General features: G+C 46.4%; 1 protein-coding gene and 1 pseudogene across 1 annotated transcript; one reads left to right on the top strand and one right to left on the bottom strand.

Moving 5' to 3' along the window:
* Positions 1-31,217: 31,217 nt before the first annotated feature.
* LOC123143773 (BTB/POZ and MATH domain-containing protein 5) lies at positions 31,218-34,218 on the top strand. Its single transcript, XM_044562759.1, has 4 exons — positions 31,218-31,476; positions 31,983-32,039; positions 33,280-33,440; positions 33,512-34,218. Exons 3-4 carry the CDS (start codon positions 33,434-33,436, stop codon positions 33,967-33,969), a joined length of 465 nt encoding a protein of 154 aa, XP_044418694.1. The 5' UTR covers positions 31,218-31,476; positions 31,983-32,039; positions 33,280-33,433; the 3' UTR covers positions 33,970-34,218.
* Positions 34,219-36,862: 2,644 nt separating this feature from the next.
* Positions 36,863-52,322, bottom strand: LOC123141193 (disease resistance protein RGA5-like; annotated as a pseudogene).
* Positions 52,323-72,089: the final 19,767 nt, after the last annotated feature.

The raw sequence follows: 72,089 nt of genomic DNA, 5'->3' as shown, positions 1-72,089 counted from the left end.
TGTCATTTCATTAATCAAGAGAGGGAGTTTGAAACAACGCTCAACAGAGGGCAAAAATAGGCCATCACTCTCGCGGCATCACAAAACCACATGCTTAGCGCCCACAATCGCCCATAATCTAATTTCCTCTTTGATGTTATGCACCACGATCGACGAGGGAGTCGCAGAGTTGCGGAAGACCCTCGCATTGCGCTCCCTCCAAAGCTCCCAGGAGATCAACATGCTTGTGGATGACAATAACTCCCTCGATTGTCCTCTAGCTTGGGTGATACTGATCCACCATTCATTAACGCTACCCATCAAGTTCCAGTCCAGGGGTTGGACATCCGGGAGGCCAAGCCAGTCCAGAATGCAAGACCAGACCCTCACGGAGAAATGACATTGACAGAGAAGATGTGTCAAAGTTTCTTGGGTTTGCTTGCAAAGAGGACAGAGGCCACAATTGGGCCAACCTCGCCGTTCAAGCCTATCCGCTGTCCAAACTCTGGATCCTTGCCTGTAATCCTCCTCAGAAGTTCTTGCACCAATTCACCCCACAGGAATCACTTATCTAGATTACTAGGAACATAAATATAACTTGGCATCTCTCAAGGGGTTATTATCAGGAGATTTAAGCCTACAATGGAAAAACAAAAGTATGTGAGTGAAGCAATAACAAAATATGAGTATAACTTGTACACAAAAATGACAGCTTTGGTCAAAGGATGGTGGAATGGTAACCTACAGATTCGTCACGGCTCTTCCAAAGCCCTTGCCTCCTTGATGATGCTCATCTCCTGGGAGGTTTGGTCCGAGAAAAACGCTAGAGTCTTGTGCAACGTGGCGGTCCCTTCGATGGTCATCATTAAGAAAATCAAACAAGAGGTGTCGCTTTGGGCTTTGGCGGGTGCCAAGCACTTGGGTGTTGTAATGCCGCAAGAGTAGTCTTTCGTTTGCCGCTTGCGGCTTTTGTTTACAACCTTCTTCCTTAATCAATGAAATGACAAGTTTTTTTGCCTTGTTTCAAAAATAAAAATAAAAATTACAGCTTTGCAAAATTACAAAGGAGAGGGAATTTTAGCGAAGCGTGAACTGGTGCATCAGACTCGTGAATCCAGTTGAAAAATAAGGTGGATGTGATTCAGGAGGCTGAAACTCGGAGCAGCACATCAGTGATACTCGTGTGATGGAAGAAAATCAGGTTGTGTATCCTCACAGCTGCTTCCATTCCATGAACTCCTTTCTAAAGAACCTGACTGCATGCATTCAACATATCAGAGGCCGATCTAACATTTGCAGAGGGTTTGCACAAGCAAAGTATTTTGTCAAAGAAATACCTCCGGATTTCTGAGCATACTATCGAAGCAACCTCGTTTTATTCTGATAGCAAAAGATAACGGCAATCTATAAGCTATAAAATGTCATTTTGGGCCAAATGTTTTCCTAAGTAAATTCTCGCCAGGGTTCAGATAGCCAGACAACCTCTTTCGATGGAGTTTCTTTAACAGTAGGATAAACTTCTGAATGTAATAATGGACGAGTGCTTGCTTTATTGCATGGTACATGGAAAAAAGCACGAGCTACAAAGTGTAAGAACATGTAAGCATCACAATGAAAGTAAATAGTGTTTCTTATCATAGCTGTTGGAAATATTAGCACTTTTTTGACTAATTTAATCCACGAGTAAACAGTAAGCATGGAAAATACGGTATGCATCTCATACCGATACCTAAGTATGTGAGCACGTACAGTACATAGAACCGAAACATTTATGAACAACATATATACGGCCAGCACATGAACGAGCAAATAGGGGATGAACGAGTCCAATTCGGTGTTTTACATGGGCCGAGCCCATTAATTCAGCCCATTTATTATTTTTTTCTTATGAATTTTTTGTCAGCTTCATAAACCAAGCCCAACATTGCAGCCTTTTTATTTTTGGGCCATGTCCTTTTTGTCTCAACAGTTTCATTTTTTCTTTTTTTATAAAGTGGGTTCACTAGTCAGGTGGGTCCCCATTGTCAGGTTCTAGTACTGGGTCCTAGTCGTCAGGGCAATATTCTTCAATTTTTTAATTTAACACAAATAAATACCTAGTATTTAAATTGGCACACAAAACACACACGAAATACTTCAAATATTATCAACCATCAAAGTGCTACATCATATAACACACATACAAATGTGATTAACATGAAGTTTACAATCAGATAACAAGCTCCACAATAGGAGCAGTTTACATCAAGTTTAATTTACAGTCAGATGAAACCGTATGCACGACTCACTAGGCGACCATAGTCGACTAGGCCACCTTCGCTACACTAGAACAGCAATAGAACTATCATCATGCCTTCGGTCGTCGCCCTATTACATGAATCAGAAGAGAAGAATCAAAACACTGGAGCCAATATATTATGAATAGACCATTCAAAAAAGGACAAGTTCTTTAGAATGATAACACAAATTCAGCTAATACAATGATTTTTGTTCCCCAGATAGTTAAAACGATATACTCATTCTTACAAGAAAAGTGACGCAAGAAAATAGAGCACTTTACTCATAGCATGCAGAGTATCATTATTATGTTCATATCGGCTTATTTTTATGCCTACAGCAAGGAAATAAATCTGACCAAAGAAGCAACAACTCCATAAATTAAAACATCAGGGCTAAATAAGAAGACTAATCTCTTTGTGAAAAATGTATTGGATAATTGGTTTTACATATACAATTCCTTGCATTTAGGGAGAACTTGACGCACAGTGTGCACAAAACTTGGGAGAGCAGCTAGAGAAAATACATAGTTGGTGCTGGAGGGAGTGGTGAATTACCTCAATGGCATACTTGATGGGTGATGCTGGTCCTTCTCAAGGAAGTAGTTGTCGTCCATAGTTAAGAAGTTTCATACATTTGTCTACAACAATAAGCAAACCAGCAAACCAGAAATCAGAACGAATGCTTCAATCTCATAAGAAGTTTAAAAAAGACTATAGCAGGACCTAATTAATGCTGCAAATTATTGTCCCCTACATTTTATAGCTAGGATCAGACCATTGTCAGGTATGCTTGAATGCTAAGATCAGGTCCTGGATGTGGCACTAGAACATGTATGGCATTAAAAAACAAGGCCATATGGACCAATGCATCATAATTATCAGTTTTAAACACTACAGGACCAGAAAGTAGGTGATGCTTCAAATTTCAAAACTCAAACATTCATTATTAATAGTAGCAATTTAATCTTACTAAACATAGGGGCATGTACAACATGAGAGCACACTACAGCCAGAACTTGCAGCCAGACTGTAAGTGCATCTAGTGCCCCTTAGTGATTTTGGTGTATTGAAGACTTATAGGTTAAGGGAATAATATGTTTATGAGTGTACACAGGTCTATAAGTCTATGAGGAGTTTGATATTGACAGAGAAAATCGACCCCTAAAAATGAAGTTCTTCGACTGAAGACTTTGGATTTCTGAAGACTTTCTGAAGACTTTGAAAGTGAAGAAATTGGTGTAACCTTGAAGACTTGGTATTCATTTGAGGAACATGAAGCGTGAAGACTTTTGTTTTCATAGTTTCATTTTCTCTTTCTTGAGTCATAGGAAACACCATACTGTTAAAGGGGGGTCGAGGAAATACTAAGGAAAAATTTCCATGTGATGCTCAACTCAAAATCCTACACCTACCAATCCCTTCGAGTGAAGCCATTGGAAATCTCATACAGTTCAGTCATATTCTTCAGTGACAGAGACGAAGTTCTTCTAGTCTCTGTGGAATTTGTTCTGACTGAGGAGTTACGAATTCGCCAGTGCGGATTGCCTACACAGTGAGGAACATGATAGCCTGAGGAATTTGATACTCAAATTTCCGACCGTTGCTGTGCTATGCGCCAGCTGTCCCAAAATATCTACCCACCTAACGGTCATATCATTGAAGGGCATTTATGTCTTATCATGACGGGCTGCTCCCTAGGCTATAAATAGCCGCCCCCTACAACCACTAGCTGGTTGGCTGCTCCGAGAGAAACTGACACTTGTCATTTGAGAGCATCCCATCCTCCGAGGACTTTGAGCGAAAATCATCAAGTGAGGAAAACCCAAAACCCAAACCCAAACACCTACAAACCCCAAGTGATTGAGCATCACTGAAGAGATTGATCCTGCGTGGATCCGACGCTTGTTACCTTTGAAGACTGTGCTTCTTCCAGGCGGTTAGGCGTCATGGTCTAGAGCATCCAAGAGGAAATTGTGGATCGCTGAGTGACCGAGTTTGTGAAGGTTTGGAAGTCACCTGAAGACTTACCTCGAGTGATTGGGCGAGGTCTGTGTGACCTTAGCTCAAGGGGAATACGGTGAGGACTAGGTGTCCTGGACTGTGTGTTCAGGACTGGGTGTCCGGGACTGTGTGTCCTCAGGTTTAAATACCTAGCCGCTCCAACCAGACGTACAACTGAGATAGCAGTTGGAACTGGTCTACCAAATCATTGTCTTCACCAAGCCAACTGGTTCTATTTCCTCAACTCTTTCATTTCCTCATTACTGTGTTGTGTGCTTGTCATATCTGTGTTTGAAGACTTTGACTGAAGACTTTCTCAATTTCCTCAGTTCAATTTCTTCAGTCTATTTGTCTTCATCCTGTGTTATCCTGTGTTTACGCTTTCTGTACTCTGTGTTTGTCTTCATTTCATCATGATGACCATGCCTATGTTCTGCGATGCTTACTCTTGAGTACTTATTTCGCTGCAAGTAATTCTTCGTTAAGCAATTTCCTCACCCACAAATTCCTCAGTGAAGAATTCATAAAAATCGCCTATTCACCCCCCCTCTAGTCGACATAATGCACTTCCAAATGGTATCAGAGCAAGGTACTCCCTTGTTCTGTGTGATTTTGGTTTAACCGCCTGGAGTTTTAGTTATGTCGACCGCAGGTATGAAGAAAGTGACATGCCCCATCTTTGACGGTCATGAGTATCCCAAGTGGAAGGCCATGATGATGAAACGCCTCATGACAATGAATAGCAAGTTGTGGGCCGTCACTGAGATTGGTCTTACCGATCTATGCAAGATGGCAGACACTGATGATATTCGCAAGTACACTCGACTTGACATCATGGCGAAGGATATCATCTGTACCTGCCTATCCAGAGATGAATTCAGGCGCATTATGCATCTTTGCAATGCGAAGCTTATCTGGGACCGAATCTCTAACGTCTATGAAGGTCATCGAACTTGTCATGATCCCTGGTTTGAGGATTTCAAGGAATCACTCAAAACGATGACTTTCGAACCTGAACCATCATCTTCTGCACCATGCCTCATGGCAAAAGGTGCCAAGGTAACTGAATGTTCCTCATCCGAGTCTAGTGATGATGAATCTGATGATGATTTTGGACCTAGCTAAACCAAGCTTGTTTGTATTGCCACTAAACAACAAAAGGCCTTGGAAAAGGTTCAAAACATGCTAGACAAGAGTGATGATATGTTGGGTGAAGAAATGGATCGCACTAAAACCTTGACTGAAAATCTTCAGAGACTTCAGACTAGGTTTGACAACCTTCAAGGTCATCATAACACTCTCTTATCTGATCATGAGAAGCTTTCTTATGAATTTCTTCAAAGAAAGCAAGATCTTGAAAAGCTAAGAGTGAGTTATGAAGATCTTCAGAAGGAGCGCGATTCATTACTTGCTCAACAAATCAGCGCTGCTCAGGAAGAATTTGTTCCTCCATGTTTGAAATGCATTGAACGTGAATCTGTTAATTCTTCACCTGAATGTTCAAATGCTTCTAATGCTACAAATTCTTCAACTGTCTCTGCTATCACTAATTCCTCATCTGAGGACATTGCTAGTATCACTGACGATGCAGGGCTGAAGGAATTGTACATGACAGGCATGTACAAAAGCCTCAAAGGGCATCAGACTCTTTGTGATGTGCTCAAAAAGCAGATCCTCAACAGGAACCCTAGGAAAGAGGGTATTGCCTTTGAGAGGAAACTCAATGCTGATGGTACATATTGGAAGCCTGAGCAGTACCCCAAAACCTCATGGGTTGCTGCAAAGGGACCTCCAGTTGATCCATCTAATTTATCTGGCTTTACATGTGAATCTTCTCATTCTTCTGATGAGTCATTTGACTCCAACTATCAACTGTTCAAAAATCAGAATGGTGAAGTATTTGCTAGATATGTTGGCACTAACTGTAGGAACGGTTCTCCTATGAAGAAAATCTGGGTTCCCAAAAGGTGCCTTGAAAGTCTTCAGGTGAATGTCCTCATGACACCACCTGTGAAGAATAGGAACCCCAGATCAAATTCTTCATATGGAACAAATTCTTCATATGGATCCAAGTCCTCATACGGACCAAATTCCTCACATGGATCATATTCCTCAAAAGGATCAAAGTCCTCATATGAACATCATCGTGCTAACAACTTTGTTTCGCAGGGAAGAGCTAAGGGCTATGAATATGAGCATTATTCTTCCAATCATTATGTTCATAAGTCCTCAAAGAATTTCTCTACTTATTCATATGCTTACCCTCACTTCTCTTATGTGAAACGAAATGGATTGGCTTCTATGCCACCTTTTTCGTATGGAGCTCGCAGAGTGATGAACTCTTTGCCACCCCTTCAGATGTGGGTGGTGAAGAAAAAGAACTAATCTTTTATGCAGGGTCAGGTCTCCAGACGTACTTAAACGTCTGAAGAATTTGCTGGAGACCTAAAAAGTGCCTGAAAGGATGCAGGCTAATCATGAATAAATGAACTTTCATTTCACACGTCCTCATACTGTTTTAACTGTTGCACTGCTTGATGAAATTCGTCTGATGAATTGTGATGTCATATTCTTCACTTATGAAGTATATGAAGTTCGTAAGCTGCACTAATTCATCTGCAGGATGATCAACCCAAAGCCACTGAGTGGGTCCTCGATAGTGGATGTACAAATCATATGACTGGTGACAAGAATCTATTGATGGATGCTCCCTTATCACCATCGCATCTCGCTGACAAAGGCAAAAGTCAGGTATTGGGTCTAGGTAAGGTTGCGATCACAAAGGATCGACACATGAACAAAGTCATGCTTGTCGAGTCCTTAGATAACAATCTTATGTCTGTCTCAATGCTTTGTGATCTTGATATGGTTGTTGTCTTTGGCAAGTATCGTTGTGTTGTGGTTATGGAAGCTGACAATTCCAAAGTCTTCGAAGGCTTTAGGAGAGGAGACTTGTATATTGTTGATTTCTCTACAGGACCGCAACCAGCCGTGTGCCTACTTGCAAAAGCTTCAGAAGGTTGGCTATGGCATCGAAGACTTGGTCATGCAGGCATGAGGAATTTGCACACGCTTGCGAAGAAGAAGCATGTCATTGGCATTGAGAATGTCAAATTCCTCAAGGATCACTTGTGTGGAGCTTGTGAAGCTGGAAAGATGACCAAGCCTAAGCATCCAGCGAAGACTATCACGACCACTACTCGACCATTTGAATTGCTTCACATGGACCTCTTTGGTCCTAACCATTACTCAGCTGTCACAAATGACGCATCTCTCTATGGCTTGTTATTGTTGATGATTACTCTCGTTACACATGGGTACACATTGTTACTTACAAACATGAAGTGCAGGAAGTCTTCAAACGATTTTCCTCGAGGGCTTCAACCAACTTTGGTGTGAAGATCAAGCACATCAGAAGTAACAATGGAACTGAGTTCAAGAATTCTGGTCTTGATGACTATCTTGATGAACTTGGTATTACTCATGAGTTATCTGCTCCTTATACTCCTCAGCAGAATGGCATCGTGGAGCGCAAGAACAAAACTCTTGTTGAGATGGCTCGCACTATGCTTGATGAGTACAAGACGCCTCATCACTTCTGGATTGAGGCAATCTATACTGCGTGCCACATCATCAACAGGGTATATCTTCACAAATTCTTCAAGAAGACTGCCTATGAACTCCTCACTGACAAGAAACCCAATGTGAGTTATTTCAAAGTCTTCGGTGCTAAATGTTGGATTAGAGATCCTCATCACAATGCTAAATTTGCACCGAAAGCACATGAAGGTTTTATGCTTGGTTACGGAAAGGACTCGCACACCTACAGAGTCTTCAACAACGTTCTTCACAAGGTTGTTGAAACTGTAGATGTGCGGTTCGATGAAACTAATGGCTCGCAAAGAGAGCACCTACCCTCTGTGATAGATGAACCAGCACCTGAGGAAACTATCAAGTTCAAGGCTACTGAGGATGTCATTCCTACCGAAGAATCTGCTGAAGAATTCATTCCAGAACGTGAAGAACGTCGAGCTAATGCACCTGAAGAAAATGCTGAAGAAAATGGTGCTGAAGAAAATGCTGATCAAATTCCTCGACGACAACCAACTCATCCTCGCGTTGCAAAAGAAGTGCAAGTTGAAAAGATCATCGATGACATTGAAGCACCAGGTCCTCTCACACGCTCAAAAGCTTCACATTTATCTAACTTTTGTGGGCACTATGCTTTTGTCTCTATCACAGAGCCCACTAAGGTAGATGAAGCATTTCTGGAGCCTGAGTGGATTCAGGCCATGCAAGAAGAATTACATCAGTTCGAGCTCAACAACGTTTGGGAACTGGTCAATCGTCCAGATCCTCGCAAACACAATATCATTGGCACAAAGTGGATCTACCGCAACAAGCAAGATGAAAATGGCCTTGTGGTGAGGAATAAGGCACGGCTAGTAGCTCAAGGCTACACACAGGTTGAAGGAATTGATTTCGATGAAACTTTTGCACCTGTTGCTAGACTTGAAGCTATTCGCATATTACTTGCTTATGCTAACCATCATGATATCACTTTATATCAAATGGATGTGAAAAGTGCATTCCTCAATGGTAAGCTTGAGGAAGAAGTATATGTTGCTCAACCCCCAGGTTTTGAAGATCCTAAGCATCCTGACAAAGTCTTCAGACTAAATAAGGCCCTCTATGGCCTCAAGCAGGCCCCTCGGGCGTGGTATGATACTTTGAAGGAATTCCTCATGAAGAAAGGCTTCAAACCCGGTTCACTCGACCCTACTCTTTTCACTAAATCATATGATGATGAATTGTTTGTGTGCCAAATATATGTTGATGATATCATCTTTGGCTGTACTGACCAACGTTATAGTGATGAATTTGCCTATATGATGAGTGAAGAATATCAAATGTCTATGATGGGAGAGTTGAAATTCTTCTTAGGTCTTCAAATTCGTCAACAGCGCAATGGCATATTCATATCTCAGGAGAAATACCTCAAGGATGTACTGAGGAAATTCGGCATGCAAGATTGCAAAGGCGTCAAAATTCCTATGCCCACAAATGGCCATCTGTGCACTGATGAAAATGGTATTGACTTCGATCAAAAGGTATACCGCTCCATGATTGGTTCTTTATTGTATTTATGTGCATCTAGGCCAGATATTATGCTTAGTGTTTGCATGTGTGCCCGATTTCAAGCTACACCGAAGGAATCACACCATAAGGCTGTGAAACATATTCTTCGATATCTAGCTCACACACCAACACTAGGATTATGGTACCCCAAGGGCTCGGCTTTTGATCTCATTGGATATTCTGACTCTGACTATGCTGGTGATCGTGTGGACCGCAAGTCAACATCTGGTACATGTCATTTCCTCGGACGATCTTTGGTCTGTTGGTCCTCGAAGAAACAGAACTGCGTATCACTGTCTACTGCTGAAGCTGAGTACATTGCTGCTGGTTCTTGCTGTGCTCAATTGCTGTGGATGAAGCAAACTCTCAAGGACTACGGCGTCAACGTGAAGAATGTGCCTCTCTTCTGTGACAATGAGAGTGCCATCAAGATTGCTCACAACCCAGTTCAGCACTCGAAGACAAAGCACATTCAGATTCGTCATCATTTTCTTCGCGATCATGTGTTGAAGGGCGACATTTCTATTGAGCATGTGAAGACTGAAGAACAGCTAGCCGATATCTTCACAAAGCCCTTGGATGAGAAGAGATTTAGCAAGTTGCGGTGTGAGCTAAATATCCTAGAATCTTCGAATGTTCTTTGAAAAGGACACTCATCCTAACACTTATGCAAAATTGATGACTTAGATGTGCAACACATGAAGAAACGTTTTTCTTCAATCAATGAAGAATAACACTCTAAGTGTGAAGAAATTAATGAAGAATTTGATTCTCAGAGCCCTACGACAATTGTACGCGGTGTCTGAAATCATCATTCTTATACGGTGGGTCACGCCACCACAAAAGTTGAAAATCTTCAATTTGAGTTTTTCCTCAGTTTTTGAAATTCCTCAGTTGTTCATATTCTTCAACTTTGCATTGTCTTCACCTTCTCCGTCGTTTTTCTTCATTGGCTATATATATATATATATATATATATATATATATATATATATATATGAGTTTATGTCCTCTACAGCATTCACTTATGGCTAATTCTTCAAGTTGGTTTTTCTGCTAAGTGAATGTGATCGGACCCTTCCCCCTCTATGCTATACTCAACCCAATCTATTCACAAATTCTTCATGTGCGTTCTATTTGAAACTCGTTCAAAATCTTCACTGTGTCCTTGTCAGCTGAAGAATTTGCGAACGGAACTTTTAACTTATCTTATCCAAATTTTCGGCTTTGCCGCTCAAACCGTTCCGCATCCCACGATATACTTATCTATTCACCCACGATCTAACACGATCTCCACTTCTCAGTACGTGGGTGACACATGTCAAGCGAATGAGAAGGGTCAGGGGCACGTTCGTCCAATTTCTTCGGGCGAACAGTTTTTCACCGTGGCTATAAATACCCCCTCTCCCTTCCTCACTTCTTTTACTCCGCTCGACCTCTCTCCCGCTCGAGCTTCTCAAACCCTAGCGCCGCCGCTACTTCATCGTCGCCGGTGAGGAAGAGCTTCACTGCCTCGACCTCGTCGCCGCCGTACTCGCGCCGGCCGCGGAAATCTTCACTCCGCCGCCGCCGTAGCCGTCTTCCTCCGCCGAGTTAGGGCGTGGAAGATCTGCACAGACGAACTTCACTTCTCCACCTCACAGTTCGTCGTGTTCTTCGTCCAGGGTAATTAAAAGTTACTTTTACTGCCCTCTTTGATTCAAATGATTTCTACAAAATCTTCAAAGGTGTTTATTCTTCAAATTTTTCACACACTAAACACCTCACATGTCATCTGTTCTTGATTCGTTTCTCTAAGCATCATTTTTCTTCAAGATTCCTCAATTGTGTGGATCTTCGATCTATACAACTCTGGAACCTAAGACAAAGAACGCTTAGTGAAATTCTTCAAGACTCATCTGGTCAAATTCCTCAAACTTGTTCTTTTTGAAAAACCTTCTGAGAACGCATATGACCTCTCCAAATTCCTCGCAACTATACTCTGTTCACAGGTACTCATGTCCGCTGCTGAATCACTAGGTTCTCATCAACTTAACTCATTTGCAGCGTTCCTCGAAGAAAAGTTGCATACTTCTTCAGAAAGTTCAATTGTTCAAATTCCTCAACTGAAGAAAATGGCTGATGGAAAGAAGCCACAGAAAGGAGGAAAGAGGCCTGAAATCAATACTGCCTTTGAAATCCCTGAGGACATTTATGCTGGGTACTGCACACCCCCTGAGGAAGATAAAAATCAGCGCAAGGTGCGCATTCAGAGGATAGAAAGGAGATGGGCAAAAGAGTGGAGGGAGTACAGGTATGTGACTCCAAAATACATGAAGAAATTCGCTGTTACTCCTCCATGCTCAAGACCACCATTGGCACCTGGCCAAGAAGCAGATCCCACTAGCATCAAGCGCGGTGAGGATTTTCCTGAAGAATGGGCCAAGCGCCAGGCCAAGTTGGCCAAACAGGCAAAAGATGCAGTGAAGAAATTCAACGAAGACTCTACTGCTGCTGCTGAGGCCTCTGTAAGGCCGAAGAAATCCATGGAAAAGAAGCCTGCGCACAAGCCTAGTGCCTCTTCTTCAATGCCCTCACGGCCAATTTCCTCAGCTAAGCCCTCACGGCAAATTCCTCAAGCCGCTCCTGCTCCTCCAAAGTCCTCAGTTGCTCCGCCCAAATCCTCAGCACCTGTGCATCTTGCCACGTGCCAAAGGACTACAGGCATCTCCATTGCCTCAGGAGCTTCAGCTAGTTCCTCAGCTGCACCAAATTCTTCAACAGGACCCTCACTGCTGAAGACAAAGACCACTGCTGGACGAGGCTCGCGCCCAAGTCCTCACAAGAGGCAGGTCGCCTTCCAAGTACCGTCTAAAGAAGACGAAGTTGATGATGAAGAACTTGCTGGAATCATCAGAGATAGGCAAGTCAGGGCCGCTAGAGCCAAGGGCACAAATGTGCCTCTCCTTCTGGATCCAAAGTTGATCCTCGACTACATTGACCTCTGGCACAAGGACACAAACACTCCTATGCCTGACTTCAAGCTGACTCCTAGTCAAAGTCATATGCTGACTGCCTTCATCCAAGAAGAAAAATGGAAATTTGAGAAGGCCAGACAGCTCAAGAAAGCGCAGTACAGGAAGGAGAAATTCCTGAAGAACAACGTTGTCTCTATGACAACTGATGAACTTGTGAAGATCCAGTCTGAAATCAAAGTCCTCAGCGATGATTTCAACGCTTACTATGCTGATTGGAAAGGAGCCAAGGTCAGGTTTGTCAAACTGACTAAGATGTTCACCTCAAATGTTGCAGCCCCATCGCAACAAGAAATTCCTCAGGCTGAAGCATCTGCTCAGCCAACTGAAGAACATGCCAGCACCGCTGATGACAATCAGGCTGCTGAAGAAAATGTGAGTTCCAGGGCTGATGACTGCATTCCAGCCGCTGAAGAAATTGCCAGGGCACCCACTAGTGGTGCGCCTGAAGAAAATGAAGAGGTCAGGGCAACTGCATCAGTTGTGCCTGAAGAAAATCAACCACATTCCTCTGCTCCTCCTGCGCCTACTCCAACTCCAATCCTTCCATCTGCATCAGATGTGAAGAAGACCAAGGCTGCAGAGCGTGCAGCAGTGAAGAAAAGGAAAGCATCAGCTCCTTCAGATTCTTCAGCACCGAAGAAGATGAAGAAATTGACAAGCTCATTTGCTAATCCAATTGATGCTGTTCCAGTTTCCTCCATGCCATCAAAGGAAATCATCCCTTTTGATGAAGAATATGTGATCCCTAGCGGATCTGATGAAGAAAATCCTTCTGCTGCTTCGTCAGAGCAGATGGATGAAGAAATTGAAGTGGATAAAATCCCTTCAACCCCCACAGTTTCCTCGCCTATGCCTCAGTTTACTGCTGAAGAGGCTGGCGTTGAAGAAATTGAAGATGAAGATGTGGACATTGGCTGTACCACACCAGTGATGAATGATGACTTTTGGGAAAGTCAGCACCCCAATTCTCCACTCTTCACTCCACTGCAGCAAATTCCTCAGTCCCCAGCCACTACAGTTCAAATGGGATCTGATGAAGCTCATGAAGACATTCCAGCCGCTAGTGCTGAAGAAAATGAAAATGAAGATTTGAAGAACCAGGCTGCCACTGAAGAGGAACCAGAAATTCCTCAGCCTGAAGAACCTGAGATTGCGATTCCTGAGGTCATCATGCAACTGACTGACACTCCTACTGCCCAAGCCAAAGGATCCATTCTCAAGGAAGCAAAAATTCAAGGCTGATGATTTGTTCAGCGAGCACGTATTCTTCACTGATTACAACCCTTATGACTCTGCTCGCATAAGGAAGAGGCGTTTCTGGACTGCCAGCCAGGAAAATTTCTATTCCTCAGTGTTGTTCAACAAAGAGAAAGTCTTCGATCATGAGCACATTCCTCACGTGGATATGGAATCTCTGCCATGCTTCGGGCCAGTCCTCAATGTTCTCTATGACGCTGGACTGTTAAATTTCTGCACTGACATATGTGATTGGAATGAAGAGCTAATTCTTCAATTTTATGCAACTCTGCACATCACCGGCAACTCTGAAGACGTGAATTCATGGGTGCTGGACTGGATGTCTGAAAACACTCACTACAAGGCACCAGTTGATGAATTGCTTCGTGCTTTGCCTCTCAGTCCTCCCCTTGAAGGTGCTTGTTGCGTCTACAATGAACCTGAGCTTACCGATCACTATATGGAAGTGCTGATGAAGCCATTGAAGCCAGGTCAGGCCCCAAGAACAAAGCTCCTTGTGAAGGAATTGTTGTATGTGCCTCGGACTGTCTATCGCATTCTGACGAAGACATTGAGTCCTATCAAGGGCCACGACTCGAATGAAGAAGAAGTCATTGGCATCATGAAGAATCTGCTTTTCAATATCATTCATGGCGTTCCCGTCAACTTCCATGATTTCTTCATGAGGACTCTGGCCAATGTCGCAATGTCACCATTTGAGTTGAAGCCTTATGCACCGTGGATTATGAGATTCATCAGAACAAGGTCTTCACTCAACTACAAAGCTGATACACTGAACCATTGCAGCTACTTGCCCCCGATTGAAGTCCTCAAACGGACATTTTCCTCAGCTGATGAAAAGGGCAAGGCTACGGCTGTAATTGATGAAGGCATTCGTCCATTGGATGGTCAATTTCGCAAGGCTGCATCCTACTCCACCAATGATGACTCTGCCACCCATGACTCTGCCGCAAACGCACCCAAGCAAAATCCTCAAGGCACAGCACCCAGGGTGATGACTGACCGTGAGCTTCTCCTCAGTCTTCACCAGAAGGTTGATCGCAATCATAAATGGGTCAAGCGTCAGTTTGGTTCAATTCTTCACAACATGACTGCTACCCACAATGCAGTGAAGAAAAACCATTACTACCTTCATGAAACCCTCAACCGCACCTGGGCTGTTCTGTCGCACATATATGGTGAAGAAGATCTGAAGAAAATGGGTCTCAAGGAAGATCTTGACTGGGCTGCACCTCCTCCGAAGAAGTACAAGAAGGTCAAGGTTCCTTCCTTGGTGGCCAGCTCCTATTCTTCATCACGTGACACTGATGAACATGAAGACTTGGACGACACTGCGGCAGGCCCTACTACAACAAACGACCCCAACAACGCTGGCGCTCCTTCATCAACTTGATATTCTTCAGGGGCGTTAGTCCTCATTTTCGAACCTTTTGGTCATTCGATGACAAAGGGGGAGAAATTTGAGTTAGTCTTCAAGCGGGTCTATCTATATGGGCGTTTTTTTCTTAAGTTACAACTCTCGTTCTTCTGATGACTTTGTTGGATCGAGTTGTAAACTTAAACTCTATGGTGGCCTGATACTTTTGCTGTTTCTTCTGCATGCTTATTCCTCGTTAATGTTATTGCACGCATGCTGAATTACATCAGTCACCATATTTCATCATGCATTTCAAATTCTTCATATATTATGTCAAATGCGTGTATGAATTACAAGATATAGGGGGAGATCTCCATGATTCAACTCTTCAAGTGTGCATTGCTTCAAAAGCAAATTCCTCACTATGCACATCTTCAGGGGGAGTTCTTCTATATCTTGCAATCAAATTCCTCAATATCAGTATTTACACTTCATATGTTTATCCCCGTTGAAAACTTAACCTATATTGTCATCAATCACCAAAAAGGGGGAGATTGTAAGTGCATCTAGTGCCCCTTAGTGATTTTGGTGTATTGAAGACTTATAGGTTAAGGGACTAATGTGTTTATGAGTGTACACAGGTCTATAAGTCTATGAGGAGTTTGATATTTACAGAGAAAGTCGACCCCTAAAAATGAAGTTCTTCGACTGAAGACTTTGGATTTCTGAAGACTTTCTGAAGACTTTGAAAGTGAAGAAATTGGTGTGACCTTGAAGACTTGGTATTCATTTGAGGAACATGAAGCGTGAAGACTTTTGTTTTCGTAGTTTCATTTTCTCTTTCTTGAGTCATAGGAAACACCGTACTGTTAAAGGGGGTCGAGGAAATACTAAGGAAAAATTTCCATGTGATGCTCAACTCAAAATCCTACACCTACCAATCCCTTCGAGTGAAGCCATTGGAAATCTCATACAGTTCAGTCATATTCTTCAGTGACAGAGACGAAGTTCTTCTGGTCTCTGAGGAATTTGTTCTGACTGAGGAGTTAGGAATTCGCCAGTGCGGATTGCCTACACAGTGAGGAACATGATAGCCCTGAGGAATTTGATACTCAAATTTCCGACCGTTGCTGTGCTATGCGCCAGCTGTCCCAAAATATCTACCCACCTAACGGTCATATCATTGAAGGGCATTTATGTCTTATCATGACGGGCTGCTCCCTAGGCTATAAATAGCCGCCCCCTACAACCACTAGCTGGTTGGCTGCTCCGAGAGAAACTGACACTTGTCATTTGAGAGCATCCCATCCTCCGAGGACTTTGAGCGAAAATCATCAAGTGAGGAAAAACCCAAACCCAAACACCTACAAACCCAAAGTGATTGAGCATCACTGAAGAGATTGATCCTGCGTGGATCCGATGCTTGTTACCTTTGAAGACTGTGCTTCTTCCAGACGGTTAGGCGTCATGGTCTAGAGCATCCAAGAGGAAATTGTGGATCGCCGAGTGACCGAGTTTGTGAAGGTTCGGAAGTCACCTGAAGACTTACCACGAGTGATTGGGCGAGGTCTGTGTGACCTTAGCTCAAGGGGAATACGGTGAGGACTAGGTGTCCTGGACTGTGTGTTCAGGACTGGGTGTCCGGGACTGTGTGTCCTCAGGTTTAAATACCTAGCCGCTCCAACCAGACGTACAACTGAGACAGCAGTTGGAACTGGTCTACCAAATCATTGTCTTCACCAAGCCAACTGGTTCTATTTCCTCAACTCTTTCATTTCCTCATTACTGTGTTGTGTGCTTGTCGTATCTGTGTTTGAAGACTTTGACTGAAGACTTTCTCAATTTCCTCAGTTCAATTTCTTCAGTCTGTTTGTCTTCATCCTGTGTTATCCTGTGTTTACGCTTTCTGTACTCTGTGTTTGTCTTCATTTCATCATGATGACCATGCCTATGTTCTGCTATGCTTACTCTTGAGTACTTATTCCGCTGCAAGTAGTTCTTCGCTAAGGAATTTCCTCACCCACAAATTCCTCAGTGAAGAATTCATAAAAATCGCCTATTCACCCCCCTCTAGTCGATATAACGCACTTTCACAGACCTTCCTAGAATTTTATGCACAACAGCAGCAGATTAGCTATATGAACATAATCAAATAACCCATAACTAACAATACCAGAATTTTATGCATCATGAATGAAGAAATCAAAATAGGATGCTTTGCTTTACTAGTGTGCGGAGGAAAAGGAAAAGTAGCAGCACATGCTTTTCCTATTTGCTTTGCTTTCCTATTAGCATCTTCGGTCAATCAAAAAGGATGCAGCAAGGAGAATCTTGTAGTTCTGGATCATGTCGTACTCCGTCTTGCCATCGAAATTCACCTGCAAAACACCCCAAAATGATTAACAACGGCAGCAAGTGATGGGGCGCTATTTAGTAAGATGAAGTACATCTAGAGTAATAAAAATTATCTGAAAAGTAGCTTCCGGCTCCAACTTCCCCGACTGCATCAGGTCGAGGAGCTCCCTGCATTCAGTTGCCATAAATACTGAACTACAACAACATATAAGTTTGAATACTGCACTATATAAATACTACACTACATATTACAGCAGCATGATAAAAATGTACTCCAATATATTCACACAAGCACACACAAACTATACACCTTCAAAAGTTGGTGTAAGAATGAAATGGCTGGCACTTGGGTGTCAAATGTCCAACTGCAAAGGACATGACAGCTACAGCTATGTGAGCCTGCCTGATAGGTAGGTCAGGCAACTTGATTCAGTGAACTAGGAACGATCTAAGACGGACAATAAGAATGGATAGCAAGTAATACAGACCAACAACAATTTTGATATAAGCTTCGCGCAGAAATCCAACATCGTGCAAGTAATACAGACCAACAACGACTGGTAGTAACTATCCTTTTTTTCTAAAGAATGGATGGCCATTGTCATACTCTTTGCTGACATGGTTCTAGTGTTCACTTGACCATGTTTTCTTAATTTGCCTGATTCAGCCAACAACCAGTAAGAATACGTCTTTTTTAGGACATGAATCCTACTTCTAGTAGTAATCAACGATCCTGCGCAGCTACCACTACTAGCACGAGTCAGAAGGAACAGAGAGGAGAGCCTCACCTTTCCAGGACGAGGAGGTGGCTGGGCTCACGGCCAACGGCTTGGGCGAGGGCAGCGGGATGAGTTGCTTCTCCTGCTCAGGCCCAGGCCAGGAGCGGCGAAAGATGGGCGGGGCGGAGCTCGAGGTCGAGGAGCGCGGGCGGCGTGGATCTGGAGCAGCCACAGACGGGAGCGGGTGTGGGCGGCCTGGATCCTCGCGGGCCAAATCCCGACGATGCGGCCGGGCTAGAGAGGCGGCCAGATCTAGATGATGCGGCCACAAGAAGGTGGCTGGGCTCACGGCCAACGGCCAGATCTAGCCACTCCATGGCGTCGGGGCAGGGGAGGAAGAGGCCATCCCGCCCATGGTGTCCCGGTGCTCGAGCGAGAACGGCATCTTGGATCTGGGAGGGAGAGAACATGAGGTGAGGAAGTGAGGGACGGATGTGAAGAGGAGGAGATGGACTGGAGGGACGCACCTGAGTCGCCGGACCACGCCGGGCGAAACCCTAGCGACGGGAGATGGTCGCGGATGGCGCTGGAGGACGCGTGTGCCGGATCTCGCCGGATAGGAGGGAGGGGATCCTTCTTGTATGCTTGGCACTATCGATTCCTTCCGGAGGTCGCCGGGATCGGAGTGCGGGGCTGTGGTGGCGGCGAGGAGAGTCGTGGGGGAGAGAGATGGGGACGAGGGAGGAGTGCGGGGCTGTGGCCTGTGGGTTGTTGGGCTAGGTGGGGTGAGAGGGTGAGGGACGAGCGCTGCAGTTGGATCCGGGAGCATCGGACGGTGCTCGATCCATGATCCGCGTGACATCCTTGTGAACCAATCAAAACCGAGTATATGTGTGCTATGTCCATGACCATCTAAGTAGGTCGTAATCGGCTAAAAATAAAGTGCAGATCTCTTTGGCTAAGAGAAACAACTCTTTTGGCGCCGTCTTTCGGCGGTTCCCCTCCGCCGGTGACTTCTTGGTCATCGGTGGTGAGGAGGGTCGTCGGATCCCGCGTGTGTGGATCATTTTAGCTTTAGGTTTTAGGGTCCTAGTAGCTTAGGTAGGATCATTCGACGTCTTGACTTCGGGGGCGGCAGCGGTGATACTGAATAAAGAAGCTCTGGATTTTTATTCGGCAAGGCCGCCAGTAAGGACCTCGGCCCGTAGAGGAGCAGGGCATCGAGGAGGTGGTCGCGAGCGAGGAGTTTTCATTTTCTTTGGACGAAAAATCAATTTTCCATTTTTCGAGTGCCCAAAATGAGTTTTTTTGTGAAGGACCTACCGTAAATTTGTTGCAAAATTGGACCAAATCAATTTTCTAAAATACTAGGCCATATTTAATGCACAATTGACCAAATGTTTTGGTGTCAAAAGATTTGATCCACCTCTGGTGAAAAAGACAAATTTTCGCCGATTCATCAGGACGCGGGTCAAATTTGAACTGCAGCTGCCTCATAGTTTGCTCTTTATTTTTTTCAAAAATCATTTCTAGGTACATAAGTATTTATTTAATCAGATAAACACCAAAAGTTTTCCAAGATACAACCACTGGCTAGGAACGGTCATGCCCGCCGTTTTGACCGCATTTTGAAATGGGCATGAAAAATTCAAAAAAAATAAAAAATTGGAATACCTTCGCATTTGTGTCATTATATGTGACCAAGTTGCCTGGAAAAATAATAAACTTGTAATACGGCAATTATTTTAAATAAGGAAGTTTTCATTTTCTTTGGACGAAAAAATCATTTTCCATTTTTCGAGTGCCCAAAATGAGGTTTTTTTAGAAGAACCTACCAAATAATTGTTGCAAAATTGGACCAAATCATTTTTCTAAAATACTAGGCCATATTCAATGCACAATTGACCAAATGGTTAGGTGTCAAAAGTTTTGATCCACCTCTGGTGAAAAAGACAAATTTTCGTCGATTCAGTAGGAAGCGGGTCAAATTTGAACTGCAGCTGCCTCGTAGTTTGCTATTTATTTTTTCCAAAAATTATTTCTAGGTACAAAAGTATCTATTATCAGAAATACATGGTTTGGGGGCGATACATCGAGGTTTGGACGGTGGCCGAGGGCCCCAACTCTAGAGCGCGTAAACTCGCATGCCCGCCGCGTGATTGTGGCATTGCCATGCATTCTGGGTGGCCTAGGAATGACTAGTGGGTTGGGCACTCCCCAGGTAGGTGCTAGGAAGAAAATTACAATATAAGATTCTCATGAGGAGACCGAACTATGCTCAAACATGAATTAGCAGCCAAGTGTTTGATTAGCGGTACGGGAAATGCACATGGCCAATGGGCATGAGTTTTGGCTGAGGATGATCACCTACTAAGAAGACTGTCTTCACAAATTTTCAGCTCAAAAGGAGGAGCCTAGGTGGTACTTGCTTTGCAAAGTACCACACTGGACAAAAATATGAATGTTGAAGATGGGCTCAAAATAATGAATGGATTGAGCTGAAATTTGGTGGAGGATGGTTATTTGGGCATAGGAAAGCACTGTAGAAAATTGATACCACTTGGACATGCCAAAGTGGTACTTCCTTCACAATGCTCTTCTCTGGACAGAAACTTGCGAAAATTAGCGAGAGAAATTGGATAAATGAAATGAGCTCAAATTTGGTGTACATAAGTTACATAGGTATGGTCATGCCCTGGTAAATTTTCAGATCATTTGGGTAAGCCTAGCTAGTACTTACTTCACAAAGCTTCTCTCGAGATAGAAACTTTGGAAATTTACTGAAAAAATTTACCAGGAAAATGGAGCTGAATATTATCATGTGGCAATGATTTGGGTATGAAAGAGTGCCCAAAAATTTTGAGGGTAATATGAGGGGTCTAGATAACACTTGCTTTGCAACGTGCCAATCTGGCCATAAAATATAAATTGAACCTGGGATCACATAGATGATTTGACTGAGCTGCAATTTGGAGGAGGGTGATAATTTGGGATATGAAGAAACTGTATAAATTTCATGTCATTTGGATATATAAAATTGGTACTTCCTTCACAATGCTTCTAGGTGGACAAAAACTTTGGAAATTTGCCGAGGAATATTTACTGGGCAAATGGAGCTGAATTTTGTCATGAGGCAATGATTTGGATAGAAAAGAGTGCCAAAAAATTTCAATGGCAATCAAGAATATATAAATAGCACTTCCTTCATAAAGTACTGTTGTGAACAGAATAGGAAAATGAATATTGTTGAATTATTTTTAAACTAGGCAAGGAAGGATTTTTACATATTTGAAGAAGATATGAACCAAATAATTTATGAGATTTTTTTGAGAATTTTGGGAATGACAGAAATAGAGGTTGATTCACAATCTAGGGCAAAAATTGACACATGGACATGACACATATAGGCAAAACTGATGAGGTGCCGCCTAGTCATAGCAATCCACCATAATTTACAAGGTTATGACCATCTATATTGGTCGTGATCAGCTAGAAATAAGGCAGCGGACCAGTGCTGTCTGCTTTATGACCATTTCTTACGACCTTTCAGACCAAAATGGTCGATATAGTTTAGGGTTTGGAGCCCTCGAACAGCTTTTGACCAATTAGTCTCAAATGGTCGTAGATCTATGATCAATTCTTTCAGGGTCACTGACAGAAGGTCACAAGTTGACATATTTCTTATAGCGGAGGCGAGGAGTGGCGAGGCGGGCGGCGGAGGAGGAGGAGCGCGCGTGTACAGCTCCTATTCCCAAGCTCCCAATAGCAAGTGATAGAGCAGCCCTTATAAAGAGGTATCACTCTTCTTACTATAGCAGTATGGGACTAAACTTCCCATACTTTCCACCACTTGCCGTACACATGCATGGGGCTTAGAGATTAATTAGGGATTATTGTCTTATATGGGCCTAAGCCCATCCATAATCCATCAATAGCTAGCCCATGACATGATCTTTAACCGGAAAAACTTTATCAACCTTTTTGCAGGTTATCTACAGAGCCACTGCTTGGATCCGTACGTGGTCGTTACTCACTCATGCGGATTCCAAGGAGCTTTTGGTTATTGGGTGTAACCGTTGGGAGATGGTAGCACGAGTTATCTTTAACCAATTTGGATGGCAAGCTAATAATAGGCTAGGTGTATAGGCATCGTAGCCTGCTGGTATTTCGCCGGCTGTGGCATTTTTATTTTCCTTTTTGTTGTGCTCCGTCTGTGAGCCAGATTTGGACCTCAGACTATGCTCCTCACTTTATTTAATAATATGGCTGCATGCATCACTCTATGCAGTGGCGGGGGTTATTCTCCTTTTCCAAAATAAAAATAAAAAAGCTAGCCCAGGAGATGGCACAGCCTACACATTGCAAAAGCATTACTGAGTAACACAAGAAAAACTCAGAGATCATCCATAATCATGATTATCCAGATAGACCCAGATCAAGAGTTGGAGATTTTTTTTTGAAAAGGGGGGACTCCCCGGCCTCTGCATCAGAACGATGCATACGACCACATTAATAAATAAGTAAAAAGGTTCAACAAGATCTTAAAGTCTGGAAACAAAACAAAATAAAGGCGAACTCACAAAGAGCCTCAACGCCGCAAAAAAGGCCATAGAGCCACAACCGGCTGGCAAAACAAAGATAGGTAAACTAATCGCCTATCCTATTACATGGCCGCCATCCAAACCGGTTGAAGATATCCCGCGCTACCATCTCCCACCGGACAGATCCAGTAACCAAACGCTCCCTGGCCTCCATTGGAGTGAGTAAGTACCACATACGGAGCAGCGCCATAGCTCGGAATAAAACCTGCAAAAGATGAATAGTTGTTGTTCTGTTAAAAGTCAAATCATTTCTGTAGTTCCAAATTGCCCATAACAACGCACATACTCCTACACGAATATGTCTAGCTGTGTCGGGCTCAATCCCGTCAAGCCACGTTCCAAATAACGTACCCACCGAATTCGGAGGAGTGATGTTAAAGGCAATTTTCACGGTGCGCCACAAAACTCTTGCCAGCGGGCACTCAAAGAAGAGGTGCTTAATGGTCTCGTCCCGATCACAGAAACTACACCTAGTAGATCCTGTCCAATTGCGCTTAACCAAGTTGTCCTTTGTTAAAATGACTTCTTTATGTACAAACCACATAAACACTTTGATCTTCAAAGGAACTTTTACTTTCCAAACATATTTGGAACTAGGAATGACACTGGAGTTAATGACGTTGATGTACATCGACTTGACCGTAAATTCTCCAGACCTGGTTATTTTCCAACACAACTGATCGGGCTGATGAGCTAACTGAACCTCCATCAGTCTACTCACCAAATGGAGCCAAGCTTCCCATCGATCACCAACAAGCACCCTCCGGATATTAAGGGGAATGGACTGCATAATCGTTGCAACTAACGCTTCACGTCGTTGAACAATACGGTACAGGGACGGGTACTGGAGGGCCAGTGGCGTATCACCAAGCCAAGTATCCTCCCAGAAACGGGTATTGTTGCCATCACCGACAATAAACTTTGTTCTATTAAAGAAGGCTGTCTTAACTCTCATAAGACCCTTCCAAAATGGCGAATCAGTTGGCCTCACTGTCACCTGAGACAAAGTTTTGGACTGCAGATACTTGTTACGGAGAATCTGCGCCCAAGTTGCGTCAGTCTCAACAGATAACTTATACAGCCACTTACTGAGAAGGCATCTGTTCTTCACCTCAAGATTCTCAATACCCAGACCCTCTTGGTCCTTTGGTCTACAGATTACATCCCACTTGGCTAGTCGGTACTTTCTCTTTAGTTCATCACTCTGCCAAAAAAATCTTGATCGGTAGAAGTCCAGCCTTTTCCTAACCCCAACTGGAACTTCAAAGAAAGATAGTAGGAAGATCGGCATACTCGTGAGCACCGAATTGGTAAGGATCAATCGGCCTCCATAAGACATAAGTTTGCCCTTCCAGCAACTAAGTTTCTTCTCAAACCGATCCTCGATGCATTTCCACTCTTTGTTTGAGAGCTTGCGATGGTGAATGGGTATACCAAGGTAAGTAAAAGGTAAGGCCCCTAATTCACATCCAAACAATTGCCTATAAGCCTCTTGTTCCTCCTTGGCTCTACCAAAGCAGAACAGCTCGCTTTTATGAAAGTTAATCTTTAATCCTGACAATTGTTCGAATAAGCATAGCAGCAGCTTCATATTTCTCGCCTTTGCCAAGTCATGCTCCATGAAGATAATTGTATCATCAGCGTACTGTAAAATGGATATACCCCCATCGACTAGGTGGGGCACCAAGCCACCCACCTGGCCGGTCTCCTTTGCCCTACCTATGAGAATTGCCAACATGTCAACCACAATATTGAACAAAATAGGGGACATTGGATCACCTTGCCTCAGACCTTTGTGTGTCTGGAAATAATGACCTATATCGTCATTCACTTTAATTCCAACACTCCCTTTTTGCGTGAAGGATTCTACCTGGCGCCGCCAAGCTTCATCAAAACCCTTCATGCGTAAAGCCTGTTGCAGGAAGGGCCATTTGACCTTGTCGTACGCTTTCTCGAAATCCACTTTGAAAACAACCCCATCCAACTTTTTCGTGTGGATCTCATGGAGCGTTTCATGAAGGACCACAACCCCTTCAAGGATGTTCCTGTCCGGCATGAAAGCAGATTGGGTAGGCTGCACCACAGCATGCGCAATCTGTGTGAGCCTATTAGTCCCGACCTTGGTTAAGATTTTGAAACTTACATTAAGAAGACAGATGGGCCTGAATTGCTCAATTCTCACAGCCTCTGTTTTCTTAGGAAGAAGGGTTATCATTCCAAAATTCAGCTGAAAAAGCTGAAGCTGCCCAGAAAAGAGATCATTGAACATAGGCAACAGATCCCCTTTAATAATATGCCAGCACTTCTTATAAAACTCGGCAGGAAAACCATCGGGTCCCGGCGCCTTGTTATTTTTCATTTGCGAAATGGACTCAAAAACCTCTTTCTCAGAAAAAGGAGCCGCAAGAATATCATTCTCCACCTCAGTGAGTTGAGGAACATCCTCAACCCGGGACTCATCCAGAGACACATAGTTATCCTCTGCAGGACCAAATAACTGCTTGTAATACTCTGTAATATACAACTTTAGGTTTTCCTGTCCTAAGATTGCTCCTTCATCTTGCTCAAGCTGAAAGATCCTCTTCTTTCTATGTTTACCATTAGCAATCATATGAAAGAATTGGGTGTTCGCATCCCCCTGGACTACTCGCCTGACCTTGGCCCGCGACGCCCACTTCAATTCCTCTTCTCGAAGAAGTTCTTTCAGCCTCATCTCCGCGTCAAGCTTGGCACGAAGCTCCGCGGCCGGCAGCACCGTGGTTTCTGCTTTTACATCTAGGGACTGAATAACGGAAAGGAGCCTTTCCTTTTCGACCTTATAAATCCCGCTAAGATGCTTAGCCCACCCACGCAGAAAACTTCGCAAATGTCTAATATTATTCTGCCAGCGCTGAAGCGCAGTCTTCCCTCCTACATCCTTAGCCCATTCTCTGGCTATGAGATCAAAGAAACCTTCTCGCTCAAACCAAGCCAGCTCAAAGGAGAAAGAGTTTTTGTTACCCAGATGGGTGGCCTCACCAGAGTCCACGAGTAACGGTGTGTGATCAGAAATTCCACGTGACAAAGCCTGAACTGTGACTAGCGGAAACTTCTGTTCCCAATCAACAGAAGCCAACACTCGATCCAACTTCTCATATGTCGGATTTGGCAGCGCATTAGCCCATGTGAATTTTCTACCCGAGAGCTCAATTTCTCTCAGGTCAAGACTTTCAATGATGGTATTAAACATGAACGACCATCTGCCGTCAAAATTATCATTATTCTTATCCTCACGCCTCCTAATGATATTCAAATCACCCCCCACCAGGATAGGGAGTTGCTCGGACCCGCAGATCCTAACAAGATCAGCCAAAAACTCGGGCTTGAGTTCGGGCTGTGCAGCACCATATACCGCAACCAAAGCCCAATTAAACCCATCATCCTTCGAACGCACCCGAAACTTGACTGCAAAATCACCCATAACCACACTTCGAACCTCAAGCGCATTGCACCGAACGCCGAGTAAGATCCCACCCGATCTTCCTCTCGGAGGCAAGCAATGCCAGTCAAAATCAATACCTCCTGACAACGTTTTTAGAAATTGAGGCGCAAAATTATCTCTACCTGTCTCCGATAGAGCGATAAAGTCTAATCGATGCTCGACAAACGCCTCAGCAAGAAACCGTCTTTTAGCCAAGTCCTTTAGACCTCTGCTATTCCAAAAGATGCCTTTCATAGATCATCATGGAATTTTTTAGCAGTGCACATCCTAGCACTCCTACGCACTGCGGACACCGGGTACACCTTCCGTTTCCACTTGCGTTTAGAGACATTTTGACTCTGCAACCGGTCGTCACAACCAGTCTCAGAAGGTCCAGCCATAACCAGCTCAGAAGAATCATCCTCTTCTTCCGCCTCAGGAATGGTGGGAATAAGATCCGCACAAAAGTTGTCAAGAGCCCTGACCCCCAACGCATCAACCTCAGAATCACTCATGGGTTTAACGGCCGCTAAATTACGAATCATCTCTAAGGCCCGCTCAGCCTCTAGATCGAGAAGATCATTAACAGAATTAGATATCTCAGTAACATTACTACCCAGTGAAACTCCTAATTGGTTCGCATTTTCAATAATCTCATCATTAGAAAAATGCATAATAGAATTAGAAGTATTAACCGACATACCGGTAGTGACCTCAATGTCACAGAGCTTAGCCGCCCTCATGGCGCACCGCTGCTTAATGTCGTCCACATCCGGCTGTGTCTGGAGACGGCCACTCACCCGTCGCCCCTCAGACATCGGATCCGAGATCCCACCGAACGCAATCACCTCCTCCCGAGAGATCCTGGTCGGGCTAAGGCCTCCTGCCTCACCCCAACCGCCAGGCCGGTCCGTCTGCACGGACTGGCTCTCCCCACAGGACGGCACCGGTGGCGAATGGGGGGAAGGGAGTGCAAGGGTCGCCTGCCCTAACTCCCCCTAGCACCGCAGAGGCCACCAACATGGGCGCCTTAGGAGAAGGAGGCCCCGAGGCCACCAGCCCCGAGCCCCCCCCAAAGGCACCGACGCCACCAGCAGAGAGGAACAGGCGACGGGAGAGGAGGTATCCGTGGCCACCTGCCCCAGACCCCCTCCCAACGCAGAGAAGGACACGGGAGCCACCTGCCCCGAGTCCCCTACCTCAGCCGGAGAAGAGCGACCCGAGGCCGCCTGCCCTGGGGTCCCTCCCGACAACCCATCCACAAACACTGGCGCCACGCCCTGAGGATGGACAACGTGCTGAGCAGGAGAGAGAGTGGCCACCTGCCGACTCACCTCCACCTCTCCGCTGCCCGAGATCGACGAAACCTCAGTAACCATAGGCATAGAACAATCAGTATCCTCAAACCCCAAAGCAGGCAACGCGAGCTCAAAAGCCTCGTCGGACTCAACCCGATCACTCCACAGCCTCGGGGGTGCAGAAGCGGGTTCGAAGGACCCAAATCTCAGTGACGTCACAGGCAGCGAGGAGGGTGGATCCGCTCCCTCCTCGGTCATCGCAGTCTCGGACCCCGGTCCCTTGGACATCTGTCGTCCAGAATCCTCGACCGGCGGCTCCATCGCTCCTGCGCTGCTGTCACCCTCGTGCATATCCACATCGGACCCGTGAGCCGCCGCAACCAAAAGGCTCTCATCCTCAAACTCAATAACCAGATCATAGATCCTGCCTCGATAAGCCCACTTGACCACTTCCGGCACATACTCAACGTTCAGAATACTAACCAAAACCCGAGCAATCCCGTGAGCTCTGGTGAACGCCATATCCACTCGCTCAGGCTTCCCAATCAAAATACCCAAGCTGGCCACAACCCGAGCATCCTGCAAAGGCTTGGATGGGGCCCCGGAGAAACGCAACCACGCCTGAGTAAGCGGCGTACCCTGAGGCTCCACCAGCTTCCACTCGTGGAACTCAAGGATGCCATCAGTTCCTGGTACATTACACATCCCAAAACTCAGCAACCTCTGCAGGTCCTCAACCGAAGGAAACTCAACTCTGAACATCTTATCAGCGAGACTGACGAGGTCCTACTGGAAGTCCCCAGGGGCAAGCTCTCGAAGCCTCTGCACGATCTGCGTCTCGGAGACCTCCCCTCTGGCGACCTTAACAATCCCCGTAGTCATGCTCGGGATCTCATCAGTAACCTCTCGCTCATTCGGAGACCCAAAAAACGTGAGCTCAGCACAGTAAACGCCATACATCATAAGTGACGGTGCCTGCTCTCGCAGAATCGGGCAGTCCCCAGAATCGTGTGCCGGCTTGCCGCAGGTATCACATAGCCGAGCCACACACTCCGCAATGAAGTGGCCCTTGTCGCCACAGCGATAGCAAAGCATCTTTTCCTTCTTACGCGCCCATTTGGACGCCCTATCTGACTCAGCCCTTTCCGTCGTATCCGCAGACACATCAGTCATAACCTCATTCTCAAGGACCTGAACAGTAGCAAGAGCCGTCACAACCTCCATAGCGTGACCGGTCAGAACTGGCTCCTTGGCAGCCCCGCTATCTGTCCCCTGCTCGACAACAACAGGAGGGGGTGGTTGACGAGGACGGTATCGGCCCCCTCGGCCGCCCCGACCCCCCCGATGGCCACGGTAACCACCACGCGGCCGATTATCCGGACCAGGCGACCCCTCAACGAAGCCACCGGACGGACCCAAGAACGGCCTCTCAGCTGTACCGTCGCTTTGCCAAGCGTAACCTCGACCTCCACCCGTTGATGAAGAACCGACGTGTTGTCCAGCCCCGTAGACATCGTATCCGTCATTCCCCCATTGACCCCGGGGCACAGCCACAGAGCCACCACCGTTGAACTGCGGCGGCGGAGACGGGCGAGCAACGACGTGGGGTGGAGGGGCGGGTCTGGGCAGCGGACCCGACGACACCGGCGCCTTCGGAGGAGCAGCGCCCTGGCCCGCAGCGGCCATCAAAGCCCCGCCGGCGGCCACCGGCCGAGGACCGGAAGCCGGCCCGCCTCGCCCGCCCGCCGACAAGGTGGGAGCCAGCGGCTTCCCGGCGGGCGCCACACCAAGACCACCTGCCCCGCGTCCCGCCACAGCCTTGGGGGGGCCACTCGGCCCCGCCCAGCCCCAGGCGCCGGCGGCGGCACAAAAGCCCTCGCAGACCCGCTAGGTGCAGGCGGCCTCTTGCCCGGAGGAGGCGCACTGCCAGGAGCGGCCATCGCGCGGAGTGGAGGGATGCGGCGAGCCCGGCCCGGCCCCGCAGAACGGCGATGCGGCACCCGACGCAGCAAAACCCTAGGTCTCGTCGTGCGCGGCGAAGGGGTGGGAGACGACGAACGTAGCGTGCATGCGCCCCCCTCAAGAGTATTGATTGGAATCGACTCCGGCTGGGCCTCATACCCACCGGAACTCGGCCCAATAATACCACACGGCCCAACATCTTGCGGCTCGACACGGCCCAGCAAAAAATTCAAACGCACCCTTCGAGCGTCTCGGATCGGGATCGCCGTGACCGGCTGCGACGCAGCCGCGGTCACCTCCGGCGCCGATCGAGAGCTCGTCCGGTGAGCAGCCTTCCGTCCCGGCGGCTGTTTAGAAGCTGCCACACCATGCTTTTTTTTCTTCCGCGTAACTCTCATCCAACCATCCGAAGAGAAATAATCCGACAAAGTATGAGGCGGCAAACATACCTTGGGAATAGGTCCTTTCCACGGCTTGATCTTCATCGACAAGGATTTACCGTGTCCCTCCGTTTTTTAATCGAGAACCTTCTTGTCCTAGTGCCCCTTAGCCGGATCTCGTACCAAGCCCGAATCATACGATGCATGATCGCGTTGGGCTCGGTCTCGTCAGACAAGATGCATCACCACACGTCACTATTGGAGCGTAGTCCAACTTCCAAACTATCTTATCGAGTGGTAGAATGCGTGTAATTACGTCAACGGTTTTTTTTCTCAAACTTCAACTACACATATACTCCTTCCGTTCCTAAATATAGGTCTTCTTAGAGATTTCAATATGAACTACATACGGATGTATATAGACGTAGTTTAGAGTATAAATTCACTCATTTTTCTTCGTATGTAGTCCATATTGGAATCTCTTAAAAGACTTATATTTAGGAATGGAGGGAGTACATTTTAAATTTATTGTAAACCGTATGTGTAGAAACCCTCAGAAATTATGTTCTCTTAATATTATATTCTTGGAGGTTTATAATATACTATAATAGAACAATATTGTGAAATTTAAATTTCAAACGTTTCATTGTCCAAAATACCAGCTTTATAAGGATGGCGAGTGTAAGGTTCTTGAAAACTCACCAACCTTTCATTGATTAAGGATAGTGGTGAGCCACCTTATATTAGCAAACTGCAGTAGTCACTAGACATATACTCCCTTCGTCCCAAAATTCTTCTCTTAGATTTGTCTAGATACGGATGTATCTAATGCTAAAATGTGACTTGATACATCCGTATTTAGATAAATTTAAGACAAGAATTTTGCCACGGAGGGAGTATCTGGTATCCCTTCATGTAGCCTTGCATGTAGAATGCGGGGGTGTGGGGGGGGGGGGGGGGGTGTCTATTGTGAAAACTAGCATATACGTATTAAGCTTAGAGACTTGGTGTCTTGTGAATGGAAGGCATTCAGAAAAATATCCTCAGTGTAACACGACAATTTTGCACAGTATGGTTAGTCACATAGCTTGTGCACCGGGCTGCCTTTTTTTTATGATTAGTTGCATAGCTTCGAATGCACCATGTGCCAGGACCATGACGAGAAGGATAGTGCAGTTCCCCGGGCGCGTTTGCACCTGAGAGCAGAAGGGTACTTTCGAACATCGGAAGCAAAATGATCAAGAGAGAGGGACTAGCACTCGAATGTTTTTTTTTTGAGAAAAACTAGCACTCGAATGTTAATTGTGCACACATGTTTCTGTGCCCATCCATATTTGATCCGACGGTGAGCTTGGGCCAAATCTTTGGAGGGGCAATGGGCTGGGGGGGGGGGGGGGGGGCATAATTGTGATGTTTAGCCTGTTTTCACTGAACTTGCATCACTTCCATGAAGCTCCGCCTACTCGCAACCGAGTTTCCGCCTACCTGTCAATCCACGCGCCGCTGTCATTTTCACCTTTGAATTTTTCTTATTCTCCTCGCTATCTGCTTGTCCCTTTCCCTTCTCCTTGCCCTGTTCAAGCAGAAGCAACCCCTCCATGGCGATTTCCATTCCGATCTCCCCCTCGCCGCGTGATTGAAGATTTGGTCGGCCGTCGTCTCGCGTTCTTTGGTGGGTGGTTTCTACATCTCTTCCTCCCGCTTTGAATCTCCCAGTGTATTTTTTCTAGATCTGGTTGGATGAACGCGAACACAGACAGTTACAGATTTGAGTTTTGACCAATTGTACTCTATTAGTATTAAAATTCTTCCTCATTAGTTGCCATATCTATTAGTGTTCTACTGGGATAGGTTTTTGTGCTTGTAACATATCGCTGTAATGTACGGAGTAGTCGCTAAGCTGAGAGGGTGTGTGTGCTGTGTACTTATGAATGTGTCGATATTTTTTGAGATATCCCCTTCAGATCGTAATGTTGGGACTGCAAATTTTAGTCTCTTACCGTACCAGTTCAATTCTTTTTTACCTTTTGGGGGTTGGTGTTAGTTATTTTTGGCAACTGTGTAATCTGGGACAATGTTGTTATTTTTTGTCGAATACCCTTATCCAGTTGCTAGGTAGCAAAAAGAAAAAGAAAAACAGTTAGATACATCACAACTGAGATTGGTTTTCTTTTTCAGGAGAAGTAAGACAATTATTGGCCGTACATTAAGGAATGCATCTTCTTCATCTTGTAGGTATAGCTCCTCTTCCTGAATGCTTGCTTCACCTGCATGAAGCTGTACATTTGCCAATTAAAAGTAGCCAGGATTGTTTATACTTGGATGAATGATCCTTTTGCTCAACAGTAGTGCATGTAGCAGGAAACATGATGTCAGTGCTTGTATTTTTCTTAGTAGTGCATGGTTCTGTTGTTTTATGCCAGTTTGGATGTTTGTTTGGAAGTAGTTCATCGTTTTAGTAATTTGAACTAATAGGGTATGTTTGGTTTGTAGCCAACGTGTACCTTACCAATTTTGTGGCTATGACCAAAACTTTGGTCTTGGTTTAGATGGTTACCAACATTTTGGCATGCCAACGGCTCCTTACCAACTCTAGTTCATTTTTAGCTAAAGTTGGCCAACTCATGGGCACACAAAATCTTGATCACTATTTCGGCTAGCCAAATATTTGGTGGGGCAAAGGTAGGCTCAACCAAACACACCCTATAGGTCACAGTAAGTTGAACATTCTACAGTGCCAAACTTTATTAATTATAGTTTGTAGATAGCAAGGTCACAATGAATATATGTGCTATTATAGCTTCCAGGTTACAGTAATATATTTGTTCATGTCTATGTATGTTGGCTAATAGCCAGTTTCCAGCATGGTTTACAGCTTCAGGTGAAAGTACTCTGTTTATTTATGTCTATGTATGTTGATTACAGTGAATTGTTGCACAGTTTTACAGTGTATTCTCCTTTGTAGGGTACAGTAATTTATTATTCATGTCTCTATATGTTAGGTCATGAAATTTTTCCAGGTTGATTTACTATTTTGCTTAGCCCTTTTTTACAGTGTTATGCTGCACAGTTTACAGCGTGTTCTCCTCTGTTATTCTCATCTGTAGGGTATAGTAATTTGAACATTTTCCAGTCCTTATGTTCTTGATTTGCAGCATGTTAAAACAATGTTTTGCCAGCTAAAAAACTCAGATTCTATGTGTACTGTAATACATGCTTGATCATGTGCTCCTGTTTGTAGGTACCCTCTTTTACAGTTGGGATGTACAGTGCTGCTGTTTGAGCAATTATCAGATTTTTGTGTAGATTCTGCCCTTTTCACTATTTTAGCTCATGACCCATATAGTAATCTGCATTCTTGTGCAGTAATTTTAGATTTCCAACAACCTTTTTGACAGTAGTACTGATGAACAGTGGCAATCCACATGTGTTTTGACCCAATTTTACATGAAGGTCTACTGTTTCTGTTGCACAGGTTTCTGAAGGTCTACTGGGAGAGTAATGCTAGAGAGGGACGCTCACCTATACAGTGGACAAAGACAAGCAGATTTACAGCGGACAAGGACGTGCAACTGTCATATTTCAATTGGTTGGAAAATCTGATTGAAAACCAATTAGTTTTCAATCGGATGTCAGGTAAACAGTCCCAAAAAATGAGATCGATACATGCGGTTTCTTTTCTGCAAACCTCTTAATCATGACATCAGCGTCAGCGGCCATGGTAATCTGCAAGACCTCCTCAACGGTGGTCGTCCACACAGGCGAGCACCTATTTAAGGTCGTCGGCCACTCCCTGGTCCAAGTAAGGAGTGGGCTCACCTCTGAGACCTTCCGCGTTGGCGGCTACGATTGGGCTATCGTCTACTACCCTAACGGCCTTGCCCAGTTGTTTGATGATGGGCAGTTCACGTCTGTGTTCCTCAAGTTGATGAGGCCCTACGAGAGTGAGGTCAATGCGTCCTACTCCTTCTGCCTCCAGGATCCTGTATCTCCATCGACGGTGGAGAAGTGCAAATTCAGCAGACCATCTAGAAAATTCTTGTTTAGCAATGGCGGTTGGTGTAATCCTGAGTTTGTGAGTAAAGTTGATTTAGCCACGTCCGGGTGCCTGAAGGATGACTGCCTGGTGATCAAGTGCACCATCGAGGTCTACAGTCATCAATGATGCCCCCAGAGGTAGGCTCCTAGCGATGACTGAAACGAGGCGATGCTCAGGCAGGCCAAAGACCTTGCAGAAAAGCGACAACGAAAACCTCACAAACTAAGGAACAAGGGTAGTTGTAGACCAGACAGTTGTGCTCTCCTTTGAGCTGGCCAGTCCAGTTTTTTCTTTGAAACTCCGTTCTCTGCGTGTATGCGAGTGTCTGTGATTGTACCATGTTAAAAAAAACATACAAGACAGTAGTTTTAGCAATTGCAGCACAAATCGAACAATAAACTGTTTTGAAGCACGCTTATGACGACACGGTCTAAAGTTGTGTGGATGACCGCGAACTAGGTCTAGGAGCCTCCTGTTTATCAAACCGTTATGTCAGGTGTTTTCTTTTTTCCTTTTGCAAAATCTGGCGGCACACTTCTGACCACATGGTCCAAAGTAATAATTGTTTGCACGGATAACCCGCGAACTAGGAGCCTCCTGTTTATCAAACAGGTCCACTGAGTACTACATACAATTAAAGTGAAAAATTGCGCGACCGCTCGTTGCAATTTTGATATTAGTGCGATACTGTTTCGTATAAAAAGCAAGCCACTTTGATTAGCAAATACACAACAATACAAAAAGAAAAGGCGTCTAGAAAGACAACTTTTTGTCAGGTGGGAGAGTGAGAGAGGAGAGAGGCATACTGCATGTACAGAGCATTGGATGTCCAACTAAAGACTACGTATTTGAACTCGTGTCGCAGAGACCTTCAAAACAAGACTGATTTTTGATACATTTGAAATGAGTTTCAAATTCACGAAAATATTTCACATATTTCACTCTCTTAAAATCTTCCATATAAAATGATTTTCATTAGTTTCACATTTCAGTTTCGTATACTTCTTTTTTAATTTCAGAAGCTACAATTCACTTTGCACTGGCTTATTTCACAAAAATCACATCTACTTCAACTACACATTTTTTAACTTACATATTTGACTCCTTTGAAGTAAGTTGGTACACATTTCCAAATTATCAGTTTCACATGGTGACATTGCATTTTACGTTTCACTGACTTGTTTCACAAAAATCACAAGTCATAATAACTAATTCACTCATTCCATATGAGATATTTCACACATTTCACATTTTTAAAACATATTTCACACATTTCACATTTGAAAACATATTTCGCTCATTTGAAAAAAGAATTCGCACATTGCAAAACATATTTTACTTATTTCAAAACAGATTTCACACATACAAAACAAACCATTTCAGTAATTTTGAAAACAAATTTATTTTTGAGAGTACGCAAACTGCGTACCATACCTTTATAGAATAAGAGAATTGCAAGTACAAGACGACTACCACTCGCTGCGAACAACGAATAGCATCACTCCACAACCGGCTAGTCCAAAGACAGCCAACAACGACAACAAAACTACAAAGCAAAAGAGCCTGCCGAGAACCGAAAACCTCGCTGCATCTCAACCGACGTCGGTCATACCGAAGAGTAGCAGCTTCCGCCAAGCATCCCTTGTCGACGCACCATCCCCTCTTAATGCCTAAAAGAGGTAGCAAGAGGATGGCAGGACTCGATCTGAATCGAGGAAGGCACTGTCTTGGAATCACCAGCGACGATCGTACATAGCGCCGGAGAAGAACGATCATGGGCAGCGATAAACACCGGAGGAGCGCAACATAGGACATCCAGGCCATGTCTCCTGGCACGATGCTCCCAACAGCGGGACGACGTTGAGGACGCCGCCGTCGTGCCGATCCAGCAAAGAATCAAGGTTTTCACCCGAAGACAATTGCCAACACCAAGCGAGAGAGGGAGATGGTGACACACTCGGTGACACCTCCAAGGAGGGGACGACACCCACGAGTGCCATCGCCACCGGCCCGACCACAACCTGACAGGATTTTCATCCATAATGCCACACATCTCCACACCTCCAAGGTTTAGGCAGTGCCGTCCATGAAGCCTCGCACCACCGTCACTGCAGCAACTTGCCATCGAAGCCGCGCTGACATGGTCCTCCCGCACCCGCACTGCCGAAGAACGCGACCCAACAACCACCATCCACCCAGACAAGGATCCGCAGCAAGCAACCATGCCGTGCAAGAGGCAAATCCATCACAACAGCCATCACCCGCATCAAGGGACTGCCACGGAATGAAATCTGCCCCAAGGTCCAGATCAAATCTGGGAGGATTCGGATCTGACCGGCACTTCCTTCCACCACTCCGGCGCCAGGATTTTGAAAACAGATTTCACTCGTGTCAAAGAAGGTTTGTTTCACATATGAAAGGTGAAATAACAAAATGTAAACATGTTTGAAATGCATCCAAGTTTGATCTTGTTCTAAAGAGCTCGGCGCCAGGAATTCAAATATATAAAAAGTTTTAAAAATAAAATTATAGTTTAAAAGATATGCATGATTTAACTTTACCAAGGTAGAATAAAAGAGTTGATTTATTGTACAGGAGAAGAGAAAGTGACTATGCATGTAGAGCAGAGAGATAGAGAGAAAGATATGTGGTGGGGCCTGTAATAGTACTAGAAAGTGATTTGACTAAAAATGAATACTGACATTTGAGAAATTAATACACAGAAAATACATGGTGGTGGGCCATAGATTAACATTAATCTTAAAACAAGTGTGTGGTGCTAGATGTACCGGTACGTACAGTTAACGCTTAAACTGACTTTCTGTACATACAATCTGATCGAGAGTGCATCAGAAAACAATCCTGAAGCAAAAAAAAAGAGAGAGTGCATCAGGTTGTTGCCAAAGAAGCTCAACTACAAAATCGCTAATACACACAATAAGATTTTTTTTTTTTTGCGGGGTAATAAGATTTTAAAGTGCTTAAACATAATACACAAAAAAAATGTAAAAAGAAAAAACTACCTCTCAAACGCAAAGGTAGGATGTCTCGGGTGCACCTCCAGTGCCTTCCTGTACGCGGAGGAGACACCATCGAGTGCCACTTGGTCCGTGGTGGGCGTGCGGTAGACACATACGTTGACTTGCTCCAGGCCTAGAAGGTGCTCCATGCCGTTCGGTGTACAGCCGCTCCAACCCTTCACTGCGAATTCGATACCGAGTGCTCGTAGACTGGGCATAGCTCCTGCCTCGAATCTCAGGTAAGCTGCTACATCTCCCTTATCAGAATAAAGGGAAATGTCCTCCAGAACCGGGAATGACCCTGAGCCGACCACAATCTTGTCTTTGGGGAGACATAAAACGGACAAGATGGTATGAACAAGAGAGGGCAGCTCTCCAAGAATACGCAGCTCATCAGTCGACAAGTCAGCAACGGTCATACGGAGCCACCTGAGATAACGGAGACCACCGATCCATTTGGGAACTACATAGAACGGCCACTCTACCAGATCGAGCACCTCGAGACGGGAAGGAGGATCAGGTAACGAGTCCAGCTGGTCTTTATATCGACCATGTTGGCAATTGAGGTAGAGCTGCCTAAGGTCTCGGAGCTTCCCAACTGAGGAGACCAGAGCATCAATCCCCTCCACCGTCAAAGAGTCCCCCCAGTAAGGGTTGTTGGATAGGCTTAGATCCCTCAGATTGGTCAGCTCGCCCAGACCTGTAATATCCTCCACCGAGCTCTTCCCCATGTTTGAACAACGTAGGGTGCGGATTGATGTCATGTTCCGGATCCCTTCAGGTAGCCCTGTGTCGGCTGGAAGGAGCAGATGGAACAAATTGGGCAGGTGGACTATATCTGAACTGATTATTGATTCAGACCAGCAGTTCATCTCCAGTGTCTTCAGGTGCACAAGCTCTCGAATCTCTGCTGGAAGCTCTACGCTGTCTGCTGAAACCTTCAAATACCTCAGCTGAAACAAGTGGCAGATTGCGCCTAGCTTGATTCTCTCATCTGGCACTTCAAATACCAGCACCCGGACATGCTTAAAAGACTCAAGAGGAGGTGCATATATGGACATTCCAAACCGTGCAAATGATCGGACTTGTGACAGGTTCTCTATGTAAATCGCAATCAGGCCTGATAGACCTGATGGGCGACTCCGCGGGCGAACGGGGCGGCGGCCGCCGGGGTGCTGTCCTCGGCTTCTGCGCCTCGCCCGCGCGTTGGCAGCCGATTCTGGACGCTGGCCGGATCGGATGAGGAGGATGCGGACGGTGACGGTGATGACCCGGCGGCCTCACCGCCGACGCCGACCCCGTCCGACCTTTTTTGCGAGTTTTTCAATTCTGGTTATGACGAAGATGAGGTTGCCAAGACGGTAGACAAGATCTTGCCGGTGGACGATCCGGCGAGGGTTGGGCTCCACGCGGGCGAGAGGAAGGAGATGGTCCGTCGCGTTGTTCACCGGAGAACGGCGGCGACGGCAATCAGGCCATGGAAGGGTCCTCTCCCGAAGGTTAGTCCTCCCAATCTTACTCTTTTTGATTTGATTAAGCCGGATTCTTGGATTACGGTTCAGAGGAAAAAGAGACCTGTGCGCCGTGCAAGTGCTTCCCGGACGCAGGCGGCGGCCGCGGCGGCATTGCCGGCTGGGCGAGCGATCGAGATCTCGATGGTGCGGGCGCACCGTTTGAAATCGCTCCTGGGCCGCGAGCTGGGTGCGCCTGGGGTTGGGCCGGAGTTAGCTGGGTATGAGGCCCAGTCTAACCCGATCACTACTTCGCTTCCTCCTGTCGCCCCATGCACGTTCGATCATCGAGTCAGTCTGCCGTCGTTGCGATCTAGGGTTTTGCGACGTGGCCGGCCGGGGTTCTGTGATCGTGGTGCGGGGCGGGCAAGGCGCATCCCCCCACTCCGGGCCATGGCTGGCCGAGGAGCTTTGGCGCCTACTGGCAAGAGTGCCGCTGCTGGTGGTGCTGGCCGCGGCGGGAACAGCCAGCCGCCGGGAACTGGCCGCGGTGGGAACGGCCCGCCGCCGGGGACTGGCCGCGGTGGGGTTGCCCCGTCGCCGGGCGCTGGTGCCGGTGGGGCTGCTACTGAGATGATCGGCCCTAGGTCGCTTGCACCGGCCGGGGCTACTGATTCGGCCCTTGGCCGCGGAGGTGGTGCTCTTGCCCGCCCGCCTTCTACGGCCCATGTAGCCGCCGCGGGTAGGGGTGGTGGCATCCGTCCGCCTCGACCTGCTCCTGTTGCCGCGAGCCGGGGTGGTGGTCCTAGTGCCCGGCCGCCGCTACAGGGTCCGGCGGTGCCGACTGCAGGGCGTGGTGGTTTGCGGCCTCCCAGGCCGGGCATTGCGGCTGCGGGGAGCGATGCCCCTCCCCCAAGACCTCCGGTGCCTGCTCCCGTGGGGCGGGGTGTCGCGCCGGCTGTGCCTAGCGCCGCGCCACCGCCTCACTATGTCGCGAGACCGGCGCAGAAACGCTCGGGTCCATCGCCGACAAGGCCCGACGTGGGGGACGGTGGTACTACTGGGCCGCCTAGAGGACAGTGGGGGGATGATGGTGTTGATGCTTACGGGGTTGGCCAGCACCGTGGTTCGTCGTCTACGGGAGGTGGACGCGGATACGCTTGGCAGAGTGACGGCTCTGCTGAAAGACCTTTCCTTGGTCCGGCGGGTGGTTTTGTCGAGGGGGCTACTGGCCCGAACAACCGGCATAGAGGTGGATTCCGTGGCTATCGTGGTGGCCGCGGTGGTGGACGTGGTCGGGCCCGCAAGCCGCCTCCGGCGACGGCCGTGGTTGACCATCAGGTTTCGGACATGGCTGTGGATCCCGTGCGGTCGACTGAGTTGCCTAGCCAGGCTATGGAAGTTGTGACGGCTTTGGCCAACGTGGATGTTCCTGCAACTAGAGCCGCTGTGGAGGCTAGGGACAGGAATGAGTCTGAGAGGGCGTCCAAATGGGCGCGTAAGAAAGAAAAGATGCTTTGCTATCGATGTGGTGAGAAGGGCCACTTTATTGCTGAGTGCATGGCGGAACTCTGTAACTCATGTGGTAAGACGGCTCATATTATGGGGGATTGCCCGGTTTTGCGTGATCAGGCTCCTGCTCTCATGATGTACGGAGTGTACTGTGCCGAGCTGACGTTCTTTGAGTCTCCGGCGGCGAGGGAGACACTAGCTGAGACTCAAAGTTTGACGACGGGGCTTGTGAAAGCGACCCGCGAAGTGGTGTCTGAGGCTCAAATAGTGCAGCGACTTCAGGAACTGGCTCCAGGTGATTTTCAGTGGGAGCTCATCCCGATTGAGGACAATGTGTTTAGGGTTGAATTCCCTACGGTGGACGATTTGCAGAGGTTGTTGAGTTTTGGGTTGTGCAAGGTGCCGGGTACTAAGTGCGTCCTGGAGTTTCACGAGTGGAAGAAGGTGGAGCCTAAGGGCAAACCGCTCACTCAGGTGTGGCTGCGGTTTTCAGGGGCCCCATCTGAGGCCTTGACAGATGCTCGAGTTGTGGCGAGTTTGGGTATGATGGTTGGTAAGACTGAGGATGTGGACATGGCCTTCACCCGCTCTCATGGGGTGGCCCGGCTCTTAGTGGGTGTTTTGGACATCGATTTTGTCCCCGATATGGTTAACTGGTTTTATCGGGGAGAGGTGTTTCCGCTTGAGATTGAGTTTGAGGATTCGGAGCTGTTTGCCGATGTGGTTTCCGGGGATGCTATGGATATGCACGAGGGGGATGATGATGCCGGTGCTCGTGGGGACCCGCATAATGAGGCGGGACGTGAGAGGGCTAATGGGTCGAGTCCGGATGCTCAGTTTCCCGGTGATGGTTCTGGAGTAGAGTCTCCCTCGGCTCCGGCGGTACCTATGAATACATTGCGGTTTGGATCTTTCGAGCCAGCATCGGCTCCTCCCCGCCTATGGAGCGACAGGGTGGAGTCTGATGATAGCTTTGAGTGTCTGCTTCCGCCGTTGGAGTTTGATGCTGTGGCTAGTTCTTTGGAGGATGGTTTGTTGGGGCCGCTCTCGGTGACGTCCGTGGGAGAGGTTAGGGAGGTGGAGCCTCAGGTGGGCCAGCTTTTTCCTTCTACCTCAGTGGTCTCGAGCCGGACAGTGTCAAATGTTTCGGAGGTTGGCATGGGGAGGGGAATTTGGGGCGGGTGGCCTCGACTTCTCCTTCCCGTAGTCTGGCGCCGGCGACACCGATGACGCAGGCAATGGTCGGCTGTGGGGGAGGTAGCATGGGTCAGGAGGACCTGGCTTTCTCTCCTGTGGTGACGCCGATCCTGGTGGGGTCGGCCAGCGTTGGGGAAGGGAGCCCGAGGCAGGCGGCCTCGGCTCTTGCCTCCCCGGGCGTGGCGGGGACTCCCGAGCCAGCTTCAGCGCTGGGGGGGCTGGGGCAGGTGGCCCTGGCTCTCCCTTCTTCCCCGGCGGTCAGGAGGACCGCCACCCCTACGTCGGCAGGTGGGGTGGGAGGAGGGCACGGGCAGGCGGCCCCCGCCTTCTCCTACCCGTTCGTCCCCGTGGACGTGGAGCTGGGGAGCCCGCAGCTTCCTCCTCCGGTATCCTCGGTAGATCCTTTGAGGGATTCAGCGCGAGGCTTTACTAGGGAGGAGGTCGTTGCTTTTGGCAGGATCCCAGACCCCGTCTTGACGGGGAGACGGTTCAGCGCTCGCGTCCACGAGCTCCCGGAGGTGGATGATATGCAGCAGCGGTGCGCTATGAGGGCCGCCAAGCTTCAGGATGCTGCAATCGCTTCTGGTATGTCCGTCAACATATCTAACTCTTTATTGCATTTTTCTCATGAAGAGATTATAAATAATGCAAACCAATTAGGAGTTTCACTCGGGGTTACAGTTAGTGAGATTTCTAATTCGGTGAACGATTTGTTAGATTTGGAGGCGGAGCGTGCCTTAGAAACTATTCGTAATATTGCAGCGGTTAAACCCATGAATGACAATGAGATTGATGCTTTAGGGGTTAGAGTGCTCAATAATTTGTGTGTCGATCTAGCACCATCCAATCATGAGTCTGAGGATGAAGATATGCCCATAGAGACTGCAGTTGTTTGTTCCGCTGACTCCGGTTATGAGGACCCGGAGCTTGGACCTAGTAAACCCAAGCGTAAGTGGAAGCGGAAAATTTACCCCGATTCTACAGTTCGTCGGAGGTCTAGGATTCGGACTTCTAATTTTTTTTATGATGAGTGATGAAAGGAATCTTTTGGAATAGCAGAGGTCTGAAAGACTTGGCTAAAAGAAGGTTCCTTGCTGAGGCATCTCTGGAGCATCGTTTAGATTTTATTGCGCTATCGGAAACTGGTAGAGACAATTTTGCGCCACAGTTTCTTTCCTCTCTCGTGGGTGGTGTTGATTTTGATTGGCACTGCCTCCCTCCGCGTGGAAGATCGGGTGGTATCTTGCTGGGTGTGCGATGTGATTCGCTTGAAGTCCGGAGTGTAGTCATGGGTGACTTTGCGGTTAAGTTTCGAGTCAGGTCTAAGGTTGATGCTTTCAACTGGGCGTTGGTGGCGGTTTATGGTGCCGCACAGCCCGAGCTTAAACCGGAATTTTTGGCGGATCTTGTTCGGATTTGTGGGTCCGAACAGCTTCCACTCTTAGTTGGGGGAGATTTCAACATCTTTAGGAGGAGAGAGGAGAAGAATAATGATAACTTTGACGGCAGGTGGTCGTTCATGTTCAATACTATTATTGAAAGCTTGGATCTGAGGGAGATAGAGCTTTCTGGTAGAAAGTTTACCTAGGCTAACTCACTACCCAACCCGACATACGAAAAGCTTGATCGCGTTCTTGCGAGTGTTGAGTGGGAACAGAAGTTCCCGCTTGTGACGGTTCAAGCTCTTTCTCGGGGTTTCTCCGATCACACACCACTGTTCGTTGAATCAGGGGAGCCGAACCACGTGGGAAACAAAAACACCTTTTCTTTCGAGATGGCCTGGTTCGAACGCGAAGGGTTCCTAGACCTGATCGCTAGGGAATGGGCGAAAGGTGTAGGCGGTAGGACCGCGGTCGAGCGTTGGCAAAATAAGATTAGGAGTTTGAGAATCTTCTTACGGGGTTGGGCTAAGCATCTTAGTGGGGTATATAAGATTGAGAAGGAAAGGCTCCTCTCTCTTATACAGAATCTGGACGTTAAGGCCGAATCCACGATTTTGATGCCTGCTGAGCTCCAGGTTAAAACTGAAGCAGAGAAGAGGTTGAAAGAACTTCTCCGCGAAGAAGAATTGAAGTGGGCTTTGCGGGCTAAGGTTCGCAAAGTGGTCCAAGGGGACGCGAATACTCAATTCTTTCATCTGATTGCTAATGGTAAGCACAGAAAGAAGAGGATATTCCAACTTGAACAAGATGAGGGCACTATTTTAGGACAGGATAACCTAAAAACGTATATAACCGAGTATTATAGGCAGTTATTTGGACCTCCGGCGGATAATTGTGTATCTCTTGATGAGTCTAGAACTGAGGATGTGCCTCAACTTTCGGCTGCTGAAAATGATATTCTGGTTGCCCCGTTTTCGGAGAAGGAGGTGTTTGATGCTATAGCACAGTTGAAAAATAATAAGGCTCCCGGACCGGATGGATTTCCGGTGGAGTTCTACAAGAAGTGCTGGCATATTATTAAGGGGGATTTGCTACCTATGTTTCATGATCTGTTCTCTGGACAGCTTCAATTATTTCACTTTAATTTTGGAACTATCACACTGCTTCCTAAGAAGACGGATGCTGTGAGAATTGAGCAGTTCAGGCCGATCTGCCTTCTCAATGTTAGTTTTAAAATATTCACCAAGGTCGGGACTAATAGGCTCACACAGATTGCGCATTCTGTGGTGCAGCACTCCCAAACTGCTTTCATGCCGGACAGAAACATCCTTGAAGGGGTGGTCGTCCTTCATGAAACGCTCCATGAAATCCATTCCAAGAAGTTAGATGGCGTCATTTTTAAGGTGGATTTCGAGAAAGCGTACGATAAGGTTAAATGGCCATTTCTCCAACAGGCATTGCGTATGAAAGGTTTTGATGAAGCCTGGCGACGCCAGGTTGAATCATTTACGCAAAAAGGGAGTGTGGGAATTAAAGTGAATGACGATATTGGTCATTACTTCCAGACACATAAAGGCCTAAGACAAGGAGATCCGATGTCCCCTATCTTGTTTAACATTGTGGTTGATATGTTAGCCATCTTGATAGGAAGGGCTAAGGAGAATGGTCAAGTGGGTGGCTTGGTACCTCATCTGGTTGATGGAGGTGTATCCATCCTTCAGTACGCTGATGATACAATCATCTTTATGGAGCATGACCTGGCCAAGGCGAGAAATATGAAGCTGGTGTTATGCCTTTTCGAACAATTGACCGGGTTAAAGATTAACTTTCATAAGAGCGAGCTGTTCTGCTTTGGTAGAGCCAAAGACGAACAGGAGGCTTATAGGCAATTGTTTGGGTGCGACTTGGGGGATTTACCTTTCTCTTACCTAGGTATTCCAATCCACCATAGAAAGTTGACCAATAGAGAATGGAAGTGCATCGAAGACCGGTTTGAGAAGAAATTGAGTTGCTGGAAGGGCAAGCTCATGTCATATGGAGGCCGATTAATTCTGATTAATTCGGTGCTCACGAGTATGCCTATGTTTCTCTTATCGTTCTTTCAAGTCCCAGTTGGTGTTAGGAAAAGACTGGACTTTTATCGATCGCGTTTCTTTTGGCAGGGTGATGATCTAAAAAGAAAATACAGACTTGCAAAATGGGATATCATCTGTAGACCGAAAGACCAAGGGGGTCTTGGTATTGAGAATCTTGAAGTTAAGAACAGATGCCTTCTTAGCAAGTGGCTGTGGAAGCTTTCTTTTGAGACTGATGCCATGTGGGCCCAAATCCTTCGCAGCAAGTACCTACAGACAAAGTCCTTGTCCCAGGTCACAGTCAGGCCAACTGTCTCGCCTTTCTGGAAAGGCCTGATGAAAGTCAAACAATCTCTGTTTAATAGGACAAAGGTTGTTATTGGCAACGGCGCTAGTACACGCTTCTGGGAGGATACTTGGCTCGGCGAGACACCCTTGGCCATTCAATATCCGTCTTTATATCGCATTGTTCAACGACGTGAGGTGTTCGTTGCTACGGTGTTTCAATCCATCCCCCTTAATATTCAGTTCAGACGGTCGTTAGTGGGCAATCGTTGGGAAGATTGGCTCCGTCTAGTTCGGAGACTAATGGATGTCCATCTTTCTCAACAACCCGATGAATTACGCTGGAAACTGACTAGGTATGGAGTATTCACGGTTAAATCAATGTATATTGATGTAATTAATTCGAGCTCCATTCCTACCTCCAAGCATGTTTGGGCTGTCAAACTTCCTTTGAAAATAAAAGTGTTTATGTGGTTTGTCCATAAACAGGTTATTTTAACCAAGGATAACTTGATTAAGCGTAATTGGACAGGACCTACGAGGTGTAGCTTCTGTGATCGGGACGAGACGATCAAACATCTCTTTTTTGATTGCCCGTTTGCCAGAGTACTTTGGCGGACGGTTCACATTGCTTTTAATATTACTCCACCGAATTCTGTCACTACGTTATTCGGGACATGGCTCACTGGGATTGAGCCTGAATTAGCGAGACATATTCGTGTTGGAGTTTGCGCTTTGTTGTGGACTATCTGGACTTGCAGAAATGATTTGGTTTTTAACAGAACATCACGTATTCACTTTTTGCAGGTTATTTTTCGAGCCACGGCCGTGATCCGTTCATGGTCGCTACTCACTCCGATGGAGGCCAGGGAGCATTTGGTTACTGGATCTATCCGCTGGGAGATGGTAGCTCGGGATATTTTCAACCGGTTTGGATGGCGGTCATGTAATAGGATAGGCAATTAGTTTACCTATCTCTCTTTAGCCAGCCGGTTGTGGCGTCTTATCTTGGCTAGTCTGTGTGTCCAGCCTCTTTAGCTCTGTGTGAGCTGCCTTTTGATTACTTTTCAGTTGGAGACTTTGGAACCTTGTTGGAACCTTTTATTTCGTTAATAAGATGGCCATATGCATCACTCTGATGCAGAGGCCGGGGAGATTCCCCTTTTCGAAAAAAAAGAAAAAGAAAAAATATATATCTGTTTTTGGTAGGCTGAATCATACTTCTATTGATAAGCTCATTGAAATAACTCTTAGCAACGTCTTCCAAATCTAGCTCGGGAACACTACTGACAAAGCCTTCGGCTACCCACTGTCGAGCCAAATCATCCCTCTCAATATCACGGTCCTCTGGATACAAACCAAGATAAAGGAAACATGCCCGGAGACGAGGAGGTAGATGCATGTAGCTAAGGTTTAATATATTCTTCATCCCTTCAAGGGTAGGATCTGCAGCAGAATTGGTGCCCAGAGACTTCATTATGCTCTCCCAATCACTCCTTGATTTTGCTTGACGACTAGCCAATAAGCTAGCTATAGTTATAATTGCAAGTGGCAATCCACCACACTTCTTCAAAATTTGGGTTGAAACTTCTTCATATTGGGGTGCACAACTATCTTCCGATCTGAACACTCTACCAAAGAATAACCTTTTTGAGTCTTCATCGTTGAGAGGCTTCATTCTATAAATGTGTCCATGGTGCTCATGAGATGCCCTACAAGCGACATCATCCACTCTTGTGGTTACAATTACTGTATTACCATTACCACCTTCTGCAAAGACACATCGGAGAATATTCCATGCAGATTGATCCCACAAGTCATCAACTACAATAAGGTACCTGTTGAAATATTCACTTATGTTACATACATTAAACTCAAATACTATAAAAGTTGCAGATATGAGCTAACATCAACAAATGATAATAAGATACATATTGGGCAAATTATTATAGGTTGTAGATATACACTAGTTTGGCACGTTTATATAACATCCAACCTTAATAAAATGTGTGACATGTTAAAAACTCAATACAATATAAGGAAAGTGATATGCCGGCAATGAAAATAATATCAATATACTCCATTTTAATTCCTTATTTTGGGCTCATCATGTGAAGTGCGCATACGTTTTGTCACTAATTAATGAGGGTACTAAGGAGGACATATAAGAATTTTGATAGGCTAAATATCCACATCTATTAGTCTATTATAGAAAAAAAACTACAGTAGTACAAGATATTGCAGAGATGGGTCTAAAGAGATGAATCGACGAGAACATGCATTTTAAAATTTCCTAGAAAATAAAAATATGGCAGAATTTCCTACAAAAAGCATGAATCGTCAGTTCCTACATTATTCGGGCTAGCAAGTACATTAATATGTGGTTGCGAATTAATTTAACAGTTTAAAAGAAAAGCAGAAATGGGGAGAAAGTCATAAAAAAGGAAAGCATCTTCATGAAGTAATTTAATTAGCAATTATATTATCATAACATACATAAATACTTCGATGCTATTATATATTTAAAATTGAGTACCATCTCCTTCAGGGCCTATTTGATTCACATGATTCTAAAATACACAAGAATATGGAAATGTGTTATTGCAGTGTCTTGTCCACCCCAATTCTACAAGCTTGAATTTGAACAAAGTTTAGGTTGAGTGCATCACATGAAAAACAAAGCATTCTTTGGAAGAAATTTGAGTGGATGAAAAAAGAAGAACCAATTAATACTGAGGGATAAGAGTCCAGACAAATTACTTGTAATCATGATGTGGTATTGATTTCAATACAATATTGTTTGTGAGCATTGACTTCTTGACTTTTGGAATATTTAGAAAATGCATCTTATCCTTGCAAAACTCTGTTGCTACCTTTATTAGAAAAGATATGACACTTTAAATTGCCCTGTTTTGAACCCCAAAAAACACGAATGATACATCCAATTAATTGCACATCAAATTCTAAAACCAAGACACGCCTAAACGAAGCAGTTTAAAATAGAAGGGTACTTAATTAATTAGGTCGATACCTTGGGCAAGGGAGTTGATGCCATTGATTTTACAATACTAAGAGTGTATAACTTCGCCTGATTTTTGACAGTTATTTATATGCAAACACATGTACTTACAAACTACCGACACAAACTTTAGAATGATACAGTGCAACTTTCACTAGTACAAAACAGGGCTTTCGTCACAGGGCAATATTCACATTAGTCCCGGTTCAGTCACGAACCGGGACTAATGTGAGCATTGGTCCCGGTTTGTGCGGCTAAGGCATTAGTCCCGGTTCACCTGGGCCCTTTAGTCCCGGTTGGTGCCACGAACCGGGACTAAAGGGTGCGATGCCCATTAGTACCGGTTGGTGGCACCAGCCGGGACTAAAGGTCTAACCTTTAGTACCGGTTGGTGCCACCAACCGGTACTAATGGGCTTTGAGGCATTAGTACCGGTTCATGGCACGAACCGGTACTAAAGGACCCATTTTCAAACTCTACCCCCCTGGACCGCCTTTTCAGTTTTAGAAAAAAAATGATGGAAATGTCAAAAAAATAAAATAAAATAAGTTTCCCATGTGATATGTGGTCTAGTTGTTGGGAAAATTAACAAATATGAATTTCGACTTTATTTGCAAAATCTCTCTGGAATTTTTTAAAATGGGCATAACTTTTGCATACGAACTCGGATGAAAAAGTTTTTTATATGAAAAATCATCTACTCGAAAAGTTACATCCGAATTTAACCTAACAGAAAAAAAGATACGGGGCTTTTAAGATCTGGAGAAGCAAAAAAATTCAAAAAAATTCAGATTGTGGTCAAACTGTGGTCAAACAATGGTCAAACTAATTATTCTAGAATATTAGTGTTACTAAATAATTATTTCAGTTTTTTTTTGAATTTTGGTCAAATCTGGTCAAACTGTGGTCAAACAATGGTCAAACTAATTATTTCAGAAATATTAATGTTACTAAATAATTATTGTTTTTTAAAACAATAGTTTCAAACTCAAACAGTGAAATGTGTCACTTCATGCTCAAGCTAAATTCCTGAGGGTTAATAGAATTGACATCTTACTATTGTCAGGAAAACAACAAGTGCAGACTTGGAAACGAGGGAGAATAGAACCCGGAAGTTAAGCGTGCTCAGGCTGGAGTAGTGAGAGGATGGGTGACCGTCTGGAAAGTTAGATGATTTGGAATGATGAGGGGTGATTAGAGATTAGAGAATAAATTGAGCAGTGATGAGGGGTGGTGATTAGAGATTAGAGGTTAAAATAATTCAGAAATTTGAAAATAAAAAAAAATTCGCAAAAAAAAATTTCAAAAAAAATATAAATTCCTTTAGTCCCAGACTAAAGGTGGAGCTCCAGGCTGCGTCCACGTGGACGGCCTTTAGTCCCGGTTCGTGTAAGAACCGGGACTAAAGGGGGGAGGCATTAGTAACGACCCTTTAGTCCCGGTTCAAAAACCGGGACTAAAGGCCCTTACCAACCGGGACAAAAGCCCCCTTTTCTACTAGTGTTTACTCCATTGTACCATAAATCACTAGTAAAAAACAGGGCTTTGGTTCGGCCAGAAAAGAGCATTAATCCCGGTTGCATTACGAACCGGGACTAATGTGAGCATTAGTCCCGGTTCGAGCGGCTAGGGCACCGTACAGGCATTAGTCCCGGTTCAAATGGGACCTTTAGTCCCGGTTGGTGCCACGAACCGGGACTAAAGGGTGCGATGCCCATTAGTACCGGTTCGTGGCACCAACCGGTACTAAAGGTTAGACCTTTAGTCCCGGTTCGAGCCACCAACCGGTATTAATGGGGTTTGAGGCATTAGTACCGGTTCGTGGCACGAACCGGTACTAAAGGTCCCATTTTCAAACTCTACCCCCCATCCAGATGTAGTTATGTTACTACATGTACTAGTTAGGAAAATTTAAAAACTTAAATTTGGACATGTTTTGCAAAAAGTGTAGGAAAAATGTAAAACGGCTATAACTTTTGCATACGATGTCAGAAAAAACATATAATATATCAAAATGTTCAGCACGAAAATCCGCATCCGATTTTGGCCGCCTACGGCCTGTTTGCAAATTTTTAGAATCCTCAAATTCTAAAAGGAAAAAAGTTATGCTCAAATTTTAGTTTTTTTTTGAATATTTTTTAAATCTGGTCAAACTACTTATTCAAGAAGTATTAGTGTTACTAAATAATTATTCAGGAATATTAGTGTTACTAAATAATTATTTCAGTTTTTTTGAATTTTGGTCAAATCTGGTCAAATTGTGGTCAAACTATGGTCAAACAAGGTCAAACTAATTATTTAAGAAATATTAGTGTTACTAAATAATTATTTTAGTTTTTTTAAATTTTGGTCAAATCTGGTCAAACTGTGGTCAAACTATGGTCAAACTACTTATTCAAGAAATGACTTCATGCTCAAGCTAAATTCCTGAGGGTTAATAGGATTGACATCTTACTATTGTCAGGAAAACAACAAGTGCAGACTTGGAAACGAGGGAGAATAGAACCCGGAAGTTAAGCGTGCTCAGGCTGGAGTAGTGAGAGGATGAGTGACCGTCCGGGAAGTTAGATGATTTGGAATGATGAGGGGTGATTAGAGATTAGAGGTTAAATTAAGCAGTGATGAGGGGTGATTAGAGATTAGAGGTTAAAATAATTCAGAAATTTGAAAATTCAAAAAAAAATTCAATTTTTTTAAAAAAAATCATAAAATCTCCTTTAGTACCGGTTCGTGTTACCAACCGGGACTAAAGGTGGACCTCCAGGCAGCGGCCACGTGGAGGGCCTTTAGTCCCGGTTCGTACTAAAGGGGGAGGCTTTAGTAACGACCCTTTAGTCCCGGTTCCAGAACCAGGACTAAAGGCCTTTTTTCTACTAGTGAATTGTATGACGGAAGTTTTTGTATATTGTACAACTTTAGACTTTTTTCTACATGTACAACATCAGAGTTGATTGTGTATATACTCTTCAAACTCCATTTGTTTATCCAAGTATTGTCTAATTTCTATCAACCTCGTACCGCCAACATGTTTGGTAACTGGCTTGATGGTATACCCCACAAGCTTAGCACGATCATAAGGGTGGGTGCGTCAGCCTTGATGTGGTCTCCTTGGCTATGTATGTGACTGATTTAGTTTACCAATTATTTAGTTTTGAAGGGTAAAACTCCTCTCAGCAGCAGGTTATCTACCAATATGCGCATTGGTTCTATTCTTCTCTACTCTACCTCCACGGGGACACTGACAACCATTTAAGATGGTGCGTAGCAGGTGACCTGGGATGTTTTAAACCCACATGGGTGGCCGCATTGACAGTTGTTTAACTTATTTGTATCTTCTTCTGCAGTCTGGCTTAACTTTTCTACCCGTTGTTGTTTTTTCATGTGTGCGAGCACGTGCATTCATGTGGTTTTGTACATTCTAATTATGTAGAGGTTGTTTGTGCGGTTATTTGATTGTATTATCTTGATGCAATATTATGAGTCAAGATAAGACCTCATTGTTCAAACATGCTAAGAAAACTACTAAACCATGCCAAAAGCAAGATGAATGGTGATATGTTTATAATAATAGGCAATATATTAAAATCAAACGTATAACCCTAGTTATTCACAAAGCCATTATACAAAGTTAGATCATACAAAAGTGTACATCTAATTATCAGATCAAAGTAAATAGTTACCTCTTATGTGTGAGATATTCTCTGAGACGGTCTATGATGTATGGCACCTCGTGAGCACGAGAGTCCTCCCCTAGTCCAAGTCCAAGGTTGGATCGTAGACCGTTGAGAAGACTTGCCATGTCAGGCCTCTGTGAGACTGAAATAAATGCCTTGCACTCAAATTGCCCTCCAATCTTTTCATACACTTGTTTGGCAAGTGTAGTTTTACCCAAGCCACCAAAGCCCACAATGGACACCACTTTAAGCTTTCTATCGCTATTAGTCAACCAGCTGACAAGCTCTTCTCTTGGGCCATCAATGCCTACGAGGTTTGCTGCCTCCTCATAGATTGCCGACACCCGGGGATCTACAGCAACAACAGTTGAACTTGAATGTATGGAATCATCAATCTTGTACCTCTCGCGTCGGGCATTTTCCTCGACTGCACGAATCTTGAGCTCCTCGATCTGGTTGGCAATCTGATGACGCCTCCCCAGCCTCCTAAGACGCTGGGCCATCTTCCTGACAAAGCCTTTCTTGCCATCAGCGCCTTCAAGATCATGCATGAAGTCGTCGATGCAATTCTCCATGTCATAGGACATCTCCCTGACATGATCCCGCCACTCCTTAGCCTGAGGATCAAGCTTATCTACAAGCTCTAGCTTGTCAAGGAGAGCTTTCATGCTGCTGAGCTCATCCTTGAGAAACATGGCCTGCCTTCTCACCCCCGTGAGCTTTCTGTACTCCTCACCAAGTAGCTCAGTGAGCTTGCCGATGAGGGGGTTAATCACACCCATCGTCGCGCTCACGATTTCTGCTGCCATCTCGAGCTTAGTCTCCTTCCTCTCTCTGCTTAGTAGCTAGCTAGCTGCGTTTGTGTGCGTGCGACAAGTAAGCAAAGGTTGGTGAAGAGAGCTAGCTAACTCAACGGTGCTATCTATACTACTGGAATCCTGTAAAAATACCCATCTGTAAGGTTTTCCTCGAGACTCGCGGGTGCTTTGCCCTTAGTTTACTCATAACAGCCTGTACACTGTATTGGGAGTTACAAGAATCATTTTTCAAATTTATTTAATTAGTATAGTACTCTTATAGATCAGCGCGTCAAGATTAACAACTCCAACCAAGGCACTGGAGAGCATCTCTATGCTTGTGGGCACGGTTGGGTGATTCAAGCAAGACGACGATGCTTTTTGTCCCGCTCCACGCTCTTTCACACTTGTTGTTATAAAGAAGAAGAAAAAAAAAACTAAAATCAAGATTGCGGCATTTTTTTTTGACGGGAAATATGGGGAGTTTTATTCAACAAAAGCTCTGACAGAATCTGCCAAGAGGCTAGTTACAAGAAAACTAGGTTTCAACTCTAACCAGTATCATGCATACGATAATATATATAACTCTGTAGTCTATAATAACATCAATTAGTATCCTAGATAACCTTATTTATTATTCTACATTACTCATTTTAGCACCTCATTTAATATGATACAGTATCATACTAGTATGATGTGTGATACTCCCTTCGTTTCAGTTTACAAGTCCTACGCGTATACCTAGGTTGTCAATTTTATCACCCTAATATAAACTATATAACACAAAAATTATACCTTTTGAAAATAGAACATCTGAAGTTTATATTGGTATATTTTTTGTAATATATGACTTGTATTAGGTTGGTCAAATTGACGACCTAGGGATACGCGCACGCCTAAACTGAGAGAGAGAGAGTACCAGTATACTCTCTTTCCTTATTACTCATGTTTGATAACTATTTAATTCTAATAGTTTTCATATGATGAACATTCAAAAATAAGTTTAAGACAAGCTAGAATCATGGTACTCTTGTAGGCTAATAAATCCGGCAACAGTAAAGAATAAAGTACTACTACCTCCGTCTCGGTGAATAAGTCATTCGCGTAGTTCTAGGTCGACGATTCAACTATCTAAATATGTATTATACGTGACAAAAAATATATATTTAAAAACTACATCCCTGTAGAAATCTAGTGATATACTTTTCATGACATATAACACATATTTAATTGCTCAAATCGATGACCTAGAACTATGCGAATGACTTATTCACCTATACAGAGGTAGTACTGGTTAAAGGCTTATAGTTGAGCTTAGGTTAGTGGCGAACAATGATTGAAATCCGCCACAACTCTTTTTGAAAAATTCTAGTGGTGGGTGGAAGAAAGTGCAGGCCAGTGCTAAAGGCTCGGCAATGGCGGGTACCTTTTTTGACCCGCTACTCCTAAGTTTTCACAGGATTAGCTATGGAACAGAAACAACAGTGGCGAGTATTTTATGGCGCCTACCACTAGTTCTTGACGTACCTGTGGTGGGGAAGTTTTATAGCCCGCCATTACAATATTTTGCTAACCTGTGCCCAATGTTTCCAAAATTTCCCCAAATTAGCAGTGGCGGGCAATAGTTTCCGCCCGCCACGGGCCTTCATATGAAGGGAAGTGCTTAACATATCATGTTTACTAACGCACACTAGTCCAAACTTGAGCACGGCGCTTTCACTGGTGCATATTCAACATAGAAAAAGTTTAAAGGGGAAAAGCTTTAAAAATAGAGTTTTATGTGGAAGGCGAGTGCTTCCATTCGCTGAACACTGTTCAATTTGTAAATGAGGTGCATTAATTTTTTGTCGTAATGCTCTCAAATTGTTACCACACCCTACAAGGGTCACATGAAGACAGTGTGCCAATTTTCACCTCATTCTGGGTTAGTTTGCACGTTATTTGGAACCAAGAGCTTTTTACCCTATTTAATGGCCAGAAAATCAGTTAATGCTTCGAAAATAATAAACCAACTCAAAAAGTGTTCACATTTGAGCATGGGACCTCCAAAGTTGTGTATTAAATATAGAAAAGATTTGAAGTGAAAATGATGTAGAAAAAACTTGTCTGTGGAGACGGCGGTCTTCGTTCGAAACCCTGACACTTCTTCAGAGAGTGTTCAATTTGTACATGAGGTGCATCAAGTTTTTGCTATGATGCTGTCAAACTTTTACCACACCCTACAAGGGTCATATGAATACACCTTGCCAAGTTTCATCCCATTCTTAGCTAGTTTGCATGTTATTTGGAACCCAAGAGCTTTTTGCCCTTTTTAATGCCCGGAAATCAGTTAATGCTTCGAAAATAGCAAACCAACTAAAAGAATGGTCAAATTTGAGCATGGGGCCTCCAAAGGTGTGTATTAAACATAGAAATTTTTTTAAAGGGGAAATGATGTAAAAAAAATGAGTTGTGTGAACGGCGGCGGCCTCCGCTTGAAACCCTGAGGCTTGGTGAGAGAGTGCCAGTTTGCACACGAGTTGCATCAAGTTTTTGCCCTAACGGTCTCCAATTTTTACCACACCCTACAAGGGTCACACGAAGACACCATGCCAAGTTGCATCACATTCTGAGCTAGTTTGCACATTATTTGGAACCCAAGAGTTGTTTGCCCTTTTTAATGGCTAGAAAATCAGTTAATACTTCGAAAATAGCAAACCAAGTGAAAAATAGCCTAATTTTACCATGGGACCTCCAAAGGTGTGTAATAAACAAAGAAAAGTTTGGACTGTAAATAATGTGAAAAAATTAAGTTGTGTAAACCCTAACACTTCGTCGAAGAGTGTTCAGTTTGTACACTGATCAAGTTCTTGTCGTAATGCTCTAAAAATTTTACCACGCCCTACAAGGGTCATATGAGGACACCATGCCAATTTTCATCTCATTCTGGACTAGTTTGCAAGTTATTTGGACCCAGAGAGCTTTTTCTCTTTTTAATGACTGAAAAAAACTAGTTAATGCTTAAGAAATAACAAACCAACTCAAAAAGTGATAAAATTTTGAGCATACCTCCAAAGGTGTGTAATACATAGAAAATGTTTTAAGTAGAAATAATGTAGAAAAATTGGGTTGTGCATGGAAGGCGGTGGCCTCTGTTCGAAATACTAACACTTTGCTGGAGGGTGCTCAGTTTTGTACACGAGGTGCATTAAGCTTTTGCCGTAACACTCTCAAATTTTTACCACAACCTACATGGGTCATATGAAGACACCAAGCCAAGTTTCATCCCATTATGGTCTGGTTTGCACATTATTTGGAACTGAAGAGCTTTTTTCCCTTTTTAGTGGCCGGGAAACGTGCATCAAAATAGCAAACCAAGTCAAAAGTGGCCAAATTTGAGCATGGGGCCTCCAAAGGTGTGTATTCAACATAGAAAAAGTTTTGAAGTGAAAATGATGTAGAAAATTTATTTGTGTGCCACTAGTAGAAAACAGGGAACTAATCCCAGTTCCAGAGGGCCTTTAGACCCGGTTCTGGAACCGGAACAAAAGGGTCGGGACTAAATCCCAAAAACTTTAGTCCCGGTTTGCTTATGAACCGGGACAGAAGGAGCGTCACGTGGCCGCTGCGGGGCGCCCAGGCAGGAGCACCTTTAGTCCCGGTTGGTAACACCAACCGGGACCAAAAGGCAGCCACGCGTCAGCAGCTCACAGGCGTTGGAGTTTTTTTTGGAAGGGGGGGGGGGGGTTGGAGGGTTAATTTAGGGGTTTCGCAATTGGGGTACAACCCTTTTTTGTGATCCTCTAACATGCGATCGAACTTCAACTTCTCCTTTCACTTTGGCGTTGTCTCTTTGCATCAACAATGACCCGGCGAAGATCATCATGGGGCACATCGTCTAGTTCCTCTTGATCTTCAGCTTCCCTCGTTGCAGCAACACCGTATTCAGGGGGCAGATAGTTGTCATCATCCTCTTTTTCTTCGTTGTCTTCCATCATAACCCCTCTTTCTCCGTGCTTAGTCCAAACATTATAGTGTGGCATGAAATCCTTCTCAAGCAGGTGGATGTGAAGGTTTTTTGAGTCAGAGTAAGACTTCGTATTCTCACAGATAGGACCTGGACAACACAAAAACCATTCTGCTTGTTTGCCTCAGCCACTTCGAGAAAATTATGCACGCCCTTAATGTACTCGGAGGTGCGTCTGTCACCGTACATCCATTGCCGGTTCATCTGCGTCCATTATATATAATTAAGTGTGTCAAAAATCATTACAGAACATCATGAATAGAGAAGTGACCAAATTAATAGAAGTTCATCATCACATTAAAACCAAAGTACAGTAGCGATCAAATGTTATTACTGAAAAAAAAATACATAAAGTTCATACATAGTTCTCATTGAACAACATATAGCTCTCTAGAGCATCTAATTAAACCATACATTGAAACTATGTAAAATATTTCAATGCAACAACAAATGTGATCATAATCGGAACTAAGGTAACAATTGATCCAACGACATAATGAAAGCAAGCCTCAATATGAATGGCATATTTTCTAATCTTTATAATCTTCAAGCGCATTGCATCCATCTTGATCTTGTGATCATCGACGACATCCGCAACATGCAACTCCAATCTCATCTTCTCCTCCTCAATTATTTTTATTTTTTCCTTCAAGTAATTGTTTTCTTTTTCAACTAAATTTAACCTCCCGACAATAGGGTCGGTTGGAATTTCCGGTTCACATACCTCCTAGATAAAAACATTTATGTCATGCTGGTCGGCATAATTGTCATAAGAAACCATTTCGGTGGCGGTAATGGCCTCCAGTAGTTTATCAAATTCTCTATCGAGCCGTGAAAAAGATTCAACAAAAGACAGAAACAAATCCTAAATGAAACAAATAGTTATAAAAGATAATATATACCACATCAGAATCATAGAAAGGACAAGGGCCGACGGAGGCGGATACCAAAACCATCGCACTATATAATATAAGAAAAGTAAGAAAATTATACAAGTATCTATCTAAATCATACAAGTAAGAATTTTTTCTTTTAGAAAGAAGATAAGAACAAGAGGCTCACCATGGTGGTGCCCGTGACGAGATCGGCGTGGGCGATCGACGGCGGTGAGGACGGGGACGGGACCGGACGAACCGCCAAACATAGAGAAATCCTGAGGAAAATGGAGCTTGGACAAGGAGCTTCTAGAGGAGAAATCTGAAGTGTGGCTCGGGCATTTCATCGAACACCTCATGTGCATAGGAGGTGAGCTAGAGCACCACAAATCTCTCTCACGGCCGGCCAAAAAAACAGAGCAGTGGCTCTGCTCGCGAGCAGGGGCGGGGGTATATATAGGCCTCTCTTTAGTCCCGGTTTGTGGCTAAAACCGGGACTAAGGGACAACATTTGGTCCCGGTTCCAGCCACCAACCGGGACTAAGGGACAATCTTTGGTCCCGGTTCCAGCCACCAACCGGGACTAAAGGTGCTGGGCGAGGAGCGAGACTCATTGGTCCCGGTTCGTGTCTAGAACCGGGACCAAAGGGGTCAGACGAACCGGGACCAATGGCCCCCGAGGCCCGGCCGGCGCCCTATCCTCACGAACCGGACTGATACACCCTTTGGTCCTGGTTCGTGAGTGAACCAGGATTAATGCCCTTAACCAGGCCTCAACCAAAGCCCTGATTTCTACTAGTGTGTGGAAGGCAGCGATTTCCATTTGAAACCTTGACACATGGTCAGAGAGTGTTCAGTTTGTAAACGAATTACATCGAGTTTTTGTCGTAGCACTTTCAAAGTTTTACCACACCCTACAGGAATCGTATGAAGATACCATGCCAAGTTTCGTCCCATTCTGAGCTAGTTTGCACATTATTTAGAACCGAAGAGGTTTTTTCCCTTTTTAATGGCCGGAAAATTACTTGATGCTTTGAAAATAGTAAACCAACTCAAAAAGTGGCCAAATTTGAGCATGTGACCTCCAAAGGTGTGTATTAGATATAGAAAAAGGTTGAAGTGAAAATGATGTATAAATTTTGAATTGTCTGTGGAAGGCAGGTGTTATTTTGAACCAAAATGCAGAAACAAATGTGGCGGGCCTTAGGCATCGCCCACCATAGAAGTGTGGTGGCGGGCATCCAGCTGCGGCCACCAGTTCACCCAAAATATAATTAAACACACTACTTCGGTCGCCTTATCCACAATTGTGCTTCCCACTCTCAGCCACTCATCTCCCATCCCTCCTTCTCCGATCCATCATGGTCGCCTTCGTTGTCCGCCATAGTTTTCCCCTCCGACATCCTTGTCCGCACGATCTGATGTCTATAGTCGCGTCGGCGCGCGCCCACGGTAACCTCTAGCGCGTCCCTCTATCTATGTCCATCGGAGTCGCCATCCGCCGTCCAGTCGTTGCGCGCAACCCGGTCGGCCAGCGCATTGTCTCCTCTACATCAATGGTTGCTTTTTCTATGGATGATAGGGTAATTAGTTTGGATGCTATGGATGTTATTAGTTTAGATGCTACGGATGCTAGGTAATTATATTGGATGCTATGGATGCTAGGGTAATTAGTTTTGATGCTATGTAGTGTTAATTAGGGTAATTAGTTTGGATGCCATATATAGATGGTATTCATATTGTGATGTACTATGGGTCTTCAATTTTTTACACGGTTTCATACTAAGTGTCAATGTTTTAGCAAACCATTGATTGAGTTCCATTTCACCAATTTTTTCGCATTTAATATGTCCAATATTTAGCAAGGTCGTGCGGATTTTTGGTTGATTTTTAATCTTTTATGTTTATTTCTCAATATGAACACAACAAATGATTTGCCCCTATTGTTGTGACACGCGGTGTTTGGATGACGATCCTTAACCGGACAACAATTGATTTTCCCTCACTCTTCAACATGACTTCACATACTTTACGCTAATTAGCTTTAAGATTGTTTTGCACATATTTCCTTCTTAGCCATGTTTGAAGGTTTGTAATTTTTATTTTTTTTATATTTCGAATAGCGCATCCCCTACTTTGCAAGACTTTATGTCCTATATAAATATTATGTCCCTGATATGGATGAGCAAACTGAGATACTTGCTTACCTGAAGACGAAAGATGGTTTCCATTTTAAAGCTACGACCTACAATACAACAGAGTACACATATTTTGCTTATCATAATTAGAGAGGATTGGCTAAATCTTACAAAATTTGAGCCTGGAATGAATTTAACCTTTGATATTGGCAACTTTTCTGAGAATCATCAAGACATATGGGTGGATTTCAGCTTGATTCCAGTTCTACCTCCACGTAAGATTATCAAACAAACTTGTTAAACAACCAGTATATTACTCAAAATTAGTTGTTATTCACGCCTATTGGTTATTTAAAATTGGAAAACTTTTCTTGAACTCCAAGAACAATACGGAAGAAAGTAGACAACACCTATTACACTCCTGGCACAATGCTTACTTGATAGGAGAAGAGGTAATTTGTCTCCTTTGTTGATGGTATTGAGTTGCCTAAGGGTACTTACAGTACTGGTAAAATGCAACATACGTGCCACTAGTCCACACAGTGAACAAAACCAACATTCATAACGAAAACCTGGTAAGAATTGTTACTATTGTGTTTCTAGTATATGTCTCTTTCATACATTCTTCTTGAATTAATTAAACTGCTTACTATGTTACTATTGTGTTCTTGAACAGAAGCTCCCAAGATGTGTTGTGCCTTAGGTGATGGATGGGCATGGTGGGATGACACTTATTTGCCATGACAAGACCAATTTTAGAGACACATACTCGACTGCAAGACCTACTAGATGGATGAGTCTTAGTGAAAGGATGGAGGCAAATTCTACAAGAGTGGAAGCTGAAAATTGAAGATTGGTGGATCTTTGTGTTCCACCATGGAGATGCAGAGGTTTCCTTATTCTTCACATCCATGCCTAAAGGAGAGGAGTAGCTGGTTGTTGTCATGATCGATACTAACTAGTGAATATAATGTCGATCATGTTTTAAGCTACTATGTATTGTATAGCTAGCTATGATGACTACTAAACATGTTATATGGATTAGTGGTTGAGGTTAAAAAATGCATGCATGAAATGATGTGTATCAGTGTAGTGTATTGATATTCCTTATCGGAAGCAATATAATGTTGCAGTGTGTATTGCAATTTCTTATATAAGTATTATGAAAAACACAGTCATGAAAACAAAATTTTGTGGCAGTTGCGTAATTTTTAATTTACCTGGCAGGCTTTTCAGTAGCGGGTGGTACATAACACCCTCCACTGCTGCATACATTACTAGTGGCGAGCGCCTGCCCGGGAGGTCATTGATAGACGCCAATCATAGCAAAGCCCGCCACTGCTAGCCTATGTGCGTCTGCCAAGGCATTCATGCAGTAGTGAAGCACCTAGGTATACAACAAGCCACCATAAAGCTATATAGCACTCTACACACGATATAAGGTCAAGTACAATACAATTTCATAGAGAATTGTAATTATTTTACGAATGTGACCTATATTTAACCTGCATGTGTTTGCATGTTCATATGCCACGCGGTTCATTGTGCTAGCTTGACAACACTTTTTTGCACCATGGTACTCATCCGCGTGTTGTTCAAAAAGACTTTTTCCCTATGGCTGACCATACTGATAGTAACTTAGCTAATAATGTAACACACCACAAGGAAAATTTGCTTATGTGGCAATTAGTTAATGAGAAGATAGATGTTTCTGGTAACATAATAAACAAAACACACACCAAGCCAAAATGAAACTGTGTATAACTGAATGAAGTTTTGCATCATACAACACATATGTTGCTACCCATTATGGCGTGCATTACCAAGAGAATCAAAAAATTATGTGTACCCTATAGCTGCACACATGCATATGATATACTCCTTAGATATTAGCGTGTATTTAGTTGTACTTCCTTCGGTCGGCTTTCTAAGTAGGCACAATTTTTAGGTTTTTGATTTGACTAATAAAACATGTGTAATATGTCATAATAATTATATGGTTAAAACTATATTTGATGAGTAAACTAAAAATATAAATTTTGTAAAATATAATCCATGTTTCCCTAGTCAAATTGAAGAACTAAAAATCCGTGTCCGACTTATAAACCTAATTGGAGGGTATATCTTTTGTGTAGGTTTATTATTGCTGGTTGTAGGTGTTTTCTTCTTTGCTATTGTTTTTAGGGAATTTCTTTGTTCTTAGTTCTATTGTATTGTTGATTTATTTTCTGTGCCAAAAAGGAAAAAAAAAGGAAAACTTGGCACAAAACAACGTGTAAAAAGCAAAATTGCACCAAAAATTATACTAGCGGCCTTCTGTATGGCACTTTAGACTTTTGTTAGGAATGACGATCACTAGGTTATTTTGGCAATCCACCTCTAATCCTCCTCCAGACATTGCTAATAAGCCTCTTTGTGACAACAAGGGCACACATACCACTCTCGGAAAAAAAGGCACACATACCACAATGAAAAGTATGTAGTTTGGTATGAGAGGGAAAATAAGTAGTTGGAAAAGTATATACTTTCGAGTTTATTAGGCCGCCTTGGAGCTATCCTCTATGCGTGATCTTAGGTAAACATTAAATGAGAGGAAAGAGATATACTGAAATAAAATAAAATAAAATAAAAGATTAACCTAACGGCCAATGTTGTAACCAACTCTATTGTATAAGTAATTAATAAGGCTAACTCTTGATGACATGATGTTTTAGTATAGCCAGTTGCTGGCTCCACTTGTTCTTTTGTGTATCAAGCGACAAGTGGCTCGGTGCTTCAAGGAAAACATTGGCCAAAGCAGCAATGTCTTTCAGATTCAACCTCGGTAGCACCAATAAATAACCTAAGTGACACATGATTTGACGTACTCCAATGTATAGCCAGTTGCTGGATCCACTTGTTCTAACTCTGTATCAAGCAACAAGTGGCTCGGTGCTTCAAGGAAGACATTGGTCAAAGCAGCTAGCCCATGGGTGTCTGCCAGATTCAACCTCGATAGCACCAATAAATAACCTAAGTGACACATGATTTGGCGTATTCCAACACTTTTCAAGAAAGTAGTAACACCTTTTTACAAGGGAAATATTTAATTCAACCGACTGTACGTTGTCATCCCATCGTTAGCCTCACGCATTGTCGGATCTGGCAAGATCACGCAGCGCGTCTCAACACCCTCCAAAACTGATGTGGGCGTCCGTAGTCAATCACATGTCTAGTTCATTGGACCTACACACGCTCTGCTCGCCCTTGTCTCATTTCTAAACCTAGCCGCTCATCTTGTTCCTCGAGACGATCCCCTGCCCCATCTCTCTCTCTCTCTCTGCTAGATGCAGTTCATGAGTCCACTCTCCGTCCCCTCCTACTCCAATGACCAGCTGGGTCGTGCTGCTACAGGGCAATGCAGAGGCGTTGCGAAAGCTGCACCTGTGCTGCAACTGCAAGACAATTGTTCCCATGGCTGCTGGGATGGCACCCGCTCTTGCCACGAGATGTTGCGATGACGTCATAGGCTGCTGGGTGGTGTAGGTTGTTGTGAGATGCTGCGAATACAACCAGTGGTGCCGCCTCGCCGGCCAACTGGTGAGGTGTTGTTAGAGCATCTCTAGCCGTTGGCCCTCAGGAGGCGCTAAAAATCGCCCCTGAGGGCGCACCGGCGCAAACCGCGTGCTGGGAGCGTGATGCCCCCCAGTCGCGGCGCCCACGTTTTTTTAAAAACTAAAATCCGGCACAAACAAGGCGCAAATTCAACCAAACTTCGGCGAGTTCATACATATTTAAAATATTTTACAAAAGAAGAAAAAAACGCTACTAGGCCCGCCGTCGCCCTCGCCGTTCCTCGCTGCCCGCCGCCCTTGAAGCTCTACGTGCCGAGGAGGCTGTAGAACTGCGTGTAGTCGCCGCCGCCGTTGTCGTCGTCGTCGTCGTCGCCGCCTCTTCCGCGGCCGCCGTCCCTGCTGCACCCCTCCCCAGGTTGGCGCGGCGGGTTGGACGGTCCGGGGGCGTCCTCGTCCTCGGAGCTGTCGAGGATCACCACGCCGTTCTCGTCCTCGCGCCCACGCTTGTGGGCGGCTATCTCCTCCAGGGCTCGGCGCTGCCGGACCATCACGTCGCGGAGGTAGTCGTCCCGCGCCCACTGTAGGGCCTCCTCGTCGGAGAATCCGCGCCGGACTATGTCCTCCTACTCCGCGGGGAGGCCGGGCTCCGGCTTCGGCCTGACGAGGATGAGGCGGCCAGAGGTGGGGGAGGAGTCGTCGATGCGAACGCCGAAGCTGCGGGTGCGCTGGCTGGCCGGCGTGTCCTGGGCCTCCGGCTTGACGGGGCGGAGGCAGGGAGAGCCGGACGAGCGGCCGGACGAGGAGGAGGATGCCCCCGGGTCCATGCGCCTCGGCGTCTAGGAGCTCCCACGCCGGCGGGCGAAGGGCGGGGGAGCGGGGTACTCCAGCCTGGGCGTGTTGCCGCCCTCGATGTACTTGAGGACGGCCTCCAGCGTGCGGCCGGGCACGCCCCACAATCGGCGGCGGCCCTCGGAGTTGAGCCTTCCGGAGGGCACGACACCGTTCGTGGCCTCGAGCTGCTCGACGTGGCGGCGACGGAAGTAGGGCTCCCACAGCGGGCTGTCGGGGACGTACCGTGGACCTTCCCTCGCCGCCTGCGACAGAGAGGCGCGGATACGCGCGATCTCCGCATGCCGCGCCGCCCCGGTGGGCGGTCGTGGCACCGGGACCCCACCAGCGCTGATCCTCCACGCCCCGGGCACCCGCATGTCCGGCGGGACCGGATACTCGGCCTCGCCATCGCCTGGTGTCGGTGTACAAAAGTAGGGGCTCTCCTTTTGACCCCTTTACTTATGCACGGGCAGTCAGAGCTGCGCGCCACGGCCGCACGTAGCAGGGCAAAGGAGGGAAGCCAGAGAGAAGCCGAAGCCCAAGACAAACAAGACAACGCCAAGGCCAAGAACACAAAGAGCAAAGGGACGAAGCAGGTTCCCCCAGCAAGACCCTTGCCAAGGCAGCCTCAGCGGCCCCGGCAAGACCCTTGCTGGGGCAGCTCGCCCAACGCCAACAGAGTAAGACACCCTTGAGCCCACAGGTTCCAACCCAACCAACTATGTTGGGACCAGGGCTCGGGAGGCACCTCCGTGGTGGCATGCAGATCTTTGTCAAGACCATAGAGATGCAAGATCAGATGAGGATTGGAAGACAACGATACTCGGCAAGATCCTTGCCGAGGAAAGCCACAAGACCCATGGCAAGATCCTTGCCAGGGATGACTACGCGCCACGGCAAGGCCCTTGCCGAGAATATCAGCGGGGCCACTGCCAGGCCCGCACCAGCCAAGTTTCCACCGCCATTAGCATGCAGCTGCCAGCCCGACCAGCTAGGCAGGCACCTGCGTGGCAACATGCGGCTCCCAGGCCAACTCAGCAAGCGCCTGCGTGGCGGCATGCGGATTTTCATGGAGACCCTACCACCGCGCCACCTCAGTTGCCTGCCTGCCTACATGGCGCTGCATGCATCGCTGGCCAGGGCGCGTGTCGAAGCAAGGAGGAGCGGCGACGGACGGGACGGGCCTCGTTCCCGTCCCTGATAAAGCTAAGGGACACCTAAGCGATGCAGTAAATGCATCTTGTCCTGTAATACGGGCGATAAGCTCATAGTACTGTAGGCCTTTCCGCCACATGTGTGCCACTGTGGCAGCCCCTTTCGACTATAAAAGGAGGCCCATGGCGTACTAGAGGGGGATTCGGCTCTTTTGAACTACACAGCCACCGTAGCTAGTTCGAAGGCTCAAGAACACTCAATACATCCACCAAAGCAGGACTAGGGTTTTACGCATCCTCGCGGCCCGAACCTGGGTAAACGATCCGTGTGCTTCCTGTTAGACCTGCTCTTCTCACGACCCTGTGCCCCGCCAACTGTAGTAGGGATTCCCGTGATCCCATAGGTGTCGTTCTCACCGACATCTTTGGCGCGCCAGGTAGGGGGCGCTGTTGTGAGAATCTGGTCTAGCTGTTAGTCTAGCGATTCTTCGTCGCCATGGCTCCCAAGAAGAAGGCGGCCACGGCGGTCGGTTCATCGGGGGCCAGACGGCCCGTACCGGTGAGGGCGAGTAGCGGGCCGGTCGCGGATAGGACCCAAGGCGCGGCCCGCGAGCACCAACATCGCTCTGGCAGTCAGAGCCTGGCAAGCGGCGTCGTTCGTGTGCAAGACGGCGGGCTGCACGCCACGAAATCCAGAGACGGAGCTGGGCCCCCGTAGGCGGCGCGGGGCCCTCCGGGGTTGCCACCGTGCCACCCACTGGCGGCGCGACGACCTCCAGGACGCCCACCCCGGCGCCCACAACGCGCTATTCCCATGGTGTGCATGACGAGCAGCGTCACCACGCTGGTGACCTTGGGCACTGCCGTGGGAAGAGCCATGTGCATCATCTGCGGGACGAAGGAGGCCAGTATGCCCGCCGAAGCGCTGGCGACGATGGCACGCAGCAGCTGGGCCGTGATAGAGCTCCTTCTAACGTGGTTAGAAGTCGAAGCGCGCCACGGTCCACGCAGATTTCGCCACCACCCACGCCAGCAGAAGCTTTGGCACGCGTGCAGCTGCTCCTCGACTTCCCTCCTGCTGCAGAAAAGCTCGACGAGTGGAGAGCCAGCATCTGGAGCCTCGTCGCCGTCGCCAACAAAGACGAGCCACGGCCGGCAGGGCCCTCGGGCCGACGCTCCGTCGAGCCACCACACGCCAGCAGGGGAAGGACCGGGGGAGATGCAGCCACGGTGCACTCTCCTCCGCCGCGCCAGTTGCCGCCGGTGCCGGCCCGTCACGGCGACGCATGTGATAGCATTTCCATAGCGTCGTCCGACCCACGGACCCACCGCGACCAGCGTCACGTTCTTCGAGAACGAGCTCATGAAGACGCTCGAACCACCATCGAGCGCCAGCGTGATATACGCCACCAGTCGAACAAGCGGGCAGGGCCTGCTGCGGACCACCCGGCTCCGGGAGGCTCTGGCGGCCTACCTTACGAGGTGGGTTACCCAGCCTTTACCCGTGAGCTGCGGCAGTTCCAGTGGCCGTCCCACCGCACGTTCAAGCCTGATGTCGGCGAGAAGTACAACGGCAAGACCCATCCGTCGGAGTTCCTCAGCATCTACACCATTGTGATGCAAGCCACTGGGGCTCGTGACGACAAGGTGCTTGCCAATTACTTCCTGTTGGCCCTAAAACCCAATGTCATGTCTTGGTTGATGCACTTGCCGGCGGACTCCATTTCTTCTTGGTCAGATCTGTGCCATGAGTTCGTTGGTGCCTTCACTGGAGGCCACCAAGCTCATGGCCAGGTGAGTGATTTGCATATCATTCCCCAGAAGGAAGGAGAAAACCTGTGCAAGTACATACAGAGGTTCAGCCGGGTGCAGTACAACATCCCCGACGTTCACCCCGCCGTCGTGATTAGCGCGTTCCATCAGAACGTGCGCAATCGCATGATGTGTGAGGAGCTGGCAATGAACAAGGTTAAAGACGTTGCCGAACTTTATGTTCTGGCCGATAGGTGCGCCCGGGCTGAAGAGGGAAGGAAGTACCCCGGCGAGGACGCCGGCGCGGAAACCGAGCGGGTCGGCGTCGCAACAGGAAACGCAAGGGCAAGGCCGTGCTCGCCGTCAAGGGATCTGACGACACCGGCGCTGCCAAGAAGGCCAAGGCAAACGATCCCGGCAAGGAGATTGCCGGGTGCGCCGCTTGCCGGGCTTTAGCAGCTACCGACAAGCCAGTACTGCAAGATCCACCGCACCAAGGGCCACGACCTCCAAAACTACCGGCAAGTCGAGCTGCTTGCTGAGAAGCAAAAGGCCGAGTATGAGAGGCGGGACAAGGAGAAGGGTCAGGATGGTGCCGAAGGATCCGGCAAGAAGCGTGGCGGCCAGGGAGGTCGCCGCGGCAAGGATAACCAACAAGAGAGGCCCGCTCGGGGCCGCGACAAGAAGCAAGAAGACGGCGATCATGACGAGGACGACGAGTCCGGCGAGCATGAGTTTCAAAAGGCTACGGAGGCCATGTGCGTCGATGGTGGTGCCTCGCTGCATACTTCTCACCGCCAGCTCAAGCAGTGGGCGCGTGAGATTACAGCAGCGGAGCCCTTGTTCGACGCTCAGAGGCCGCTGAAGTGGTCCAGCACGCCCCTCATCTTTGACGCCGAGGACCACCCTGACCGCACAACTGCGGTCGGGTGTTTGCCCTTGTTGGTTTCACCAACGATACGCAACCTCAAGGTGAACAAGATGTTGGTTGACGGCGGGGCCGGTCTGAACTTGATCTCGCCTGTTGTGATCAAAAGGCTGCAAATACCTGATGGAGACCTCGAGGAAACGGGCACATTTCAAGGGGTCAACCCGAGTAGGAGCCAGCCAAAGGGGAAGGTCACATTGCCTGTGACGTTTGGAGGCGAGTTGAATTACACGACCGAGAGGATTGTCTTTGACGTAGCCGAGATCCCCTTGCCCTACAACGGGGTCCTCGGCCGCCCGGCACTAGCCAAGTTCATGGCGGCGTCGCACTACGCCTACAACACACTGAAGATGCCTGGGCCGATGAACATCATCACCGTCCCCTCCGACAAGAAGGACGCATTGATCTGCGCCGACCTACTCTACCGGGAAGCAGTTGCAGTAGCTGCCGCCAAGGCACTTGCTCCTGCCGCTGAAGCCCCGGGAGGGAAGAAGAAGACCGGCAAGACCTCTCGCACCTACTCCGGCAAGCGCACCTCTTCGGAGTGTTGTGCTACCGTCGAGGACGTGCCAGAGAGCTCACCGGCAAGAGCAAGAAATCCAAAGCTGCGCCACCAGAAACCAAGAAGGTGTCCGCCAGGGAGGATGGCACAGGAGGGGCTTTTACCATAAGCTCCACCCTCGACAACAAATAGGAAAGCGCGCTCATCACTTTCCTGCGGGCAAATGTCGATGTGTTTGCGTGGCAAGCATCTGACATCCCCGGCGTTCCCAGGGAAGTGATTGAGCACCATCTTGCTGTCTGTTCCCATGCACGGCTCGTCAAACAGAAGGTCAGGAAGCAAGCTCTGGAACGGCAGGAGTTCATCACAGAGGAGATCAGGAAGTTGGAAGCAGCAGGCTTGGTGAGGGGAGTGCTCCATCCGATGTGGTTGGCCAATCCGGTGGTGGTGCGCAAGGCAAACTGGAAGTGGACGCTGTGTATTGATTACACATATATCAATAAGGCTTGTCCTAAGGACCCCTTCCCGTTGCCGCGCATCGACCAGATTGTTGACTCCACGGCCGGGTGTGATCTGTTATCATTCCTCGACGCCTACTCAAGCTACCACCAGATCTTCATGACAAGAGAAGATGAAGAGAAGACGGCATTCATCACCCCATGTGGTACGTACTGCTTTTTCGGATGCCTTTCGGGTTGAAGAGTGCTGGCTCAACATTTGCAAGGGCAGTCCAAATTGGTTTTGAACCCCAACTACATAGAAATGTGGAAGCCTATATGGATGACATAGTGGTCAAAACCAAGGACAGGGCAACTCTTGTACAAGACTTAGAAGAGACATTTGCCAACCTGCGCAAGATCAACCTCAAGCTGAACCCTGAGAAGTGTGTCTTCGGCGTTCCGTCCGGCAAGCTTCTCGGGTTCTTTGTGTCGCAGCGTGGGATCGAGGCAAACCCAGACAAGATCTAGGCTATCGAGGAGATTGAGGCGCCCAAGCGGATCAAGGATGTGCGTCGGCTCACTAGCTGTGTTGCCGCCATGAGCCGATTCATCTCCAAGTATGTCGAGCGCGCTCTTCCCTTTTTCAAGATCCTGAAGAAGGCAGGACCAATGGAGTGGACCCCAGAGGCCGAAGCGGCGTTGCAAGACCTAAAGAGATACCTTTCCTCAACACCGATACTAGTTGCGCCTAAACCACAAGAGCCGTTGCTGCTATATCTGGCGGCGACGAATCAAGTGGTCAGTGCCGCGCTAGTGGCGCAGAGGGAGGTTGACGAAGAGGCAGAGGCAGCGGCAAGACCGGCAGACGACAAGTCAGAGACTCCCCCGGCAGGGCCTGGTGCCGGCAAGGCAAGGCTCCCGGCAGAGTCTGACGCCATCAGGACACAGCCTGCGTAGTCAAGTGAGGTGGCGAAGAAGAAGAAGATGATGCAGCACCCGGTTTACTTTGTCAGCTCCCTCTTGCAGGGGGCTAGGTCAAGGTACTCCGGTGTGCAGAAATTGCTCTTCGGCCTCCTTATGGCCTCGAGGAAGCTGCGTCATTACTTCCAAGCCCACGAGATCACTGTCGTCACCCGCCTCCCGTTGCAACGGATACTGCACAACCCAGACGCAACCGGAAGAATTGTGGAGTGGGCCTTGGAATTGTCAAGCTTTGGGTTGGAGTTTGAAAGTACTTCAACAATCCAGAGCAGAGTCCTGGCGGAGTTCGTTGCAGAATGGACCTCAATGCCTAATGAAGAGATCACGGAGACCACTCTCCCCGGCAAGGAAACAACTCGTGACTGGATTATGTACTTTGACGGGGCTTTCTCGCTGCAAGGCGCCGGTGCTGGTGTGCTGCTCGTCGCACCCACCGGAGGGCACCTCAAGTGTTGGAAATATGCCCTAGAGGCAATAATAAATTGGTTATTATTATATTTCCTTGTTCATGATAATCGTTTATTATCCATGCTAGAATTGTATTGATAGGAAACTCAGATACATGTGTGGATACATAGACAACACCATGTCCCTAGTAAGCCTCTAGTTGACTAGCTCGTTGCTCAATAGATGGTTACGGTTTCCTGACCATGGACATTGGATGTCGTTGATAATGGGATCACATCATTAGGAGAATGATGTGATGGACAAGACCCAATCCTAAGCCTAGCACAAGATTGTGTAGTTCGTTTGCTAAGAGCTTTTCTAATGTCAAGTATCATTTCCTTAGACCATGAGATTGTGCAACTCCCGGATACCGTAGGAATGCTTTGGGTGTACCAAACGTCACAACGTAACTGGGTGGCTATAAAGGTGCACTACAGGTATCTCCGAAAGTGTCTGTTGGGTTGGCACGAATCGAGACTGGGATTTGTCACTTTGTGTAAACGGAGAGGTATCTCTGGGCCCACTCGGTAGGACATCATCATAATGTGCACAATGTGAGCAAGGAGTTGATCACGGGATGATGTGTTACGGAACGAGTAAAGAGACTTGCCGGTAACGAGATTGAACAAGGTATTGGGATACCGACGATCGAATCTCGGGCAAGTACCATACCGCTTGACAAAGGGAATTGTATACGGGATTGATTGAATCCCCGACATCGTGGTTCATCCGATGAGATCATCGTGGAACATGTGGGAGCCAACATGGGTATCCAGATCCCGCTGTTGGTTATTGGCCGGAGAACGTCTCGGTCATGTCTGCATGGTTCCCGAACCCGTAGGGTCTACACACTTAAGGTTCGATGACGCTAGGGTTATAGGGAATAGATATACGTGGTTACCGAATGTTGTTCGGAGTCCCGGATGAGATCTCGTACGTCACGAGGAGTTCCGGAATGGTCTGGAGGTAAAGATTTATATATGGGAAGTCCTGTTTTAGTCACCGGAAAAGTTTCGGGTGCTATCGGTAATGTACCGGGACCACCGGGAGGGTCCCGGGGGTCCACCAGGTGGGGCCACCGGCCCCAGAGGGCTGCGTGGGCCAAGTGTAGGAAGGGACCAGCCCCTAGGTGGGCTGGTCCGCCTCCCACAAGGGGCCCAGGGCGCAGGAAGGGGGGGAAGGGGGAAACCCTAGGCTCAGATGGGCCTAAGGCCCATCTAGTGCGGCGCCCCCTCTCTCCCCCCCTTGGCTGCCCCCCAAGTCCCATCTAGGGCTGGCCGCACCACTTGGGGGGGGGGGACCCTAGATGGGGGCGCAGCCCCTCCCCCTCCCCTATATATAGTGGGGGTTTTGGGGCTGCCAGATACATGAGACTTCCTCTCTCTTGGCGCAGCCCTACCCCTCTCCCTCCTCCTCTCCCGAGGTGCTTGGCGAAGCCCTGCAGGATTGCCACGCTCCTTCATCACCACCACGCCGTCGTGCTGCTGCTGGACGGAGTCTTCCCCAACCTCTCCCTCTCTCCTTGCTGGATCAAGGCGTGGGAGACGTCACCGGGCTGCACATGTGTTGAACGCGGAGGCGCCGTGGTTCGGTGCTTAGATCGGAATCAACCGCGATCTGAATCGCTACGAGTACGACTCCTTCATCCGCGTTCTTGCAACGCTTCCGCATCGCGATCTACAATGGTATGTAGGTGCACTCCCCTTCCCCTCGTTGCTAGATTACTCCATAGATTGATCTTGGTGATGCGTAGAAAATTTTGAATTTCTGCTGCGTTCCCCTACAGTGGCATCATGAGCTAGGTCTATGCATAGTTTCTATGCACGAGTAGAACACAAAGTAGTTGTGGGCGTCGATTTTGTCAATTTACTTGCCGTTACTAGTCTTATCTTGATTCGGCGGCATCGTGGGATGACGCAGCCCGGACCGACCTTACACGTACTCTTACGTGAGACAGGTTCCACCGACTGACATGCACTAGTTGCATAAGGTGGCTAGCGGGTGTCTGTCTCTCCCACTTTAGTCGGATCGGATTCGATGAAAAGGGTCCTTATGAAGGGTAAATAGAAATCGGCATATCACGTTGTGGCTTTTGCGTAGGTAAGAAACATTCTTGCTAGAATCCCATAGCAGCCACGTAAAACATGCAACAACAATTAGAGGACGTCTAACTTGTTTTTGCAGGGTATGCTATGTGATGTGATATGGCCAAAAGGATGTGATGAA

Source organism: Triticum aestivum, chromosome 6D (genome assembly GCF_018294505.1).
Source record: "Triticum aestivum cultivar Chinese Spring chromosome 6D, IWGSC CS RefSeq v2.1, whole genome shotgun sequence".
NCBI lineage: Eukaryota > Viridiplantae > Streptophyta > Magnoliopsida > Poales > Poaceae > Triticum > Triticum aestivum.
Note: the sequence above shows the minus strand (reverse complement) of the source record. Positions and strands in the feature narration are given on the sequence as shown.